General features: G+C 46.2%; 2 long non-coding RNA genes across 2 annotated transcripts; one reads left to right on the forward strand and one right to left on the reverse strand.

Annotated features, from left to right (window-relative positions):
• Nucleotides 1-21,988: 21,988 nt before the first annotated feature.
• LOC113916157 lies at nucleotides 21,989-23,933 on the forward strand. The gene is made up of 4 exons (XR_003517853.1): nucleotides 21,989-22,096; nucleotides 22,179-22,295; nucleotides 22,496-22,771; nucleotides 23,829-23,933. It is a non-coding gene; the product is annotated as an uncharacterized LOC113916157 (long non-coding RNA).
• A 6,434-nt stretch (nucleotides 23,934-30,367) lies between these two features.
• On the reverse strand, nucleotides 30,368-48,236 carry LOC113915811. The gene is made up of 3 exons (XR_003517817.1): nucleotides 48,172-48,236; nucleotides 37,806-37,862; nucleotides 30,368-30,537 (listed from the first exon to the last, which is right to left on the reverse strand). It is a non-coding gene; the product is annotated as an uncharacterized LOC113915811 (long non-coding RNA).
• Between the last annotated feature and the right edge of the window lie 23,853 nt (nucleotides 48,237-72,089).

The following is a 72,089-nucleotide window of genomic DNA, read 5'->3' on the forward strand; positions in this document are numbered from 1 at the left end:
CCACTTACTCGTATGGGGGAGGACAAGTAAAGAGAATGGCTTTGGGGATCAAGATGTCCGATTAATCGTGTAAGTACTGAGATATTGGTGAGACAGCTAAAGGAGGGTACAATGACTCTGGCAGACTGGACCCAGAAGAGGTCTAATCTGGAGATGGATATGTGGGAGCCAGTGACTTATAAGTAAGGGGGAGCTTACTCTCTGTTTTGGGCTGTTGGGGATGTTGTAATTAAAATACTGTAGACTGGGTGCTTACACAACCCTTATTTCTCACAGTTCTGGAGGCTCAGAGTCCAAGATAAAGGCACTGGTGGATTTGGTGTCTGGTGAGGACCTACTTCCTGGTTCAGAGATGGCCCTCTCTTCACTGTGTCCTCACAAGGAGGAAGGGCCCAGGGAGCTCTCTTGGGTCCCTGTTGTAAGGGCACTAATCTCATTCATGAGGGCTCCACCCTCATGACCTCCTCACCTCCCAAAGGCCCCACCTCCTGATACCACCACATTGGGTGTTAGGATTTCAGCATATGAATGTATGCATATAGGGCTTTAGCAAGGGTGGTGGGTTTGGGAGAGAGTGAGAGGAAGGGGTGAGGAGAGTGCTCAGCAATGGCCAGAGGGTCACCAACACTTAGGCTAAGGAAGACAAAGTGGGCCTGGCAAAGGACCCTACCAAGGATGGCCAATTAGGCCAAACGAAGGTCAGGAGAAGGAGGGGTCCCAGAGAGGGGATGTTTCAGGAAGTTGGGAGGATCGTCTGGATCCGGTGTTGCTGAGACAGGACGGAAGTGCTGTATCGATGTCGGATGCATTGATACGTGACAAGCAAGACATGGAGCCAACTGTATAGTACACCACAATTTGTGTTTTTGAAAGGTGGGTATGTGTGTGTGGTTGCGGGGGGAGAGTATTTTAGCTGATTTGCAGGTTTACCTGTAGAATAGCTCTGGAAGGCTCTGCAGGAACCTGGAAACAGCAGTCACCCCCAGAGTGGAGGCCTGGGTGGGTTGGGAAGGACACTTTCCACAGAGTATCAAACTCCTTAGCAGCTATTTGTGTCATGGGACTACATCACTATTCAAAATCACAGTGGGTGTAATTGAAATGAAATGAATGAAAAGAAATGAAAGAGACATGAAATGAAAAAGAAAGAGAAGCACTCTTACTTTCTAGAGCTGCTATGAGAATCACACACGTTCTTTTTTTAAAATTTAAATTCAATTAATTAACATGTAGTGTATTATCAGTTTCAGAGGTAGAGGTCAGTGATTCATCAGTTGCATATAACACCCAGTACTCATTACATTAAGTGCCCTCCTTAATGTCCATCACCCAGTTAGCCCTTCCCCCATCCCCCTCCCCTCCAGCAACCCTCAGTTTGTTTCCTATGATTAAGGGTCTCTTATGGTTTGTCTCCTTCTCTGACTTCATCTTGTTTTATTTTTCCCGCCCTTCCCTTATGCTCCCCTGTTTTGTTTCTTAAATTCCACACACATTCTTGACGTGCTTGCAGTGAGGGTTACATGCCCAGAGACGGCCTAGCTGGACTCTCAGCCCCAAGCTCAGTGACAGTGGGTTGAGCCCCGCTGCTACTCAGCAGCAAAAGGGTATAAATACCCTTGGCCTGTGTGTTGGGGGTCCCAGCACAGCCCTAACAAAGCATCACAAACTAGGTGACTTAAAGCAACAGAAATGTATTCTCTCCCAGTCATAGAGGCCAGAAGTCCGAGAGCAAGGTGTCAGCAGGGCCACGCTGCCCTGAAGGCTCTGGAAGAGAACCCTTGCCTCCCCCCAGCTTCTGAGGTTGCTGCATCCCTGCTCCCTGGCTCCCAGCTGCACCCTTCACCCCCCCCCCATGTCATGTGTGCCATCTTCTCTCTCTCTGTGTGTCCATGTCTCCACATGGCCTTCTTGTAAGGACAGCAGTCACTGGATTTGGAGCCCACCCACATCCAATGTGACCTCATCTTAACTAACAACATCTGCAGAGACCCTATTTTCAAATAAGGTCACATTCCCAGGTACCGACTGGACATGAATCTGTGGAGACACCATTCCACCCTGTATAGCCTGGCAGGTCAGATGCTCACAACCACACACTTATCTCTGATCCAGATTCAGTTACTTTTCTCGCTGGGCGTCTGATTCCCATCTGAAAGGGGGGCACTGGAGGCCCTCCAAAACCCCTCCAGCCCTGACACACTGGGTTTCCTTAGATGCGCCTGGAACCTTCTCAAGTATGTATGCCGGGCAGCAGGAACCGGACTAAGGAGGCCAAGATCTGCGTGTTCCATGTTGCTTCAAGTAAGAGGGTATCTGTGACTGTCACTGCAGATGCCCCCAGAACACTAAGCCATTGGGGAAGATTTCTGAAGTTAGGAGCCATGATAGGGGTCCAGACTCGGCCCTTAGTGAGGCTTGAACTCTGGGCAAGTCCCAGCTTAGAATTAGAACAAGCAAACCTGGTCCTGCCCAGCCCCCTTTGTCACCTAACTCACAGGACACATGCAAACTCACATTCGTGTCAAAAGAGGAGTCAGAACAAACTGGATTTGGCATGGCAGATTCCAAGGGAATCTGAGTGACATCTGAGGTCAGGAACTAAGCAAAAGCGTGCTGCTGAGTTCACCCACAGGCGCCGCCAGGCAAGCGGGGATGGGAGAGCAGGGGAAGGAGGTTCAGATGGGAATTTGTAGGAAACCTGTTCCACAGCGTGTCGGGGGGCTGAAACAAATTCCCGTCGGTGACCGGTGACCATGTTGCAAATAAAAACAATGAAACTCCCCTCCATTGACACAAATCTCCTTTCCTCACAAAAGGTTTTTACACCTGTGATCTTTTTTGATTTTATTCTCAAGAGTCAAGAGTGGGCGGGAACTTGGATCTCAGCTTCATAGGTGGGAAATTGAAGTTCAGAGTGGTAATGGCCTTAGCCCCAGGTGGCATTAACCCCTGGGGGCCTCGCCACACCCGGGGGGGGGGCCCTCCCAGCACTGCTTCCATAGTGGCTCATCCAGGGCGGTGGTCTTCACAATCACCACCCGAGTCTCCAAGCCCCTGGTCACCCAACAAAACGTCAAGGTAATGATCTTTTCTAAGGACAATTTGTTTCCTCATTCTTGGATGGAGAGTGAGTACATACATCTTTATAGGATTTTTATTTTTTATTGATTTATGACATAAAAATAAACAAAAGCAGAGTGTTTGCCGTGCAAATGTAGGTTCAAGACAAGCCTGGAAGACACCCTTCTTACCCCTAAGCTACTCCAGATACACCTCCCGGAGTGGCCCCCCGGGGCCATCCTGACCCCCAGGAGGCACACGGTGGGAGGCAAGCCCTTATCCTGCTAGAGAACAAGATCTTGGAAAAACAGCCTCACTCTGCCAAGATGAGCTTCAGCCTGGTCCCGCAGAAGACACTGTCCTGGGAGAAACTCTGGGCCATCCCATGTCTCTGTCCCGGACTTGGGTGGGGCAGGGAGTAGGTTAGCCTCCGCGGCAAGGCTGGTTTCCATAGTGCGAGGAGCCGGTTCTATTGTTGGCCGGTGGGTGGTTTGGGGCTTTGGTCAGGGAGCTGCATGGCCCTTAGGCAAGTGTTGGGGGCTTGCTTTTGGTTATGGCTTTAAACAGAGAAAACAGGTAAATGTGTCTTGGGGAAGTGGTATTTTATAGTTCTAGGAGGAACTGGCGTTGAATGATCCCTTTTGGGCCACAGCTAAAATTTCTCATTCTCGCCTCTGTGGCATTCAGCCTCAGCCAACAGCTCAACCACAGGAAACTGTAGGACAGAAAATGCCTGGGTGTCAGAGAAAGGCATGGAGGGAAGGAAACAGAGCCGGGGCCATGGGCTCACCCAAGGTCCCGCGGCTTGAACGGGGTGATTGAACTGTCTGGGAGTAGGACCCATGTCTGTCAGTGACACCATTTGTCCCCAGGACCCATCAGAGTGGGTGTCGGTGGGGTGGGCTGATTGAGTGAGAGAAGGCAGGCAGGGAAGGAGGGGTGGGCATCAGGGCGAGAACACAGGCCTTTTGTCGTCCAGGCCAGCACTCCACGATCTGCGTCCCCACTGTGAGCTTGACAAACAACAAGAAGCAGAGAGAGAGAGAGTGGGAACCGAGAGGGTATATGAGGAGCCAGGAGTCCAAGGGCAAGGTGACAAGGCTTGAGCAGATGTTTTAGGAAAGGGCGGGGCAAGCCTGAGAGGACCAGGACTCCAACGTGGGGGCCCTTTTCATGTCGGGGTACTCTGGCTGGCCCAGGCCTGTTCTCGGGCAGTGGAAGAACAGATAACCAGGAATGTTTTCCCCCAACATCCTGGCCCCACGTGCCCTTGACATGGCTCTGAACTTCAGGCCTCCCGGCTTCTGCTGCTGGAGGCTGTGCAGAGTGAAGGGGAAGCTGGGCAGGAAGGGAGGGGAGGCACACCCCGCCCCCCAAGAAGAAGGGAACCGGCAACAAGCTGCAAATCTGCCCAGCCTGATACCTTGAACATCCACATCTGGTATCTCATCTGACCCCCAGAACAGCCTGTGAGGCCCCATTTTACAGATGGGCAAACGGTCCCTCTGAGCTCTCTTCTCATATGGTTTAGTTTTCTGTTCAACACTGATAGACCAAACAAAGAAGGACTATTAGTGTATTTTAATTTAATAAGGAGTTAATTCCTTAGTAGCCCCATGGATAGAACCTCCAGTGGGTTTTGCTGATGAACTGGTGGGGAAATAACTGGAGTCAGAGATATAAATCTCAGCAGCAGCCCAGTCAATGTTTTATTGAGCAGGTACTACATGCAAGACACTATCTTTTACTCTGATTATCATGTTTACTCTTTACTCCCTAGAAGGCGGGTGCCGTTATGATCTCTGGGTTTACAGATGATGAAACTGAGACTCTGAGACGTGAATTACCTTGTCTGAGGCCACCTGATACTTTTATCTAGGATCAGCCTGTGCCAAAAGTGGATCTCTGGGAAACAGAAGGAGGGGGTCTTGAGGTGGTGTAATCTGCTAGTGGGGAGGAAGTGGGAGCAGGAAGAATAGAGAAGAATCAGGAAGGTTATTTTTTGGACAGTGGGCCTGGTAAATGAAAGTCGCAAGTTTAGAACACAAATTTATTTTTTAATTTTTTTAACGATTTTATTTATTTATTTGACACAGAGAGAGAGCATAAGCAGGGGGAGCGGCAGGAGAGGGAGAAGGGGAAGCCGGCTCCCAGCTGAGCAGAGAGCCCAATGTGGGGCTCGATCCCTGGACCCTGAGCTGATCACATGATCGGCTGATCATGACCTGAGCTGAAGACAGATGCCCAACCGAGTCACCCAGGCTCCCCTAGAAAGCAAATTTAGACTTTAAAAACTCTGTATCTATTTCATTATTTCTTAAGAACCATACCCCATATTGCAGAATGCCTACGGACATTGGGCTTTAAGATGCCTCCTTTGGTTCATCAGGTGTGGATAAAAGCGGTCACGTGGAGGAGACAATTCTGGGGTAATGACTTCTAATGATACGGTCTGTGAGGCCAGGTCTTTACGGAAAACAAGCTCCTCAATTTAACAAGGTCTGGGGACTGGTTTTGCAGGCAGACCTCAGCGATTCTGCAAGTCGGGTTCCAGACCGCTGCAGTAAAGCAAATATGGCAATGAAGCAAGTCAGATGAATGTTTTGGTTTCCCAGTGTGTGTAAAAGCTATGTTTACGTGGTACTCTGGTCTATTAAGTGTGCAATAGCATTAAGGCTGAAAAAACAAAGTAGAGACCTTAGTGTAAAAAATTTTATTGCTAAAAAATCGCTAACCATCATCTGAGCCTTCACCGAGTTGTGATCGCTGGTCACAGATCACCATAACACATAGAATAATGATTTTAAAAAAAGTCTGAAATATTGTGAGAATTACCAAAATGTGACATGAGACACGAAGGGAGCAATGCTGTTGGGAAAATGGCGCCAACAGACTTGCTCCTCGCTGGGCTGCCGCAACCTTCAATCCGTCAAATCCACAATATCCGCGGCGTGCAACAAAGGGAAACACAATAGAATGACGTGTGCCTGCACCATGTTTCGAGAAGAAAACGTTCTCAGGCTCTCACCAGGCGCCTGGCTCTGGGGCAGATCTGCTGTCCTCCTGGTTCTCAGCTGGGCCAGGCTGGGCCGGGCTCTGCTTCGTCTCTCCTTAGCTTGGAAAAGCTCATTTGGTTCTGAAGAACTGGAAAGAACTAGACCCCGCTCCACCACTGAGTTTCGAAAGACCATCTGGATGATCTTCCCTTAAAAGCGGCCAGTGTACATGGAGGCTGAGAGAATGTGTCACTAAGTACAGATTCATCTGGCCTCCAGGCTCCCACTGTCCTTTGCAGAGGAAGGCCCCGGAGTTCTCCTCCCACGGGGAGCTCTGGGCCCTGGATCCACCATGGCTGCTGTGAATTCCCCAGGGCAGGGCCTGTCGTGTCATTACAGACGCAGCAACTTGAGGTGAAGGAACTGAAGCAAATGTGTAGCTTGGGTGAGCATCCACGGTGGTGCCTCTCCCGAGAATCTCGTGTTTCTGGGTGAAGACCAATCGGTAAGATAGGGGGAGAGGTTGAGAAGTGATCCCTACCTGGCTCCATAGTGTGCTCCATAAAGCACTTCTGCCTCCAGGGGCTGACCATCCTTAGGGGGTCACAGGTCACTCTGCAGCAGAGCAGGAATCATTAGATCTGTGTTATAGATGAGGAACATGAGCCCGGTAAATGGGCCCAAGATGAGCCATGGTGGCCTCAGGCTCAGGATCCATAGCTCCTCTTACTTTCTCCTCCAGTATCCTTTCCCCTGTGACTTACATCTTACCTCCAAGGCTGTGACAAGGGACCCCAGGACACTGGCAAAACTATGCTCTTGGACACCCTGAAACTCCTCCATGTGGACTCAGGGCCCCAGGCACTGGTGTCCCCCACGGACACAGTGCGTGGGAGCCCCACACACAGGTGGTGAAGGTGGATGCCCACGGGGAGAAAGTGCCATTGGTCAAGACGGCCTGGCAGCCCCCACTACGGGCCGGAAAATGCCAGAGGATCCTCGATCCGCTGCCCTGAAGCCTGAGAATCACAGGGGTTCGGGGAGAAAGAACACAGGAGTGATCTAATCAAACCCCAGAGGCTAAAATCCATTTCCCTGTCACTCCCTCCTAGGCCCGAGTTTTAATGCCTGGGACCACACAGAACGCATCGACAGTTCTTCCAAGGGATGGCCTCGGAAATGTGGCAATAGACAGGCTCAGCCCAAGGATGTTAAGCTCAGGATTTATTCCCTTCCACCAAGTACACAGGCACCAAGATCCAGAGCTGAACTCCACACAATTCTTGTTCAGAGAAAATGCTTCCGCTAGCATAGAAATGACAAATCTACTCACCATCCAGGTGGCCCCCAGGAAGGCCTACGGAAGGCATGGGAAGGTGATATATGAATACGGTGTTTTGCATCTTACATCTTTCGGTAAAGTTGCTGTATTTTTTGTAGCCAAGTGGGGTGTGAAAATCTGACCATCACCCTGAGCTCCTCATTCAGTCCTATTCCCGGGCTCGAGTGAAATGGGAACTCCTCAGGTTAAGGTTGTCTAGGGAGGCACAGACGGGATGTGCCTGGATGTTGGGGCGCTGAACCGCCTCCCCTCTGCTTCCTGGGGCTGTGTGAAGGGCTAATGAGGTTCACAGAGCAATTACAGAGAGCGGGCTTATCCTTCCTTGAATCCCCAGGGCCTGGGACAGAGGAGGTATGCAGTCACACCATCAGGACCTGTTTTCTTCCCCCAATCTGTATCTCTTTTTAAACATTCTAGAACAAAGTCAATTTTAGAAGTAACCTCAGCAGTAAGCAGAGGCATGTGGACCTGCCCTGGTCCTTGGTCTCTCACCCCACCGGCCGGCCCCCATGAGAAGCGGCATCCCGACACCCTTCCGTTGCCCCCCCATCACCCCTCCCCACACCACGTCCCCAGGGAGGCCAGGCTCAGCTGAGTCACTCTCAGAGCTCTGTGTCCAGCTGTGGATGCTAGGGGCCCAGACAAGAGAACTGGATCAGCTGGTCCGGGCGGGGGTTGGGGGGGGGGGGTGGGCAGCGGGTGGCCGCCAGGACCACCTGTTTCCATGACTTCCTGGTTCCTTCCTGACTGGTGGATTGTGAGAGGTGGAGGGGAGGGGCCCAGGCAGGGAGAGGTGCTGAGTGGAGAGAAGCTAACTCCACAGGCTCCTTGCAGCTCCCCTATTCACCGGGAGTGCAGGGCTTCCATGGCTTCCATGGCTGCTGAAACAATGTCTCACCTTCACAGAACCCAGACGGCCAAAATCCACCCAAGAAAAACCAAGTCACTAGTGACGGGGCCTCTCCGTTTCTGTTGTCCTCAGGTCAGAACGCAACAGAAAATCTTTAAAAAGCCAAACGTTAATACTTGAGGAAATTCAGTTTCACTTCCTTATTTTGCCTGTTTACTACTTGCTCCCCTTCTATTTTTCCTGTCTCCCTAGTAGTATTTTCCTACAGTCCCAAATCCCCAGATTCAAATTCTTGGAAAAAAATGGTAAAGGAATTGCTTCCCTTTGCTGTGTGTGTGTGTGTGTGTGTGTGTGTCTGTGTGTGTGTGTGTGTCTGTGTGTCTGTGTATATGTTTCCGGAGTCTTAAGCAACTTGGCTGAAAACACATACCTGGTAAGAGAAACACAAGAACTTTCCAGAGAAACCCTGAAGGGGATTGGTAAAGGTGCCAGCCAGAGGGGTCCCTTCTCCCTCTCCCCCCAACGCCAACCCTGTTGCATTCTTTCCTCTATAGGCCCAAAACCTTTCCCCTGGGGGTTTCCAAGGCTGTGCCCGTCTACCTCCATCCCACCTGTGAGAGGCATAGGAATTTGCCAACAGAACTAGGGTAGGGCCACAGAGGCCCAGACCCACGCAGACCGAACCCTCCAGCATGTGGCACACAAGGCCTTTCATGACAGTTCCAACCCACTCCTCAGCCTCTTCTCTTGACGGGGTAGACCCCTCCCCACTCTGTCTCACAGCTTCCCCTCCCTTCCTTTCCCGCTCCCCATGTGCCGGCTAGACCTGTCTACTTGCCAACCCTCTTCCCTGTCATCCTTTCTCTGCCTAACCAGCTTGAGATGTTCATTCAAGGTCCAGCTGGATGCCCAGCTCCTCAGGAAAGCTTTACCTGACCTTCTTTCCTCTGCAGGCAAGGTTCTGGGTGTCCCCGCAACCCTGGGTACACACTTTTATCGCAACACTCAATGGCCGCAATTGTAACTGCTTGTTCCGTGCCTCTCTTTCTACTGGTCTTCGGGTTCCGTGATGCACGGTGATAGCTTGTTGAAGCTCTACAAGTTTATTTTGCTGATCAAACAATCCACTGATAGTGCATCAAAGGAGTTAGAATGGAGGCAGTGAGGCATTTTCAAGTCCACAAACCAAATTGATTTTTCTAAGAACTTTATCAAATTTCACATGAACTTAATTGTTAAATTAAGAAGCGGCTTTAAAAACTGCTAAGTCATGCTGTTATCCACTTACATTAGCATGTGCAGCTCAAAGTCATTGTCATCAATAAATCCTGTGAATCTTGGAAAATTTCAGAGGATATCAGCTCATTGGCTGAAGTTGGGAGAGCCGTGGCTAGGATCCCCAGGTAGATTCTGTGCAACTGGTGAGTGCCCCTGGTCAAGTTGCGGGGCCAGAGAAGACATTCCAGGAAGGCAGAGAACACTTCTACACTGATATTTATTTTTACTTTCTGTTTGCTTGTTTATATTTTCTATACTATACAGGTATCACTTTTGTACTAAGAAAAATAAATACATTTTTTTCAAGTACAAAATGACAAGCAATTCGTCTGATTAAAACTATAGAAGCTCGATGAGGAGCAAGGGAGGGAAGAAGGAAAACTTTTTTTTAATTTTTTTTAAAGATTTTATTTATTTATTTGAGAGAGAGAGAATGAGAGACAAAGAGCATGAGAGGGAAGAGGGTCAGAGGGAGAAGCAGACCCCCCCCGCTGAGCAGGGAGCCCGATGTGGGACTCGATCCCGGGACTCCAGGATCATGACCTGAGCCGAAGGCAGTCGCTCAACCAACTGAGCCACCCAGGCGCCGGAGAAGGAAAACTTTTGATCAAAGACATTTCTGCCCCCCCGCCCCCCCCCCCCACCGGAGACCTGCGGCTTGAGCCCTTTGCAAGAGGTCTGATTGCTGTCCCAGTGGTCACACCAAAATCAGAAGGCCAGAACTCCTGGGATGGGGTGGGGGGAGGGAGAACACCCTGGAAATTGCAAGAGCCCTTTCTCTGCCCAGCTGTCTTATGCTCCTGTGCCCATTGTTCAGACAGGCTGCAGGTGGCCCCGGGAGGGCACTGGAAAAGCATGCCATTTGGGTTTTAGAGCAGCTCTGGACCTTAGACAGGGACTACTCCTTGGTTTCTTCATGTCTTAAGGGACTCACATGTCTGCCTCCCAGGGATGTCCATGAGGTGGATTATAAACCAGACAGTGGTACATACACAGGAGAGCTTTTGTAAGTAGTGTTGGTTCTGGAAGAAAGCGGGACTGAGAGGTATGTATGAGTAGAATGCACACCACCTTTTGCAGGTTCACAGTTGTTTCATGAGCTGAAAAACAGGCAGATGTCCACAACTGTACAGGTAGATACTATGATTATTCTCAATTTACAAATGATCAGACTGACTCACCAAAAAGTTAGGCAAATTGCCCAGCCTGCCTCAGCTACGAGCTGGACTCTGAGCCCAGACGCTTAGAGCGTGGCTCAGGCTTATGCACACGTGCACGCCCACGCACGCACACACACGCCCCCTCCGTAACCCAAATGCCTCCGGGGGGTCTAGTCGCATCCTGCAGTTTCGATCCTGAATTTTGTTTCTTTAAAACTGAATTTCCCCAATAAACTGCTAGAAGTTTGCCTCTGGGGAGTGGGAATATGGGATCAGGGTACAGGAGGGGGACTTTACTTTTCATTTTACATTGTTTCTTTTTTTAAGATTTTATTTATTTATTTGACAGAGAGACACAGCGAGAGAGGGAACACAAGCAGGCGGAGTGGGAGAGGGAGAAGCAGGCTTCCCGCGGAGCAGGGAGCCCGATGTGGGACTCGATCCCAGGACCCTGGGATCATGACCTGAGCCGAAGGCAGACGCTTCACGACTGAGCCACCCAGGCGCGCATTGTTTTCGTCTTACTTCAATTCCTCTCCGTGAGCATGTATTATATTTATAGAATTAATAAAAGGACACATTGCTTTTCATTGGTAGGACTGTGCTTCAAAACATTTTCTTTTACGTTTAATGGAATTTTAAAATCCTTTGCCATTCACAGGTTTTGGTGCCTTATTTACTTAATGCCCTGGCTGATGAAGATCTTTCCAATTCATGTTGGAATCCAGCCTGGGTTTCCTGATTTCCCTACCTCCAGCTCTTAGCCTCAGCAGCCAAGCCAACCCAACCCCTTCCTGTGGTTTCCAGCTCAGGCTGCCCAGTGGGAGGAGGAGGGAGGGGAGAAGAGGAGGGGAGGGAGTGGGAGGGAAGCAGGGGGAGATGGGAGAGGGGAGGATGCCTGTGCTGCGCCCCATCCAGGGGAAGCCGGACCTGGGCCCCTCTAGCAGGGACCTCATGCTTGATGGAGACAGGGTCAGGTCACAGTCTAAGCCTCCAAAACCTAATGATGGAGGCCCAGGGAAGGTGAATACGCACAGAGAGATCAGGATCTGAGGGCAGGCTGAAACAAGGGAAGTGAGGTCTGGATTACCCTGTGGGAAGAAGAGGAGGCACCAGGATAGAGTCCTGTATCTCTGGCCTCAGCAGCCCCAGTGGTGTCTCTACCGCTTCCCTTCCAGGTCCAGAGGAGTGTGAGGGCAAGAGTCCACCAGGCGGGTAGATCCAGGAGGGGCCCAGGACCCTGTCCCTGCCAGGCCTGAACCTGCCTCCAGCTTGCAGCCTGCTTTAAATAAGTTCCTGGAGGAACACAAACATGCTCTCATGCATTATTCCCTCAGAGTGGGGGCTGTCTGGCAGAAGGAGGAGAGAGAAGGAGGCTGGCTCCCTCCTGTTATGCGCACCCTCTTAGCATTGTCACTTTAATTTCTCAAAAACATTCCCAGCAGACCCCCTCTGCACCCTGCTCAGGGAGCCCGGCCCTGCTAACAGCCCGCTGGGAGGCAGCTGGAGCCTGTCTGTCCGCCTTGCACGGCGAGAACTCATTAACCGGCCATCAGCTCTTCTGGCACCAGAGACCTCAGTGCTGGGCTATCTGGGTACAATGGGTTGAGTGTGCAGAATATTCCCTGTGGTAGGTCACGGACCGAGTCCCTCCAATGCTGAGGGCCCACAGCCCCTGTGGAATGCTGTCTTTGCTACTTCCTCTGCAAACAGGACGTTCTGAGTGTATGGCTTTCTTCTCTGGCCACCTTCAGGCCGGTATCAGGGCTGGGCTCAGCCCCTGCTGCTGTAAATGTTTGCCTGTCTGGACAATGCTCAGTCATATTAACCGGGAAGCAATGCATCAGAAGCCTTTCTGCCCCCTTACTAGATGCTGTCCAAGCAGGCTCTGAAATGTTCTCTGTTCAAAAACCTCAGATGTCCAAATATTTACCAAGAATGTGATCAACATTCCCTCGTTCAGCACAGCCAGTGTCTAGTGGGTGTTGGGACTAGGAATGGTGCTGATGCGGGCCCTTGGGCGTGGAGGCCCACCTCCAGAGAGAGCAAGTGTCCCCCCTCGCACCCCAGCTTTCCAACAGAAGTGCCAGCTCCCCGCGACCCTAGACCTTCCATCATGCTGTCTTTGATGTACCTTTGGGAATGACCTCTCCAGCCACACATCACGCATGTGATGTGAGACTCTGGCTACAGGCCCTTTCTCGTGACTTGGGTCTATGTGGATCTCTCCACCTGGCATGTCATTTCCAGAAGGCTCCTCTTGGCAGCATCAGGCATATTTCTAAGTCAGGGATGGCAAGTGATTTGACTTGTGGACACAGAGGGAAGTTTTGTAATGACCACATCCATGCTGTGATATGATTTCATGGATTTGTCATTGGTCTATTCAGTCATAAATCATGAATGTCACCTCCTCCGTACACCTTCAAGACTCCCACCCTCCAAAGTAAATGTGATCTCTTCCTACCTGCATTCCTTTGGCACCCAAATCACTTTTCATTTTCCAACTTGTATAACAATTATTTGAATAGCTTACTGCACTTCCCTGCTAGTCTCTACGTTCCTTAGGATAGTGACAGTGTCTTACTCACCTCTGCCATCACCTTAGAATGGATCATTCCTTGCTTGGAGTCAGTGCTGTCAAGGTGGCTGGATTGCAGTTCTTTGCTGGGGACAGCCAGCTAAGAGAACAGACTCGTCTTGAATACTCTTCATGACAAGGATATTTTGAAAGGGGGCTGGTTGATTCTGTGTTCCTGCCCTGGGAGAGGCACTGTTCCAAAACCGGTATCGGGGCTATTGGAGGTACAGGGCAACTTGCTGGGGTGGGAGTGGGGGTGGTAGGGCTGCCAGATAAAATAAAGGCACCCAATTAGGTGGTGTATAGGTACAAATGCATCCTAAATATTGCATGGGATGTACTTATGCTAAAAACCCATTCATTGTTTATCTGAGGTTCAAATTTAACTGAGTGTCCTGTATTTTTAATTCCTAAGTTTAACCCTAGGTGGTGGTGCCGGGGAGAAGGTACTAGAGAGTGTCTCCGCAGACTTTCTAAGACCAATTCTGTCCACAAAACTGTGTCTTCCTGGAGGAACAGCCTGGGAGACAGAAGGCATGAGTCCAGCCAAGCTGACTCCTTTCTAGGGTGGTCCACACTCTCAAGTCTCATGGTGCTTCCAGATGAGGCTCTCTGATGTTCCACCACCAGGTCCCTCATGGACCTGGCTTCCTCTGAAGGCCAGCTTTAGGGAGACCCAGGTAGGGGGAATTTGGGCATAGAAATGGTAGGAAGCCCTTGAAAGGCATTTTAATGCCTTCCATTGTAAGCTTCATTAGGTCTGGACCAAGCCTGTCTCATTCATCATTGGGTCCCCAGTGCCTTGCATAGGCCCTGGCATAAAGCAGGTACTCAATAAATATTTACTAAATAAATAAGGAGCTTGGAGCTACTGGGCCTTCTCCACCCATGATTGGGCTTACTTCATCCACAGTGATAAAAATGTGCAAGAACAGAAGTTGGCAGTAAGCCTTCCTTTTATAGGGTCATCACTAATTTCCATTACCCAGCAAAGTGTCCAAGTGCATTAGGCTGATTTGGATTTAAAATCAATTAATGCTTCCTCAGGGAATGTGGCTACTAGAAAAGCAAGATAAAACTACATCTTCTTAAGTTAATTTATTTCCATTTAAGGGTAATTAATACTTTTCATTGATGTGAATTTAGAAAACAAGGAAAAGTGCCATGAAGGGGAGAAGCTCCTGCTGCCTCAGGACTGCAGGCAGTCTGAGTTATCACAGTGACCCTGGGGGACACCTGTGCTTTGTGGGGCTAGCTCCTCACTTCCCTCTGCACTCAGGAAGGCTGGAAACCTTCCTTTTCTCCTGTTTTCTTCTCTTCCACCTCTGCCAAAAGCCCTGATGGAGGATGCAGCCGGATCCTGGATTCTGATCAAAAGTAGGTGTTCATGGTTAAGAAGATCTTGGAAGCCAGAGGGGCCATCAAGCAGAGGACAGCAGAAATAGGCAAATGTAACGAGGGCCTGGCTTTGGGTGGCAGTGGGGCCATAGAGGTGACATCATGGGATGGGATCAGTAGACCTCAGTGGACCAGGGACAATTAGAAAGGATTTCCAGCTTTCCGGATTGGTGGCTGAGGGAATGGTGAAGTTAGTTGCAAGCAACAGAAACTACTTCTGGATCTCTAAGAAGAAATGGAATATATTGGATATACATTTATTAGAGCTACTGAATCAGTGTAAAGGTTGGAGAACCAAATCCAGAAAACAGGCAGGAACCAAGAAAAGCTGGGACCCAGGTCGTACCACAAGAGCAGCCTGGTCAGGTCACGGCCAAAGCATCCCTGTCTGTGGACACTTGCTGCACCGCTCCTTCTACCGCTGCTTTGAATCTCTAGCCTTGTGTCACTCTCTGGAAGCAAAATCCTTTTTGGCATGGTCTGAAGGGCCATGCTTAAGTCGTGTGCCCGTGCCCCAGTCACTAGGGAACAAGTGTGGGAATGTCCAGCTCCCTTTGAACTCACATTTATTGGAATTTCCTCCAAATAGGATAAAGGATCAGATGATAGGAAACTCCCCACCCCCAAAAAAAGAGAGACAGTAATGCTTGCATTAAAGTAGGGCGCTACAGGAGGAAGCGCAGGTTTGTACGTTCAGTTTTGAGCATCCTGAGTATTAGACGCCCATCAGTATCCAGGTGGAGCTGTGGAGAGAGGTTGACATCAGAGATGCTGCTCCAGGAGCTGTCTTCGAAGAGGTGACAAGTCATTGGTATAGCATCTTGCCTGGGTCCCTGTGGCTTCTCCAGCCATCCTTGCATTCCACATCTTCAATAACGGACTTCTTCTGAGAAGCTCAAGACTGAAGGCAAGGGCCCTGCTGGAGATGAAGGTTTGGCTGTGTCTTCTTTTTCCAGAAGTCCCAATTCCTGGTTTGGGTTTCCAGTCATGAAAAAATGACTAGCAGATAAAGGAAGTTAGGCCAGTTGGGGCCAGGGCAGAAAGTCAGCTTTCCCTACAGCTGATGGGAAACAAGCTAGAAGAATCACCCCTCCGTAAGGCTCTGTTGCCTTCATTTCCAGGTTCAACTCATGCTTCAGAAGCAAAAAACCTCAAGTTTAGCACAGGGACTCTGGAATGTTCAGAGCTGCGGAGCCTGTGAACTGCAAGGACATTGAGGGATCATTTCGTCCAAGCTTTTATTTTATACACCAAGGGCCCAAGGCTCAGAGGATCCCACAAACTGCAACATCCTTTCGAGCTCTCTGATTGTGAAAACGTGACACGACCTTTCACCCACACCTCTGCCCCCTCCTGCCAACCCTGCCACCCACCTGAGAGGAAGGGGGAGGCCTTGTGGAGGATGCAGCTGGGTGGAACACCTCCTCTTCCCTTGGAGGCAGTGACGTCTGTCACTCCTAGGAGATTATTAACATGCTGCTATTGTTACATTTTGGCGAGTGGATTCTGGAGGTTATTCTCCTGTGAGCGCTGGTCATGAGTCACTATAGCACATCCTCAGGAAGAGGCTGGCTGGACTCCCAACATGGGAGTGAACTTGGGACCCAGTGAACTTGGGCTGTGAACTGGAGGCTCTTGTGGCCCCTCCCATCATGGGTGAGGTTTGATGTAGATGTTATATGCATGGGGCAGATCATTAATGTAGGATTATACATGGCATATAGTATGCATGAGTATACACACATGTATTTGTAATGTGGTAGGGCACTAATGCATGAATTGCCTAAGTGTGGTCTTTTATTATTGGCTTTAATACTGGCATGGCACAGGAGAGTCATGCTTATCTATTTAAGGGCAGGTACCTGGCAAGGGTTTATTTTATTTAAAAAAAATTTTTTTTAAATAAATATTTTACTTATTTATCTATCAGAGAGAAAGAGAGAGCACAAGTAGGGGCGCAGCAGAGGGAGAGGGAGAAGCAGGCTTCCCGCCAAGCAGGGAGCCCGATGTGGGGCTCGATCCCAGGACCCTGGGATCATGATCTGAGCTGAAAGCAGACGCTTAACTGATTGAGCCACCCAGGCGTTCCCCAGGCAAGAGTTTAAACAGAATTTCAGCTTTGAGTGATGGTGGAGCTGTTGCTTCTTCCTCGAATCTCAGGGAGGATTATTTTTTTTACTTTTATTTTTTAAAGATTTTATTTATTTATTTGACAGAGAGAGACACAGCGAGAGAGGGAACACAAGCAGGGAGAGTGGGAGAGGGAGAAGCAGGCTTCCCGCGGAGCAGGGAGCCCGATGCGGGGCTCGATCCCAGGACCCTGGGATCGTGACCTGAGCCGAAGGCAGACGCTTAACGACTGAGCCACCCAGGCGCCCCTCAGGGGGGTTTATTGTCCTCCCTTCCTGGTTTACAGGTCCCTTGTTTCCTGAGGTTGTTTTCAATGATACTTGTTAGGGGCATGAGAATTTGGATAATGAAAAAATATCGGATCGATGCTAGTTGACCGATAATGATAAATGGGTATTCAACTAGTTGTCCTCTGATTCATGTTAGTGTTACTGGGTCTGTTACTGATCATCAATAAGCATTGACGGATAATCAGAATAAGCATTGACATACTTTGCTGTTTTGATATATGAAGTATAGGAATAATTGCTAGAATTAAGATAGAGAAGATTGGGGCTAATATTCTAGTTTATTAGGGATTGAGTGAAGGATTGCATAGGGAAATAAGAAGTATCATTCAAGTTTAATATGTGGTGTGGTATTTTGGGGGTTGGCTGGGGTGTTACTGTCTGGGTCTCCTACGCATTCAGGTGGGACTCGTGCTAGAGCAGATGGTATTAGAATAAGGAATAAGAGTCCTAGAAGATCTTTACTTATATTGTATGGGTGGAATGGGATTTTGTCTGACTCAGGTGATATTCCTGATAAGCTGTTAGATCCTATTTCATGGAGAAATTGTACATGGAATACAACTGCTGAAATAATGAATGGGAAGATGAAGTGGAAGGCAAAGAATTGGGCTAGATCACTTTCTCTGCTGAGAATCTTGTTCCTGTCCATCCTACTAGGCTAGTGCCCAAGTAGGGAATAGCTGATAAAAGGTTTGTAATGATAGTTGCTCCTCAGAAAGATATTTGTGCCCGTGGTAGGTTGTAGCCTATAACTGCTGGGGCTTTTACTGTGAATAATAAGGATAACTCCAAAGTCTCATGTTTCTGAGAATGTATTTGACCAGAGCACATGCCTCACCTTACGTATAAATAAGCAGATAAGGGGCCCCTGGGTGGCTCAGTCGGTTAAGCATCAGCCTTTGGCTCAGGTCATGATCCCAGGCTCCTGGGATCTAGCCCCGTGTCGGGCTCCCTGTTCAGTGGGGAGCCTGTTTCTCTCTCTCCCCCTCCCTGCCGCTCCCCCTGCTTGTGCTCTCTCTCTCTGTCAAATAAGTAAACAAGATCTTTAAAAAAAAGCAGATAAATATGGAGGCTCCATTAGCATGTATGTCGAATGATTCATCCATAGTTTACATCTTGGCAGATAGGAGTTACTGATGAAAAGGCAGTTATTTTATCTGATATATGATGTGTGGCTAGGAAGAGGCTGTTAAAATTTGTAGAACTGAACAAACTGCTAAAAGAGAACCCAAAGGTTCATCACGCTAAGATGCCTGATGGGGCTAGAAGGTCAATGAATGAGTTGATGATTTTGATCAATGGGTGGGATTTTCTGATGTTGGTTGTTAATATTCTTACAGTTGAAATTTTTAAAAAATATTTTTATTTATTTATTTGACAGAGAGAGAGCACAGCAGGGGGAGTGGCAGGCAGAGGGAGAGGGAGAAGCAGCTCCTCACCAAGTGGGGGCCAAATGTGGGGCTCAAACCCAGGACCCTGGGATCATGACCTCAGCTGAAAGCAGACGCTTAACCAACTGAGCCACCCAGGCGCCCCGTATTCTTGTAGTTGAAATACAATGATGATTTTTCATGTCGTCAGTGATGGTTAAATTCCATGTGGGAACAATATATATTGTACTTATTTTAAGTACTATTTTTATATTCAGTTTTGTAGGTTTCTCTCCAAATCTTGCTCCGATGTATGGTGGGTTAGAATTGAATGGTGGTATTGGTTACGATACTGAGTGTGGGAGGTTCTTTTTTTGACCTAACAGTTTTTAAAATTCATTTAGGGGGAATGGTTGTGGTTTTCAGTTATACAATGGCCATGGCTACTGAACAGTACCCTGAGATTTGCATATCTAACAAGATCATTTTAGGAATATTTCTTTCAGGGTTGGTAACAGACGTAATGGTAGCTTTTTATGTTCTAAAGGAAGATGACGTAGAGATTGTATTTAAATTCAATGGTACAGGGGATTGAGTGATTTAAGAGGGGGGGTTAGGATTTTTTAGTGAAGAAGCTGTGGGGATTGCTGCATTATATAGTTATTGGACCTGGTTGGTGATTGCCACTGTTTGATCGTTATTTACTGGTGTCTTGGTTATTATGGAGATTACTCACAGAAATTAAATAGTAGTAAGCTTAGGGTTAGTATAATCAGAAAGGAGCAGAAGTAGTTTAATTAGGGCTTTTTGTTTAGAAATTAGGGTGGAGGCCTTTATTTGAAAATAAGAGATGGATTTTGGTACCACATTTTCTAGTGACATTAGGTCTAGTAGTAGTGATGCTGATTTTTGGCTTGCTGACAGGTTCAGAAATGGTGGTAGGTGGTATATAAGACTGAGAAAATATCCTAAGAGATTTGAGAATTTAAATAGGCTTGAAGGATAAATTTAAGTTTTGTGTTGTGAGGTTGAGTTCTAATGCCAGGATGAAACCTGTAATCGTCACAGTAAGGGCTGTTAATTTCAGATAATAAGACAGTTATCTGTTGAATGGTCGTTGGAGTAATATTGCAGAAGATTAAAAATCCTTCGAAGATGCGTCCACCTAGAAGGCATTTAATAGAGTTAATCAGGAAAGGGTTATTTTCACTGATTAAAACCTTTCTCCCCCCTCCCATCCCCCTCTTCCCAACTTTTACATCAGCAAACTGAATGTTTACCTCTCTAGTAAACTGCCAAAGTTGATGAAATTGAAACGCTCCACATCTTCTTTGGTTGCTTTTTCTCTCCATTCCAACCTTGTGTGTGCCTCTGTTAGACAAACCAGAGATTCCAGGTGTGTAGTAGTGATTGTTGAGCTGTTTAACCATTGGCTCTGTTTCTGGAGCTCAGGTAAAAATTGTGAAGAATTTGAGCAGTTTCTGTGGATAGCCTTGGAGAGACAAACTGTCGAGAATAACCAACGTACTTTCTCTATAGCTGGTGGGGAATTGGATCTATTATTTCTCCAGGAACCACCTTTAATCTTTCTGATGATGGTTTCAGAAACCACTTTTATATTCAGATTTTGTCCTAGGTTTTCCTTCTTTAAATAACCAGTCTCGCTTTCTTTGCACAGAGTTCTTTCCCTTATTGTTTCCAGTTGTCTTAATTACATTTATTAAAATTATTCACATTTTTTTGTCTTAGATTACCCATAAAACTTCATTAGACATTAGACAAAGTTCTTTTTGTCTTTTCCAAAAAGTTTGCAATGGAGATAACATGAACTTACTTGACTTCCAGTAAACACAGGCAGAGTAAGTTTTACATTTAATGCTGATAATTCTAAGGAGATGAAAAACAACCTTAAGTTACCTTAATACTGAATATTTTTCAAAATCCTGTGAGTTGAAAAACATTTGGGTTAGTTTGTACTTTTGAGTTCTAGAACGCCCCATTCTTACAAGCACTTGCCTTTAAACCAACTGAATAGAGCTCTTTTACAAATCAATTTTAGCAATGCCATCCATAGGTAGAGAAAATATTTCACATTTATAACATAATGGACACACATACAAATACACAAACAAGATACAAAAACATTTAAAGGCTCAATTTCCAAATATCTCCCATTTACAGAACAAATCTAAGTGCAAGATGATATTACAATCTATGGATCTGTTAAATGGTCATTTTTCTGTGAAGTCTAATGAATATTGTGGCCAAGGAGTGTTGCAAAAAAAAAAAAAAAAAAAAAAGCCGAATTTTGGTGAAGACAGCCCAGAGAGCCACGTGCAGGGACCCAGTGGTCATTTCCTACTTTCCAATTCGAACACGGCTGGTTTTATTCAAAGACACCAAAAGCTGCCACAACAAACAACCCAGACGAAGCCCAGAGGACCTCCGCGAGCACCAAAGGTTGGGGCTTCACAAAGAGCTTCCCAGTTTCTAGTTCCTCCCTAAAAGTTGGAGCTTCAATGACTGAACTAAATGGCTTCGTGGTCAGACTTTTTTAGTCTGGTCAGAAAAGAAGGCTAGGAGAACCAAACCCCCCTATTCGGAGGCTACCACATGGAAGAAATGTAAGAGAGCCAAACCGAGTGGGAGGAAGAAATCAGCTCACGTGCCTTGGCACACGAAGTGCTCCCCAAGAGACGTCTGCCCAAACTGAAACCAAAACCGGTTTCCTTGTACAGAAGCTAAATTCAGCCCGAAATTTGGTGGCGCCCAGTCAGCACGGGGCCCCGGGGACTGTCCCTAGGACAAAGAGCCTAGGCAGCTGCTTGGCCTCGTCACTGGACTCCTCTTACGATCTGGGGGCTGACGAACCACAGGCAGCTCCTGGCGGGCTCACCAAATTTGTCACGGAACCTAAGTTTGCCTGCAGCAAAGACCACGCTGAGACATGCAGTGTGCAGCAAGGAAAGGGTTTATTTAAGAGGCAGACAAACAAGAGGACAGGAGGGCAAGCCTCACATTGCCTCTCCAAAGAGGGAGAGTTGGGGAAATTTAAAGGCAAACAAAAATGGGTCCAGATAAAAAGTTGCAGCTGTGCTTATTAGTGTGCAGCTGGGATGAGTCCCATTCATCCTGTGGTTGCTGGTTTCCTATGCACTGAGTTCCGTGCCTTCTCCAAAGACCTTGACCTGTCCAGGGTTCATGCAGCCCACGGACAAACACCTAGGCCTCACAGACAACCAGAGTGGGGCCTGGGGTTGGTGGCATGGGATAGTGACAGCTTTTCAACACTTCTGATGTTTGCTAAGAAACTGGTAGTGTCAGGGAGGACACCCTCATGAAGTGGCAGCAGAGTACAAAGGAGACCGATGGGGGAGGTGGACCCCCCCCCCCCCCCCCCCCCCCCCCCACCCCCCCCCCCCCCCCCCCCCCCCCCCCCCCCCCCCCCCCCCCCCCCCCCGCCAAACTTCCTGGCAATCAAACAGCATCCTCTCACTTGCCCTGGCCCTGCAGGCCAGGTTTTCCCACTCAGGGACTGCAGAAGCCACACAGAAGAAGTTCCCTCTTCCAGGAGAGCATTGGGCTGGAGGCAGGACGCTATGATGTCCCCGTCCGGCTCATCAGCATGCAGGGTGGTCTTGGTAAGCCTTGTCTCTTTGGACATCTGGTTCCTGGTCTGTAAAGATAAGGATTTGGCTTTTGCATTCATCAACTCTTCCTCAGGTGCCTCTTCTGTGCCAGGCTTGTGTTCAGTGAAAGGGACATAGCGATGCTCAAGATGGTCCTTGCCTTTCTGATGCTTAAGGTCCAGTGAATAATACACTGAACAAGGAATAACAGGTATGCTAATATGGACGACAGAGGACTAGAGGAGGGCGACAGGAATATTTAACAGGAGATCTAATCCAGCTTGCTGGGGAGGGGGGGTTAGGGAAGGCTTCCTGGAGGTAGTGACACTTAAGCCAAAGAAGGAACCTAAAGGAGAAGGTGGAGAGAGGAAAGGTGCTAATGGCTAAGAATGGGAAGTTGTTTTCCCCCAGAACCTCCGTTTCTTGAGGGCAAGAATTCTGTCTTGATCTTCTTCACATGCCCTGGTTGGAACCTGGTGGGCCTTGGATACGTATTTGCTGGCTGGATGGCCATCCGTCATTGCATAACCCTTGTGAAGCAGTTCTCGTGACCCAGACCTTACAGGCTGCTCTTGGTGGAGCCTCATCTGCTGGCCTCCAGATCAGTGCGATGTCCAGATGTCAGGGTCGGATGAGGTTCCAGAGGCCACAGGAGACTGAGAAGAGCTGCTGACCACATGAAAAAGGGTAATAATTTCTGTAGCTTTCCTCTCCCCGCCCCCCACCCCGCCCCCAAGTGGCAACTACTGGGTTTTTGGCTCTTAGAATAGCTGTCTGGCTGCCTCATTTTCTGCTCAGATATAATTTCAGAGCATGGACTTTACACTTTTGTGCTTGCCCTTTCCATCTGTGCCTGAATTGCCAATTCAAAGGAGCCATCCTCCCTCCTGTCTGGAAGCCAGAGAGGGGCCTTCCCCATGGGCCCTGGGGAGCCCAGCGGCTCTGCTGGGGTCAGACAGGGCTGGAGGGCTCTCCACAGCCCCCCATCAGACCCTCCCAGAGCCACCAGGGGATCACACAGATGGCTTGCCTGGGAGGGCAGGTACATTTCCATATTAACTGATTATTTAGCAGCAATTAAAAAGGTTGATGAGTCCCAAACCCAGCACATTATACTGATCCCTAAACAAAAATAAGTGCTGCCATCTCTGCCACGGGGTCTTGGGGCCATTTCTACTCGGACCTGAATGCTCATTATTTTGGAGGAAGTGCCCTTGATCTTTTGATCTTATTCTGAATCAGTCCCTTATCCCTAAGGACCCTCACTACCACCATCCCCCATCTCCTGGGTCACGTGAACAGAGCATTCACTATTGAGACAGGATCCAGGGAGAGTCTGTCGTGACACCCAGATTTGAGACAGGCTACGATCACCCTCCTGCCATCCTGTTTCCGGTTCTGTGCCCCACTTGGTCAGTGACAGTCACCCGACCTCCTCCTCACATAGCTACATCCGCGAAGAGCCCTCTGCTTCATTGTCTCAATTAAAGCATGGTTACAGGCTCGGGCATGATGATCAAAGGGAAAATGCTGAAATAAGGGCACAACAGTTGCAGGTGGTAGGGGGTTAGAGAATCCTGACTGAAAACCTAGGTTAGTAGAACCTACCTCGAGAGTGTGTGGAACAAGACAGTAATGGAGTTGAGCTTATTTAATAAAAGGCATGCAAGTTGATCAGGGGAGATAAATGTCCCTTGACACAGGATTCACTGAAGTGTTCAGAGTTTGATTTGTTGTCTTTCAGTGTGTTCAGAAGACAGAGCACACAGTCTGGGCTAGCCCATCAAAACTATGGAAACCACCCTGCTTCTTCTCCTACCTGATGTCAGCAGCTTGAGGACGGAGCATGGCTCTTAGCTGGACTTTTTCAAGCCAACTAAGAATTAGCGTTACAGCTGACCCTTGAACGACACAGGTTTGAACTGTGTCCACTTATATGTGGATATTTTTTGATAAATTACAGTATGGTCCTCTAAATGTATTTCCTCCTATGATTTTCTTAATAACACTTTTTTTTCTCTAGCTTACTTTATTGTAAGAATGCAGTATATAATCCATATAACATACAAAAAATATATATTAACCAATTGTTTATGTTATTGGTGAGGCTTCCGACCAATACTAGACTATGGGTAGTTAAGCATTTTGGGGAGTCAAAGTTACACACAGATTTTCCATTGTGGGGGGGGTTCATGTCCCTAACCCCCACGTTGTTCAAGAGTCAACTATAGTTTGAAGTCTTAACTGTAATGAAGTGATAGCAAAGCTATTCTGCATAGGAAGAGGTGTGAGATGATCTTCAGGCACTTTCCCCCAGAACTGGTCAGGAAAGGGCCCTGTGACCACTGGCTAGTCACTGGCAAAGAGAATGTGGTCTGGAGCTAGTCACATGGGAAAAGGATGGACACATAGATCAAACTCAGACCCTGCTAGCAACATTCCATCTCCAACCTCCCCACTACCTCTCCTTAGACCACAGGTCAGGAATATGGGAAGGGGAGGGGAGGGTAAAAGCCTGAGGGGGGAGGAAGGGGCCAGCACAAAGCTGACCAGGCATGATTGCCATCAACCTTAGAATGGCAAGGGTTCACTCAAGCATTCACAGATTTCCTTAACATGTTGTAGATATAACTCCTTCTTGACCTAAAGTGCCACTGCTCAGAGTAACAAACAAAACATTTCCTCCTCTCTAGGGGAAGTGGCAGCTCTTATGATTTGCCCTAGGTGTCCGCTTTAACAGCCTTTCCTCATTGCCTATTCTGGGATTTGGCCAACACATCTGCGTTTGTGCCTTTCATATTTGGTCTCTCTATACTTTGGAGAGTTCTTTTCGTAGGTTTGTAGTCTACCCTGCCTTCTTAGATCTTCTCCAGCCCACCACAACTTTCTGTGGACATAGGGAATAATCTTGCACAAAGGAAGTTCTCCCAGTCTGTGGCATACCTTATTATTTTCTTAATGTGTCCTTCAAAGAGCAAAAGTTTATAATTTTGAGAAAATCCAATTCTTCAAATTCATTTTTTTTTTTTTTACTTTTATGAAATGTGCTTTCTTGGTTCTGAGAAATCTTTGCCTACTCCCAAGGTTGCAAATATTTTCTCCTCTATATTCTTCTAGAACTCTCGTATTGTTAAGTGATATAGTTAGGTCTATGATCCCTGTCTTGTTAGTTATTCTGTATGGTGTGACACAAGGGTGAATGCCACTTTTTCCCATAGAGGTAGCCATTTGACTGAACACTTGCTGAAAGGACTTTTCTTTCCTCTGAGAAACTGCCTTGGCTCCTTTGCAGAATATCCAGCGACCAAATATGTGTGGTGCTATTTCTGAATTCTGTACTTTCCATTGATTTCCATGTCTATCTTTTCATTGAAATGGTACCATCTTTATCATTATGATTTTATAGTTAGTTTTAAAATTGGAGAGTATAGGGGCACCTGGGTGACGCAGTTGGTTAACCGTCTGAATCTTGGTTTCGGCTCAGGGCCTGATCTCACGGTCATGAGATCCAGCCCGGCATCATGCTGCTCATAGAGCCCTCGATCTGGCTGCGCATGTCTGCTTGACTCCCTCTCCCTCTGCCCCTCCCCCACACACATGCGCGCGGACACGCGCTCTCTCTCTCTCTCAAATAAATAATCTTTAAAAAAAACAAAATAAATTCGGAGAGTGTAGAAAGTCCTCCAATTTTATTCTTTTTTAATTTTTTAATTTTTAATTTTTTTAAATTTTATTTATTTATTAGAGAGCGAGCGAGAGAGAAACAGCATGAGAGGGGAGAGAGTCAGAGGGAGAAACAGGCTCCCCACTGAGCTGGGAGCCCGATGCAGGCCTCGATCCCGGGACTCCGGGATCATGACCTGAGCCGAAGGCAGTCGCTCAACCAACTGAGCCACCCAGGCGCCCCCCCTCCAATTTTATTCTTTAAAAAAATTGGATTTTCATGGGTATTAAGGAGGGCACCTGTGGTGATGAGCACTGGGTGTTATACGCAACTAATGAATCATTGAACACTGTATCAGAAACTAATGATGTACTATATGTTGGCTAACTGAACATAACAAAAAAATTTGGATTTTCCAAGCCTTTGTATTTTCAAATAAATTCTACAATCAGCTTGCCAATTTGTGTTTTTTATTTATTTATTTTTTAAAGATTTATTTATTTATTTATTTGAGGGAAAGAATGAGATAGAGAGAGAGAACATGAGAGAGGGGAGGGTCAGAGGGAGAAGCAGACTCCCCGCCGAGCAGGGAGCCCGATGCGGGACTCGATCCCGGGGGCTCCAGGATCATGACCCGACCTGAAGGCAGTGGCTTAACCGACTGAGCCACCCAGGCGCCCAATTTGTGTTTTTTAAAAGTCCACTTGAATTTTGTTTGAGACTGTGAGAAATCTAGAGGTCATTTTGGAGAAAATGGCCATCTTAACGATATCAAGTCTTCCAACTCTTAGCTGTGGTACATCTTTCCATTTATTTACGTCTTTAATTTCCCTCATCAATTTTTAATTTTCAGCATAGAAGTTCTTGGACATATTTTGTTAGATAAATATCTAAGTGATTTATGTTTGGGGGGCACTATCAAAATCTCCCACACACAATTTGCCTTATTATTAACATCTTTCACTGGTAGTGGATGTTTGTTTAAATTAATGAATCAGTATTTTCTGTAAGAGATAGTGGAAAAATTGGTATAATTTCATCCTTAAATATTTGGTAGAATTCATGAGTAAAATTATATGGCCCTGGTGCCTTTTCTTTTTGAAGGTTATTCGTTTTTTATTGATAGTAGACCTATTCAGATTATCTATTTCTCCTGTGTGAGTTTTGGTGTTGGTGACTTTCAAGGAATTATTTCATTTATTCTAAGTTATTAAATCTGTGAACATAGAGCTACTCACAGTAACTCATCAGTAGATGAGCCTTCATTTATTTCTAATATTGGTTTTTTTTTTCTGGTTAGTCTGCCTAGAGATTTATCAAGTTCATTGATTTTTTTCAAAACACCAGCTTTTGATTTCGTTGATTTTCTATATTGATTTCCTGTTTTCAACTTTGTTTATTATATGCTTTAATTTTTATTTCTTTTCTTCTGCTTGATTTAGGATTAAATTGCTCTTCTTTCTCTAGTGTCCTACTGTAGAAGCTTCGATTATTAATTTTAAATCTTTCTTTCTAACATATACGTTCAATGCTATAAACGTCTCTATAAGCACTGCTTCCTCTGCATCCCACACATTTTGTTAAGTTGTATTCTTATTTTCATTTGGTTAAAAATATTCTCTTGAGACTTCTTCTTTGACTCATGTGTTATTCAGAAGTGTATTGCTTAAACTCCAGATATTTGGAGATTTTTCCAACTATCTCTCTGTTATTGATTTTTAATTTAATTCCATTGTGATTTGAGAATACACTGTATGATTTCTGTTCCCTTACATTTGTCTTATACGGTGTGTTTCATGGCCCAGGATGTGCTCTATCTTCACAAACGGTCCATGTAAGAAGAATGTAAATTCTGCTGTTTTTGGATGGAGTATTTTAGAAATATTTAGAAATGTCAATAAGATCAAGCTGATTGATAATGCCATTCAGGTCAACTACATCCTTACTGATTTTCTGTCTGCTTGATTTATCAATTCCTGAAAAAGGTGTGTTGAAGGCTCCAACTGTAATAGTGGATTTTGTCTATTTCTCCTTGAATTATAGCAGCTTTTGACTCACATATTTTGATGTTCTGTTGTCAAATGCCTACACGTTTCGGATTGTTATATCTTGGAGAATTGATCCCTTTATCGTTATGTAATGACCCTTTTTATCCTTGATAGTTTTCTATATTCTGAAGTGTGCTTTGTCTGAAATTAATATAGTCATTCCAGCTTGCTTTCATTTAGCATTAGCATGGTATAGTTTTTTTCATCTGTTTGTGCTTAATATATCTGAGTCTTTATATCTAAAGTGGGTTTCTTGTAGGTAACATAGTTCAGTCTTTTTTTTTTTTATTCAGTCAAAAAACCTTTTAATTGATATATTTAGACCATTCACATTTAAAGCAATTATTGATACAGTTGGATGAATATATCTACCATATTTGTAACTCTTTTCTATTATTACATTTGTTCTTTGTTTCATTTTTTCCCTCCCTCTTTCTGGCTTTTCTGGTTGTAAATAAATATTTCATATGATTTCATTTTATCTCTCCTCTTAACATATCAAATATACTTCTTTATTACATTTTTTAAATGATTGCCCTAGAGTTTGCAACATACGTTTTTAAATTAATCTGAGTATATCTTTAAATAACATTATACCACTTTTCATGTATGTGTGTGGGTCTCTTACAACAGAGGATTCCTCTCCCTTATGATAGTGCTGTCATTTGTTTCACTTCTCCAGAGCTATGTCCACCCAATACATCACTATTATTACTGCTTACACAAATGGGTACATTTTATATCATTTAAGAACAAGAAAAATTAAAAAATTCCTTCTACCTTCATTTGTTTTATTCTCTAATACTCTTCCTTTCTTTACCAAATAAAAAACTTTTTTAAAAAACGATGGCTCACCTTGTGCCACCCCTTTCTTCTAAATGTGAATGCCCCTCCAATTTCTGTCTGCTCTTAGGTGACTTCAACTGTTGCTTTTTTAAAAACATCTTCTTCAAAGTGTATAATTTTTACCGCAGGAGGGTTGGTCCAATACAATCTACTCCATTACCATAAGTAAAGCTCCTTGTTTAAGGCTAATAGATTCATTTTCATAAGAAGTGTTGGTTTGTATTGTGTCTGCCTTCATCATTTTTGTCAGTTCAGGTTATGCTGGCTTCATAGAAAGAGTTTAACCATCATTTTCAAGTATGGATTTGGACATTTTTTTTTTCCTTACCTGAACCAAATTTCCTTACATGTGTCCTCATTTAATCATTCATTCCATCAGTATTTATTTAGATTCTACTATATGCTAGCTGGGCTAGGTGCTGGGGATTCAAAGGTGAGTGAACTCTGCTCCCTGCTCCTCAGGAGTTCCTTCCTGCTCACAGTGACACCATCATCTCCTACAGTCTTATCACACATGATGTCATGTCCGAGCCCCACAGAAAACCTGTGAAATCCACAGAACCAGTATTTCACTCCCCACATACCAGACTTGCCGGCCTCCCCAGTGTTGTTTGGAGAACCTTTAATTATCATGAAATCAGTGTTTACCTCCTGTTGCTGGTCTGTAGCACACTACATAAATTTAGCCATGTGAGAAATAGCTGAACTACAGATTAATAGTCAGAGCTCATATTTGGTTGATTAATCTGTTTATGGTTTTATGGTGACCTAACATATTGAGAAAATATTTCTACATAGATGGTCCCAAAGGCCTATCACTGAACTTTTTTTTTCAGCTGCTTTCAAGGATGAGTTCTGCAGTAGCTTGTGCTGGGGGTAACCAACATTTCACTGTCCCTCCCTATAATGCTCCTCCTGCAGGAGGATGGTACTTCCTTTCCCTGGTAATGTCAGGCATGATCACATGATTTATTTTGGCCAGTGAAAAGCTCTAACATCCAAGATATGGTTTGCCATGTCTCTGTTCCTTCTATAAGACCAGCAATGTCCCACACAGGGGCTTTATTATCAGCCTAGGTCATGGAGTAAAGACAAGGTGAAGCAGGGCCATATCAATCCTTCTATGAACATACAACATAAGTAAGGAGTTTTGGTTGTATTAAGTCTCTGAGGTTTGGGAATAACTTGTTACTAAAGCATCACCAGGACTACCCGGACAGATACAATTATTTATCTCTTTGAGGTACTCCTCAGGGCCCCCCAAAGCAAATGTTCTGACATACACTGAAGTGATCCTCCAATTTCAGTGGAACTTCATCTGGTTTCTTTTGTTTGATGCACTAGCAGACATAAATAGGATTTTATTTCTGGGGATAATAATTCTGAAATTCAGAGAGGTAATTGGAGTTGCCTAAAATCATATAGTTTATGAATCCAAGAGTTGAATCTTGAACCTGGGTCTCCTGACTCCCAGTCCAATCATCTATATCGTAAGTTCCCTCATGGTAAACTCCTTTGTCTTTTTTGTGTGTTTTTAATGTTGTGTCATGTTTATGAGATTGGTTTGGAAGATGAGTTATACTTTTCATCTACTCGTCTGTAGTCCCAAAGAGAGGGGAAAGCAAATATGTGCAGAACTCTTTCAAAAGAGGCTGGAGCAGCAGGTCAGTTCCCACCCAGAGAGAGACAGGAAAAGTCCACAGAGGCTCCCTCTAGGCTGGCAGACTGGCCAAGTTTAATCAGAGAATATCATTAAACCAGTGAGGGTAATGAGGGCCTTTCGATCCAATGTGAGTCAATGTGGACAAGCAACCAGCCAGTTATCAATGCTGGGCAGCTGTATAAAAGGCCTCATGCATTCCTGCCAAAGCAGTGCTTTGGATGGCTGTGGAATCCTGTCAGGAAACAAAAGGGAACAGAAGAGATAAAGGGGACCATTATGCGAGCCAGTTATTAACAGTATTTTTTTTAAATTATTAGTACGTAGAATGTTCTCTCAATATACTCTTTCCAATTGAGATATATAGTAGTCACAGAGGAGAAATCTGGCTGACCACACCACAACTGAACGGTCACATGTCACTGTCCCCTATAATGGGACAGACAGACATCTCATGCTGCTCCTCTCATGAGATGCCAGTGAAGCAAACAATATCAACCATGCACTGTTCCTGTTGAAAATGTCCAACATAAAACAGATCATGTGGAAATAATCAGACACATTCAAATTCTGCAAAACAACTTGCCTAGACACCTCAAAAATGTCAGTGTCATGAAAGATGGAAAACCATGTCAAGGGGACTATTCCAAATAAAAAGAGACTGAAGAGCATGGCAACTAAATATAGTGTATGATCCTTGGTTGGATCCTAGATATTTTAAAAATCCAGCTATCATGGCCACTGGGAAAGCCTGATTATGGATTATACATCTGACAAGTTTGGGATCAATGTTAAATTTCCTCAAAGGGATCATGGCCATGTAGGAGCATGTCCTCTTTGTAGACACATAGTATAAAGGGGGAAGAATCATGATGTCTGCAACATACTCTCAAATGGTTAAACAAAATTGTGTGTGTGTGTGTGTATACGTATATATATGTATATATATATATATACACGCATTTTAATATATGTAATGGGTACGTGTGTGTGCAGAGAGAGAGACAAACCAAATATGACAAAACATTAAAATTGGTGACTCTAGTTGAAGGATATATAGGTGTTCATTGTACTAGTCTTAATTTTTGGAGTATTACAGAAAAGTATCATAAGTGTACAGCATTGTACTGTTCTTGAAACTTCTCTATAGGATTGAAAATTTTAAAATAAAATGTTTTGGGGGAAAAGTAGCAATCAGAGTAGGTTACATACACTAAAAACAAAAGTAGTTATATATACTGTGAAAAAGTAGGTTATATACACTTATATACGCTCTGAGTTAGTAGCACACACCTGGGTGAGCAGACCTAAAACTAATATTACCACTACCGGGTGTCTCCTCCCGTTGGGGCAGATATCAGAGGTGGAGGTAAATTTCTTAGGAATACATTTTGAGCATTGTAGCACTTGCCACAAGCCTCGAATTCTCTAGTAAGTGACACAAGGAAACATTGCATCTCTGCTTGTGTCATGTGAGAGCTTCCTACCACGGACATGGAATTCTACTTGGGAGTGGGGAAGGATTAAGCCTTTTGGAATTAGTCACAGACTTGGAGATTTTCCAAACCAAGCATGAGCATGTCCCTCTTCCATCCCACTGCCTTCCTCTGGGAAGGGGTTTGTAGAGGTCAAGGAGCCTCTGGGGGGTGGGGGGAAGAGTCCCAAAGCAACCCTTGACCCTTTCTTTTGAAGATCCCCAAGAGTAGAAGGTCAGTCTGAGATCAGAAAAGGACTCCAAGTAGATCTACCCCCTCACTGGGCCGTTGGCTCGTAAGACTGAGGAGGAGCGGAACCCTGCTCCTCAGGCAGAACCCTGTAGGGTGGTTCTTCCCTCCTGTCTTCAGGCCATACCAGGGCCCTCAGGCTGAGTGCCTGAGAATTCCTAGACCATACCAGAAGGGAGGTCCGGGGTGGAATGGGACTTCCTGTAAATTTGCCTGGGGCGGGAGCGGGGTGGCGGGAGGGTGCCCAAGTGATTAGTTTGAACATTGCTAACAGATATAGTCACATTCATCTTCCAAGCTGGTAAAGCCAGTTTCTTATGCAGTGGGGGTCAAAGACATTTTTAAAGTCAAAAAAATGTTATCAACCTATTCCACATCTGCAAAACATGCACCCAAACACACCCGACTCCAGGATATGTGTTCACATTCTCCCTTTCCCTTGTCCCCAGTCTACGCGGTCCTCCACACTCTCCTCCCCGCAGGTGGACAGGCAGACAAAAGTGCTGGTGTTGAGCCAGTGCAAGAGACAGGAAGGTGAGTCTCAAAGAACCTTAAACTTCAGTCCCGTCGCTTGGCTTTTCCCTACCGCATTCCCTTCCCCTGCCTTTACTTCCGGGGGAAGTAATACCAAGGTTCACTGCACAGGAAACTGTGATTCTTAAAAAGCATTTCTTTTCTGGCTTCAAATAAGACCGAACTCTTTCACAAAGTGATCAAAGAGTAAGGATTATTCATTTCACTGAATTGATTGGGTTTTGCCCTAGGTCTCTGAGCCAGGAGACCTGCTTTAAGTGAAATCGCACATACTCAAAGTATGTTTGTATAGTCCAGTTTCATCTGGAAAAGTCAATGACTGCTACATGAGGTGTTTGTTCCTTTTTTTTTTTTTTTAATTCCAAAGTAGTGAAGTATTTGGAGCTCAGTAGCTTGGAGATGCGAATTATACCGTCTACTTTGTCTTTTTAATTGTTTACTTTATTTATCATTATTGTGATAAATATAAGCCCATTTCAACAAAGAATTGGACCCAGTGGTCCATCCTACACAGAGAAAATCACTGAATATAACTCCTGGCAACAGTCTCTATTGCCGGGAACTCTCTGTTACTACTGAGTGGAGAGAGTTTGGTGTTTATCATGGGAAGAATATCAACCAAAAGTAAAATGTTATCAAATACTTTATCCATTTGTGTGGAAGCCAAACAGCACAAGAGGCACGAGTTTCTCCTGCCCTGCTGCTAACATCATGGTTTCATTTTAAGACCAGGCACAGGATCTAGAAAGAAATTTCAACACCCTGCCTGATGTTTTGCTGTAGCTTGGCTTGGCACTGTAACTGGGGGATGAAGTCCAAAGGCGGGGCCCTTTGCTAACAACCCTGCCTCCATTTCAATAGCCTGTCTCACTGGACTGCACCTGTGGAGATGAACACCATAGCCAAAATCGCTTTGTGGCAGAGAAAAGCACCAAGAGGTTGTTGTGTCGAGATCAGGAAGGTGCTCTGGTGTGAACAAGACTCATTTGCAGATAGACCAACAACAAACTCTACATCCTTTTTCTAGAGCGATGTGAAAAATGGCTCCATTAAAATACTGTATTTCACATTCTCGAAATAATTGAGCTTCCTGACAGGCATTCTTCTCGGAGCTGGACAGGAAGCTTGGCTCAACTCAGCTTTGTGGACACATGAAGTCCTGAGGCACATGCCAAAGGCAGGATGGACTTGAGCAGGACAGCGGGGGGCAGTCCCAGCCCCTCCATAGCCTGGGGCACGTGGAGGTGGGGGGCATAGAGGTAACGAGTGGGAAAAGTTGGACGAGAACTAATTGAAAGCCAAGGTCATTGCTCTGATTCAGTCATTCCTTCCTGGAAAGAGAGAATTTTTTTGTGCTTAACCTCATGGCCTCAGATTTCCAGGATGTTGCTGGCTCTCTAGATCTCTCTGAGGCTTGCTTATTTACCAGGCTTCTAGGCCAGGGACAGAAAGATGTGAGAGGAAATTACTCAAGTGGGACACAAAGAGAAACCAAAGGCAAAGCAAGAACTTTAAAATGCTGCTCACACACACACACACACACACACACACACACACACACACACATTTCCCATGGGAATTATAATCAATTAAACAGATGCCATATTTTTACTGCCCACTACAGCATAAAAGTATATTTTATGAAGTTTCCAACTTTTTTTTCCTAAAAGAATGTTATTTGGATAATGCTCAAAATGACAAAGCAGAGGGAGAAAAACAAATTTAAAACTTCTAGAAAACTCAGTTTAACGTTTTGCAAGCCCATTTCTGAATATGCTCAAATGTAGGCACCATCTTTCTTAAAGTTATCAAGAGCAAGAGGGCAAAGTATCTACAGGGAGTCTTTCACAGTCCCCTCCTACTCAATTTTGGCTTTACCAGATCAAGTCAGGCTGTATTTTAACACAGTGCTTTGTTATCAACCAGCACGGGGACAGGGGTCTATGAACAGATGCATCTGAGGATAGCAACAGGCATGTTATCTTGGGGCAGGGAAGCTGGAGAACCCCCACAGTGTACTTAATAGAACTGGAGATGAGCGGGGTCTCAGATCAAGGGGTTGTCTGGTGAGAGGCCTTTCTGAAGAGAAAACCCCATCAATCTCTGAAGATCTCCCCTGTGGGTCAAGGGATAGATTTGTACTGTGTAGCCCCAGAGGACCAAGGTAGGACCAAAAGGGAAACAAGATTTAGTTCTCGCTACCAGATGCCTCAGGAAGCAGTGAAACCCCTGACCTTGGTGTATCACTAACAGACACTAGATGGCTACTGCTGGAAAACCATAGAAGGAGCTTTTATGTTGTGTTGATGCCAGAACCAGATCAGAGAATCTACAGTAAGGATTGACTCAGGGAAAAGCAGGGTAGTGAAAAGATATTTCCCCATGGAAGGAAGTTTTCTGGTATCAGCATTTTGAGTTCCCAGCAAGGGCTCATTCTGAAAAGGTCAGAGCACATAAGCAAGGTAACTTCCAGAGGATAGGGACTCCACTTATTTGTTCTTACGCTTTCAGAGTCACCATGTTTAATCAATGAATGGATGGAATGAATGAATATTGATCTGCTCTGTAAGGAAGAGGATGAGGTATGTAACGCAAGCAGAGGGAACAAGCAGGGTAGTGGGGAAAGCCTAGGTGAATATGTTGGGGCAAGATTAAGAAGGATCTTAAGTGGCAGGCAGAAGAATTTGCACTTGGTATGACAAACGAGCACACGGCCTAGCCAAAGCATGGGAACTGGTTAGCTCATACTCCCAAATCTCCCCAATGTACACTTTACCTGTCTTCCTGCTCACACCCCAAGTCTCCCCCATCTCACACTCTAACCTTCCCAAGGTCACACTCCAAATACCTCCTAGCTCTGGATCCTTGTGAAGCATTTCTATGGAGTGTTTTCAAGACCTAATCCTTGGTAGAACCAACCAATCAACAGCACTGATCAGCCCATACAATCTCTTCAAGACTATGGCAGAGAGAGCAAACATCTGCAAAGTTTGATGTTCCCCTTCTAGAGCATAAAGCTGCTGCCAAAAACAGTATCTCTGTGAGGGACTGTGTTTCCCAGTTTCTCTTTCATCTAGGAGGGGATGAGGTGATTAATTTTCACCAATAAGATAATAAAACCAATATGTTTCATTTCTGTGTTGTTATGGTTAAGAAGTAGGTGTTTCTTCTCCACGTTCTCTTTAATCATCAACCAGCTGCATGGAGAGGCCCTATTAGAGGGAAGAGCTCAACATTGAAAGAGCCTGGGAGGCTGTCACAGATGCCTGCATTGGACTCTGCCATGAATGGGAAATAAATGTTGATTGGGTTAAGCCACTGAAAATTTGAGGTTGTTTATTGAGTTAGATTATTCCAACTCATAGAGACCCAGTTGGACTAATTTACAGCCCCCAAAATGGACTTAGGATCAAAGAGCACCTAGAAGTGCCTGGCACAAAGATGGAGCTTAATAAAAACTTGGTGGATATATAAATAAAAATTCTCTGGGTCCTCAAACTTTGATAGAGTCTCTAAGTGAGAGGCATCCATTCCCCTCTGACAGATACGGCCTCAAATTAGATCCTAACTTTAGAGAAGGGCCTGTGAGGGAGGGCAAGTGTAAATGGGCACAGATACAAGAATCTGAGGCACAGAAGTTTCCAACAACAATTTTGCAATGGTTTTTGGTCCTTCCTGGAACACCCTGCCTTTGCCAACAGTTCTAGTTGCCTCACTGACCTCATGGCTGTCAGCTGCAAAGCCCATTTCATTCCACATTTAGTGATACCCTCTTTATGCCAAGTACTGAGGGTACATCAATAACTGAGACATGGCTCCCCAAGGAACATGCAGATGAGAGGGGTGCATAAGCATAAAGCTCTAGAGAGGCTGAGTACTGCTGAGTCATGCTGAGGACCTGGAAATAGTATTTCTCCTACCCTAAGAACAACAAGAAGCCAGCCGAACTCCAAAATTATAACGTTCCTTAAACCCATCAAAGAGCTGAGGTTTCAAGGCAACAAAGTGGCCTGAAATCTAAGAAAAGCAGGATCTTCAGAGAAGAGACAATATGGGCACTGGTTCTTCTGTGACAGAGTGTGGGAGGAAGACATACCTGGTGTAAGAAGAACTAAGCTACAGTTTTAAATAAATCACTGGAACTTGAGTGTGGGCTAGCATGGGAATTGCAGACACAACTGAAACCACAGGCACACGAGGAGTTCACACATATTCATAGACCTCTTCTCCAAGAACTTCCACCAGGTGCTCTCAGAAGATGTGGGGGGTGAGCAGGTGGGACAACAGGAGAAAGTTCCCTCCCTGGTGCCGTCATGAAGGTAGGAGCAGCTGATGCTACAGGAAAAAACATAAAGCCCTGTCCAGAACCCTTTTCCCTGTAGCCTTAAGCCACTAGGGGAAAGGCAAATCCTGTCACCCCAGGGAACCCATTGTAACTGGGGAAAGAGTACAAGATGAAGACTTATACTTCTGAGGAGGGGCAGGAAACCATCTAGGGTCCAGATGATTAGAGGTCTTCTGCCCCATGGGAGGAGAACAGGAAACTCTCTTTAGCACAGGAACAGCCTGAAGTACATGGCAGAGTTTCGCCACACAGGGAGGAGGGGCAAAGTTACCGAGAAAGCTCAAATGCCAAAAGGAAGGGACACATAGAACCTGCCTAAGATTGAGGCTGGATCAGGACAACAAAAAACACCCTGCCCCTCCCACTAGCAGGCTATTCAGGCTGAGAGGCACTGGATCACCACTAATAGCAGTCTACTGCTGAGGGGGAGCAAGAACATGAAGACACCCTGGGTCCCTGGGTGGCTCAGTTGGTTAAGCAACTGCATTTGGCTCAGGTCATGATCCCGGAGTCCTGGGAATGAGTCCCACATCAGGCTCCCAGCTCAGCAGGGAGCCTGCTTCTCCCTCTGACCTTCCCCCCTCTCATGTACTCTCTCTGTCTCATTCTCTCTCTCAAATAAATAAATAAAATATTAAAAAAAAAAAAAGAACATGAAGACAGACACTCTCTGAGCTGCACAGGGAAGGCCCAAGCTGAGGATGGAGCAGGAACATGAGAAAAACCTTTACCCTAAGCACAAGTAAAGCTAGAGGACATTGAAGCCACTAGAGCACTAAAGGTCGCCATGGCAACAATAAGACCCAAAACCAGTTTGGCTAACTAGATTAACTCTAAACCCTACACATAAAGCCTAACAGAAAAAAGGTGTGCCCATTTCCAGGAATAAATATTACCTACCTTCATATTATTGTCCTGCACAGGATGTCCTGCATTTAATCAAAGATTATGAAACCCCTGAAAAAAAACCAACAAAAAACAACTGTCAAGAAACAAAGCAATCAACAGAACCAGATTCCAAGATGACTCAGATGTCTAAGAGAAGGGATTTAGGATAGCTACGATGGATAAGTTAGAGAGTCTAATAGAAAAAGCGTATGATATGCAGGAAAAAAATGGGGAATTTCAGCAGAGAGATGGAAACCTAAGGAAGAATCAATTGGAAATGCTATAAATAAAAAACATTGTAATGGAGATGAAGAATGGCTTTGACAGCTCATCGATAGACTAGACAAAGCCAAGGAAAGAATCAGTGAACTTGAACATAGGTCAATAGAAATTACCCAGACTGAAACAGAAACAAGAAAAGAAAAGAAAAAGACAAAACGGGAAGAATGCATCTCAGAGCTGTGTGCCAATATCAAATGAGCTCTTACATGAATAATTAGAATCTCAGGAGGAGAAGGGAAAAATAATAGGGCAGGAGAAATATTTGAGAAGATAGCCAAAAAAAATTCCACAAATAATGAAATACATCAAACCACACATCCAAAAATCTTCAAGAACCGCAAGCTGAACAAATATGAGCCTTCCAACACCAAACTTGATCCGGTCTTACAGTGCAGGTCAGCCGGTAATGAATTCTCCCAGCTTTTGTTTGTCTTAAAAAGTCTTTTTTTTCGCCTTCGTTTTTTGAAAGACTTTTTCCCCACTAGGTATAGAATTCTGAATGTGCCATTTTGTTTCAGCACTTTAAAAATGCCCCCCCTCCCCGCCAACCCGTTGTCTCCTGGCTTTACACAGTTTCTTATGAGTGACCAGCTGTAATTCTTATTTTGTTCCTCTGTATTTAATATCTCTTTTTTTCTCGCTCCATTCAATACTTCCTCTTCATCTTTAGTTTTCAGTAGCAGGGAGTGGGAGGGATGAAGAATATAGTGAATTTTTTCCCATCAGTGCCTTACGTCACAAATGCCATAAATTCATTTAATATTCTCTTCCAAACAACAGAGAAGTTGACAGACAAGACAAGGATAGAGTCAGTAATGCATTCACAGGCACAGCCCACAGCAAGAATCCGGTGCGTGCGTGTGCGTGCATGTGCATGTGTGCATGTGTGTGTGTGTGCATCTCAGTTCTCAATTAGGTACTCATATCTCCTGTTCTGAACACATAGATGATCAAATTAAAGGATATATGTGTCTCCATCAGGCAAATAGGGTGAGGCAGGTGATAAGATGATCACAATACATTGAGAAACATACTCAATTGAGAAATCAATAAAGGATTCTCCTGCTGGTACCATTGGGCACATGGGGTGGCTCTCCAAATTCAAGTAAGCAGCACAAAGATCTTCAGCTAGCTGCAGGTCACATATCTTATTTATGTCTGATTTGCTCAGAACACAGGAGAATATGCAACACGGAATATTAAACACCAGGAATGATTAAGGTGGTATAAAGCAAGGTTGCTTCTAAGGCTACACTTTTTAGCTATCCCAAGCAGCTAAGACCAGGAATGATTTCTTCCAGCTGGACTAGAATGATAAAAGGAAGGGGTTTTTGATATGGATTGCATTCTTGTCATAACAGATTGGATCCAGGATGGCTTGGTTTCAGAGCACCTCAGATTCTTGTTTTAAGTCTTTCCATCTCTTGATAGTCTGTTTCCTTTGGAACCAGAGATTATTAAGAACACTGAATTCTCATCGTTATAGACAATCAAGTCTCAAAGGCAGTGTGCAGGTAAGGGACACCAAAGACTTCTCCTCTGCCTGTTTTAATTTCAGGTCAGTGGACATCACATGTGTCATGGAGAGAGGAGCCAGGAGGAGAGGATTAATATTAACACATGAAATTTTAACACATCAACTTCATAGGTCAGTGATTCCTACAGTTCAATAAAAACAGACCAAAAAATGGGCAAAGAACATGCACAGAAGTCCACAGAAAAATAAAAACAAATGACCAATAAATACATGAAAAGATTTTCAACCTCACTCCTAAATAAGGGAGTACAAGTTTAAACAACTCAACACCACTTTTCACTTTTCTGACTGACAAAAATGAGAAAGTCTGATATTACCTAGTGTTGACAAAGGTACGGGGGAAACAGACCATAGAGTAAGAAACACTTAGTGGGAGTTTGAACAGATGCAGTCTTTTGAGACAGCAATTTGATGCATATCACAATTATTAAACCAAATTGCCATTTGACTTATCAATTTCACTCTTACATAGTTATCCAATGAATATACATCTGTAGAGTCCAAAGATTCATGGAAATAGCTATAAATATCCATGAATGTACATACTGTGGGTATTCATTGCACATACAAATCTGTTGAATCTGTTCCAGGTCACCAGAATGGCAATAAAAGGAGGCCTCAGACCTTGGTCAGAACCACTGTGCCCCCAGCCAGCAACACCAGCCCTGTGTGAAAAGGGACACGGAGCTTTGGTGAAAAGCTCTCTCCAAGATGGCGGGAGGAGGCAAAGGGAGATTCTGCCTCCTGCATGCAGGAGATTCTCTTTTCTGAAAGGCGGCTCCATCAGGTGCAACAGCAAAGGGTGATATGACTTCAGGACAAGGCAAAAAATTATTTAGCCAAACGGCCTCAAGCTAATAAGAAATCCCACCTTCCAACCCAGCAGATTTTGTTGAGAAACTAAATGGAAATGCAGAAGCTTTGCCAACTTCCTCCTCCTGCCTTTTTTGGGAAGGGACGGGAGAGGACATGAGAGATTTGACAAGTGCCTTGGGATGCTCTAAAACTTAATTAAGTCAGCACTGAAAAACTCAAGTACCCAAAGGCGGTGTCTCCGTAATAGATCAACTCCCACAGCTAAATTCTCAAGTTGTAGCTTTGATTTAACAGGAGTTTTAGCCTTAGAGAAAAATAATTGTAAACAATTGCTAAAAAGTTCTTTCCATTGTTTTAAATAAGATCATGTTAACTTCTTCTCCAGTTAAACAGTCATTTCTCACTCCAAATTAAAAAAACAAAAAACCTTTTGGGAACTCTGTGCTTGTAAACTAAATATTAAGCATCTCCTACATCTCATGATCTCACCTGGAGATCAAATGAGTCAGGAAATGAAACAAATTAGTCTCCTGACGAGAATAACAGTTACCTTTCTGGCCTTTAGACTGTAACTACACATACAAACCAGCTAGGGAGAAACTGGCTAGATGTGTAGACAAGCAGCAAATTATCAACTGAACAAGATTTCTATCATTCAGTGATATATTTTCCCTCATTTTCTGACTTGCACAGACCCAAGCTCAACATTGTACATGAACTCAGAGCCTGACATGAATCTTTACATCCCGATAATAAGTCCCAATCTATTTCTAACACAGAAGAAAATCCAACACTCTTTAACTTCCATGAAGCTGGATGTAGCACCAAGAGTCTAACAGAATAGCTGAGACGGGCCTGGGTTCAAGTCCCACCCCTGCCGTGAATTAGGTTCTGCGGCTTTGGACAAATTATTGCACCTCCTTGAATCTTAGTCACTTCATTTGTTAAAATGAGTAATACCCACCTGGCAAGTGTCTAATAATAATGGCTTGAATTAAATGAAATCATGCAGCTTCAAGCAATCATCAAAGCTCCTGGAACATAATACGGGATCAGCCAGTGTTAGCTGTTAGTATAATCAGAGGAAGACACTGTCACTGGTGATCACTTCTAGGGGAGTTGCTTCTGCCTCTACAAAGTAAAGCGGCCATAGCGGATGAACTGCAAGAGCCCTCAGACCTGACATCTGAGGGGTCACTGCTGAGCCCCTCGCGGGATTAGTTAAGTGGATCTTCAGAGTTCCCTGGTCCTGATTTTCACTGTAGTGAGTTTCTGCTTGAGCAGATAGAGTCTGGCTGTGAGAACACTGAAGACTTACCCTTGCCATCTGAGCTGACCTGGGGATATAGTGAGTTCCCTATCAGGGATGGCATCCAAAGAGAAGCCGGACAGCCAATTGCTGGGAATGGGATAGAAAAGACTCATGTCAACAGGGGCCCAACTACATGAAGTCTGGGGTCACTTCCAACTCAAAGCTCCCGTCACTCCAAAACATAGGAAGTCACATCCTCTAAACTCTTCTGGGATCAGGCTTTGCTGTTAGAAACGTGGTCACCTAGAGAAGCTGTGAGTCAGTATGTATCTATTTGTCCACCCAGGCTAAGGAAACGTTTCTACCAACCAAAACCAAATCTGCGTCTTAGAGGCAGGAAGATGGTGACCAGGTCAGACGCTTTCCCGAAGGAACGGCTGCCTGTTGCTGGTGCAGCCAACTGCCTCACTCAGGAATTCAGAATGGAATTCGGGGCCAGGACTGGACACTGGGAAAGAGCCAGCAGCCGAGTTTGGTAGTGAGAAGCCGAATGAGGCAGTTAGATGCTGGGAAAAAGCTACAGGGGGCCTCTAGGGATTTCATCTACCAGAGTGGTTCCTTCTCCCCGGAAATGCTAATGAAATTTGGACTTCCTTATTTTCTTGCTTACTTTAGTTTATCTTAGAAAATTGGGCACTGAGTCCTGGGAGACAAGGAGGAAGACCCATTGCCATCATCCGTGGGAACAAGCCAAGGCCTCATTCGTCTGCGTGCCCAGCTCTGGGAACTGCTCTGCCATCCTATTTGTCTTTAACCACGGTGCCCTCGGGGAACATCTCAGCACCCAGCCCCCGCCCAGGCCGCCTCTACGCAGATGTCTCCTGGCTCTCACTCCTCATCCGAGCACTTTGCAAAGTGCCCTTGATGAATTCTCAGGGCAATTGCTTGCCAATATCACCGTCTCCCTACCACTGAGGAAAGAGGGCCGGGAGGGTGAGGTGACTTATTCAGGCAGCGCAAGCGTTTTCTCAGTGGCGTTTTGAGTACTGCGCAGAAACAGCCGAATCAATACTGCCTTTGGAATTGACAATCCTGGGTTAAAATCCCACTTATTAACTGTATGATCTTAGACAAATTAATCTTCTCTGTGCCTCAGCTTCCCTAGCTATTAAGTGGGGATGGAAATAGAGACCAATTCACAATACTGCTGGGAGGATTGAAATGAGTTGATGATGTGCAACTCTTAGAACAGTGCCTGGGCATGGTAGGAGTTGGGAATAGTAGCTCTTACTATCACAGGTGCCCATGTCACTCAGATGCCCTGGGTATCGGCAGGGAAAAGAGCAACCTCATAAGGGGGAAAGGACAAAGAGCTCTGCCCCCAAAGAGGTGTGGCTCAAGAGACCAGCCTTCTGCTTCACCATCCCGTGGGCTGCCCATCATCCAGGCTGGCTGCTCCCCGATCCTCAGTGTGGTTCCCTGCTCCCCAACAGACTTCAGTAGGGGGCTTGAGGTCCAAGACTGGCCCAGACTGGGGATGTTTCAAGGCAAACAGGAAAGGAAGAGACGCTGAAGGTGGGAGCATAGAGCTGCGCATCCCCTGGGAGAAGCAGCAGTGAACAGACTTCCTGGGCCGCTTCCCCTCCCAACAAATGTCCTTGGCCTCTCCTGCCGCTGCTTCTGCCAAGAGCCTGCCTTGGTCTGGGTTACACATTTTCCTCTGAAACATGACTTAAGCACAGCCTTTCCAGGGGTTAAGAATGACCACTGGGGACAGCCGACAGCCCAGAAAACATGGTGCATCATCTCAGCTCCGTTCTCCTGAAGATAGGCTCTCTGTCTTCTCTGGGAGGTGACAAGGACTTCAAGACCACAGGACACCACTTCTGTCATCGTCTTCTTCAGCCTTCTTTAATGTTGATGGGCTGGCTCCCTGGGTGGTCTGGGCTCCCAGTGCTAAGCCCCAGTACTCACCCCACGTTAACTGGTGTTCAGCATGGCGTAGACGCTGCGCCCAAAAGGGGTGGAAAAGTGGAAGGGAAAGGGGAGATGGGTATGAGACAGGCTTCCTGTTTTCAGAGGTCAGCCCCTCTGGGTTGATCAGACCAGCCAGGCCCTGAGCGGAGGTACACATCACTTCTAAGGGTCCTGCAGAGAAAGTGGAATTTGGGCTGGGCAGAGTTGGGATGTGCTGGGAGAGTGGAAAGGCCCTCCAGGTTGCATGAGCAAAGGGGCAGGAATGTGTGAAGAAGAGGGACATGGTCCAGCTTGGCTGGGACGTAGGGAGCTGAAGGGAGTTTGTGAGAGATGTTGCTCAGTCTGTGGCCGAGCCCAGATGCCAGTCTAAACCACGGGCTCCCCAGGAGGTAATAGCGGGAGGCTGGAATGGTGGGCTGCCCTGGACTGGAAGAGCGCAGGCCATCTGCTGGATCTCAGTAAATTCAAGTCCTATCCCCTTGTCTCGATAACTGGGTTGCTGGATCCTGGTCAGGTGGCCCTGTCAGGTGGGAGACAATAGACCTGCAGGACCCTGACATTCTTGCCTGAGCCCCAGGGAATGTACTCCTTCCCCCAGTCCCATCACAACACCTTTCCTCACCCGTCCAGCATGAAGAGGGCCCTGCCGACCCCAGATCTGGCCCAAGCTCCACATGCATTAGGGACAGCTGTGCCTGGTGCTGTCCCCAGAGGGTCTAGAATAGGAAGACCCGCTCCATCCTGCAGCTTCCCTCCACAGTCAAGGGAAGCGTGAGTAGGGAGGCTTTGTGTCCCCAGCTGCCAGATCCAAATGCCTAGTAGTGGGAGGGCTCTCGTCTGAAGCAGGACTGGACGGACCCGGGCGCTTCTCCAATGTCTCTGGGGCTCCGGTGCTCTGTCTCTGACCCATGTGGGGTCACGTGCCTGTCAGAAGTCATAGGATCTGCTCACAGCAGAAGCTGCTCTGCACTTGGTAGGTCTAGGGTGGGGTCCAAGAATGTGCATTTCTAACACGTTGCTGGCCCAGGGTCCAACTTTGAGAACTACCGCCCTAGCCCTTTGGTCGCCCGCCCGCAGCCAATAAACCCTGGAGGACCAGGGAAATTACGGGAACGCAGGATTCCTGAATCCAGGTACCTAATTTGAAGCCTGAATAAATATTTCTTAGATATAAATACACTAGTATTTTTTTCAAATTAATGTAAATGCTACTGTAATGCAAATGCATTTAAAACCGGTAGAGCTCCATGTAGCTTTTCATAAGTATGTATAGTCTCAATAAATTAATATAAGAAAGACCTACAATCACAAGGGGGAGGTCCTCAAACTGGAGATTATGGGGAAACCTAGCACTGGGGCATGCTGCCTCGTGTGCCTAACCGTGTTCCTGTCCAGGGAAAAGAGTTTGGTGGAAAACTGCACCTTTCTCTGCCTCACTGCGCTTTTCCTCCAGTCCGTCTGCATTTCCATCTCTACCTCACTTCTGCTCACCAGCCCAATAGGTCCCCCACTTTCAGCTTGGGGCCAGCCAAACTGCACCTAAGAGATTTGCAACATGGCACTCATGAATTGGCATAAGGTGCCCCTGTTGAGTCCTACCCAAGGGGATCTTCCTTGGACGTTCATCAGATTGGAACCACTTTTTTAGCCCCTTTCTTTGTTGTGGGCCCACACAGTCAACCAGAGAGGACTCTGGACACCGTTGACCAATGTCTTCTTCTGAAAGGCTGCAAAATTGTAACCGGCAGGGACCATGCAGTTCAGGTGACTCCACGTTGGTGGACTGGGGGCTTCCTGACTCTGCTCCAGTCGTCTTTCCATCCCACCGGAAAAGGCACTTAACCAAACCTCATTAAATTAAATTTTCACATTACCCGGCCTCTGGTTAGCTTATAGTAGGCCTCTGTGCTGGATTCTATCTGAAAAAGTAAATATATACATTCTCATTTGAGTATGTTACTATTTTGAGAGCAAATGGGGAACAAAATCCCAACTCCATTAATTAGTATTATATTTTCTTTATAGAGCCTTTTTTAACTCTCCTATTCACTTTTCCCTGTCATCACACCATGAAATTTTCACCCAAGAGGACTTGGGCCTGTCAGATCCTGTTTTCAATCTTGGACATGACGTTGCTCGCCATTTGCAGAAGAGGCAGAGACGACCGGGCTCCTCGCTTCCCCCGTGAGCGTTTCAGGATGGCAGGGTTGCGTGGGGCAGGAGGGCACACAGGAAGGCAGACCTGAAGACTCAAGTGGGACAGAGAAGGGGAGGCGTCTGCCGGCACCCCCACAGCCGCTGCCTCTCAGACCAGTGAGCAGGAGGCCCCGGGCTCTCAGGAGGCTGAGCCCTGAGGGGGGGCCTGTTTGCTGTGAGAGCTGGCGGGGAGCTCTTGGGGCCAGGGGGACTGGTGCAGGAACCATGCGTTCCCCTTGGGAACCCCAAACAAGGCTGGCGAGTCCGTGTGAGGAATAGTGCTGCCTGAAAGGTTGGAGAGGACCCAACCCGCGGTCCAGCCGGAACGCCTCTCTCTCCCTCCCTCCTACCCCACCCCCTTTCCACCAATCCTCGCTCATCTATTTTCTCATATACCTTCTGGTTTCCTAGTCTTTCTCTCATCAATCACCTCTTCTGTTTATTTCAACTGCAGCTAAAACCTTTTTTTTTTATCCCCTTTTCTCTCTGGACTTCCATCTCTATTTGCGCGTCTGTGCCGAAAACCGAACAGGTAACAGATGGCCTCGATTCAAAGCAGAGGCCTTCTGTTGTTTCTTCTTGGCCTCCGAGGTGACCTGGGTGGCCTATGTAATTGCATTGTCGGGTTTCACCCACCCAAGGATGTTTAATTTTTCTTGACGTATTTGTCTGGTCGCTTTAGTTTCCCTGTAAGTGTCCTAAGGAGCAGGCCCACAGCCTGTGGGACCCACTCCCCTCACAGGCCCTCCTGCCAGGCCTCAGGTGCAGGTGCTCAGTAAACAGGTGTGGAGAGATCCATGTCCCCCCTCACCTCCATGTAGGCTTCCAGCCTTCGATGCCCAGGAGAATGCCTTCAGCATCAGGGATGGCAGAGCCCAAGGTGGCTTGAGCAGGCTTGACCCTCTAAAAATCTCTACTGTCCACCTTAGATAAAAATACACTAAGTAAAAAAATACACCCATTATCAAGTATGAGCTCCAGACAAATCACTAGACATTCACCCCCCTCGCCAGCAGCTTTCCACAGAGGAATTCCAGACTGGCTCCTGGTCTAGAAAGATCTTTCTCTCCATTCTCCAACTATTCATGATATTTATGTGTTCACCAAAAACAAAACAAAACAAAACAAAACCCCAAACATGTTTTTTGGAGGAATGGTTAAGTGTCGGGCACTTAGCTAGAGGCTAGCGACACAGAGAGGGTGATCACTTAGGCCTTGTCCTCGAAGAGGAACTAGCCTGGCAAAGGAGAACAACAGATAAGCAAACAGGTTTAGATAGACGTTCACGCAAAAATATATTTTAGTGAGCACATACTGGTCAATGACTGTTACAGGAGCTGGGGCCATGGCAGAAAACAACAAAACAGTCCAGTAATAAAAAGGAAGCCTGAGAGCAGTACTGACAATATATACCAATTGTCACAGCTTAGGTCCTCCAAGGAAGCCGACCCTGAAATGGAGTTTAGTACTCTTGGGATGAATACCTGTGGAAAGCGGGGGAAAGCCCAGTTGGAGAGAGGGAGAAGCCCAGCCACAAAACAGACCCACCAACGGCATTTGCCAACCCCAAGGGAACTGGAGCTAATGTCCCCCATGTCAGAGCTGTGCCGTATGGGGTCAAAATTACTGGGCCCTAATACCTCCCGTCTTGATCAGTCACTGAATGCAGTGGGGCCACCTCAGGAAAATCGTGACCTTGGATAAGGTGGCTTTTTGCAGCTGAGGCAATTTGTACAGAGGCTGAGAGTCGAAGACTGTCAGTAGATAGCCCTCCCTGCAGCTGGGGCAACAGGTGCTTCCTTGAAGGGAGAATTGTGTGTGCACCCCTGTGTCCATCACACCCGGGGGCACGGGGGAAGGAGAGAGTGGACAGAGAATGCTCCTGGGCACCAATTTCTGTTTGCATTTCTTCCCGGACTACCAGTAGACTGAACTTCCAAGAGCACTCCCATCTAGTGGGGTCATGTAACTAGTTCTCATCAGTACATAAGTACTTGCGGGCTTGCCTCAAAAACTTCCCACAGGGCATCTGGGTGGCTCAGTTGGTTAAGCGACTGCCTTCGACTCAGGTCATGATCCCGGAGTCCCGGGATCGAGTCCCGCATTGGGCTCCCTGCTCAGCGAGGAGGCTGCTTCTCCCTCTGACCCTCCCCCGTCTCATGTACTCTCTCTCTCTCTCATTCTCGCTCTCTCAAATAAATAAATAAATCTTTCAAAAAAAAAAAAAACTTCCCACAAACTTCTTCATGATCTTTCTTCCCTCGCCTGCCAACCAGATGCCATAATCCAGCAAAGTGGTCTAGTGCCTTAACACTTACCTGAGCCACACAACGAAAGGATCCTGGGTCCCTATGTGCCAGCAAAGAACAAAGCTCTCTCTTCTCCCACCCGAACCCTCTGTCAGTCAACTTTGTGCTGGGACATGAGAAAGAACAAACTTTCATTTTGTAGCAATTGTTGCTGTGTTCACTCAGATCTGGCTGCTGTTTGTTTCAGCAATTAGCTTTCCTTGACTAATAGGAGTTTCTTGAAGTGGGGCACTCCCTTAACAAAAACTAAAATACAAGGCTCTGGCTGAGGGAGAAGGAAAGAGATGTAGCAGGTTAGGTAACTGGAAACCCATGTGATGCTGAGAGAAAACATTGAATGAAAACTGTTGCCTATGATAACTTGGAAGTCAAAAACTCATGCTTTAGGAAAAGAGGATGCATTGTCTTGGTTGTTTTTGGCTGCATTCAACAAGATATCACAAGAAAAGATGAGCTCAGGAAAGAACCGGCCAATTTGCAAGATGAAAAGAAATGAAATAGTCAGAAATTCAGGTCCTTGCAGCAGTGGGAAAAAAGTACCTCTTCACAATGGATGTGTGCATTAACTTGATGGGGAAGTCCTTTCTCAATGTACATGTATATCAAGCCGTCAGGTTGTATATTTAAAATATATTACAGTTTTATTTGTCAATGGTACCTCAGTAAAGCTATAAAAAATGCCTCCTCTAGGAAACCATCTTTCTTTTTGGCATCTGTCCTTCTACCTCCCCACATAAAAGTAATCACTCTATTAGCGGGTGTCTGCTAACTGCTATAACTAACAGTCCCCCAACCTCCAACGTTTAATCCATTGAAGGTTTCATTCTCAGACACTGTCCAATGTCTGAATTTAAAAACAAATGTCAGCCATGTAGACCCAGTGAATCTTCTCAGCTAAACACAGTGAATCAGCAAAAATCAATCCATAGGCTGTACCTTCCTACCAAAGCCTGTCAGCCTCAAGGTAGCCAGCATTAAGTTGAGAAATAATGGCATGAGGAAGCAAATAAAAATAAGGCACCTGAGACTTATGACCTGGAAAAGAAATTGGGGTACAGTTGCTGGAACACAGAATTGACTAGAAGCAGACAGAATAGAAGTCTCCTAAGTTTTTGAGAGAATCATATTGCCAAAGAAGCCAGGAGCCTGGACATAAAAGACCTTTGCCTACTCCAATGCATGTGAAGATCCTAAATCTTGAGCTAGATGCAGGCTGGATGGGACTCTGCTTATGTTCTCTGGGGGAAGGGATGAATGAACGGAGGGGGCAGAGCAAATGGATGTTCCGGGGCAGAAACTACCAGTGTTCTCTTATACTGGTTCACACTGTTGGAAAATTGTATTCATTTGCTCGGGCTGCCATAACAAAATACTATGGACTGGGTGACTTAGCAACAGAAATGTATTTTCTCACAGCTCTGGAGATTCGAAGTCCAAGATCAAGGTGTTAGCAGGGTTCCTGGTTTTGTCCGAGGCCTCTCTCCTTGGCTTGTAGATGGTAGCTTCTGTGAGGTCCTCACTTGGCCTTCCTCTGTGCACGGTGCTTTCCTCGTGTCCCTGTGTCCGGCTGTCCTTTTCCTGTAAGGACTCCAGTCCGACTGCATTAGGATCCATCCTAATGGTTTTATTTGAACTCTTTTCTTTCTTTCTTTCTTTCTTTTTCTTTCTTTCTTCTTTCTTTTTCTTTTTCTTTCTTTCTTTCTCTTTTACTTTTTTTCTTTTTCTTTCTTTCTTCTTTCTTTCTTTCTTTCTATTTTTTTGGTGGTATAATTGACACACAGCATTATATTAGTTTCAGGTGTACAGAATGATTCAATATTTGTATATATTGCAAAACGGTCACCATAGCAAGTCTAGCTAACATCTGTTGCCATATACAATTACAGAGTTCTTTTCTTGTGATGAGAACTTTTGAGATTTACTCTTTTAAATATGCAATACAGTATTATTAACTGTAGTCACCATGCTGTACATTACAGCCCCAGGTCTTATTTACTTTATAACTGGAAGCTTGTACCTTTCGACTCCCTTCACCCACTTTGCCCATCCCCCACTCCCTGACTCAGGCAAACACCAATGTGGTTGGGGTTCTGTTGTTGTTGTTGTTGTTTTTTTTTTCTTGTTTGTTTGTTTGGGTTCCATATATAAGAGATCATATAGTATTTGTCTCTGACTTATTTTGCTTAGCATAATGTCCTCAAGGTTTGTCTCCCTCTCTGATTTCGTCTTGTTTTATTTTTCCTTCCCTACCCCTATACGCATCTGTTTTGTTTCTTAAATTCCACATATGAATCATATAGTATTTGTCTTTCTCTGATTTATTTCGCTTAGCATAATTCCCTCTAGTTCCATCCATGTCATTGCAAATGGCACGATTTCATTCTTTTTATGGCTGAGTGATATTCCAGTGTGTATATATACCACACCTTCTTGATCCGTTCATCTGTCTATGGACATCTGGGCTCTTTCCACAGTTTGGATATTGTAGACATTGTAGACATTGCTACTATAAACACTGGGGTGCATGTGCCCTTTAGGACAGGACTATTTTTGTATCCTTTGGATAAATACCTAGTAGTGCAATTGCTGGGTCATAAGGTAGTTCTATTCTTAATTTTTTGAGGAAACTCCATACTGTTTTCCGGAGTGCCTCCACCCATTTTTAATCAGATTATTTGTGTGTTTTTTTGATGTTGAGAATGGTGCTAGGGAAACTAGACCACTTTCTTACAACATACAGAAAAATAAACTCAAGATGTGTTAAAGACCTAAATGTGAGACGTGAAACCGTAAAACTCCTAGAAGAAAACATAGGCAGTAATTGACATCGGCCGTGGGAACATTTTTCTAGATATATCTCCCCAGGCAAGGGAAACAAAAGCAAAAATAAACTACTGGGACTACACCAAAATAAAAAGTGAAGAAAACCATCAACAAAACAAAAAGGCAACCTAATGAACGGGAGAGGATTTTATAAATGATATATCCGATAAGGGGTTAATATCCAAAATATAATTTAAAAATTTTAAAATGCCTATGTAATTATAAATTCCTAACATCCAGGGAAGCTTGCTATCACTTTTTGGTTTGGCTTCAAAGGCTGATTCTACGGAGGAGAAGCATCCTTCCTAGGTCCTCAGCCTGGAATTGAGACACGCCCCCAGGGCTCTAGCTGCAGGGGTCAAGGGCAACTTTCTCAAGCAATGGAGGTCAAGTATGCTTTCTATAAATGGAAATCTTTATTATTTTAGCACAAATATATAAGTAAGCACACATTACAAATGTTCGCCTTCTTCTCAAAAAAACCGCTTAATGGAGGACGTGCTATGGAGAGGGAAAGTTAAGTGCTCGGACGCTTCATACCTGGGAGAGGCGGTCAGTCACGGCGGCTTTGGGGTCAGACTAGCTTCCTGTGACCTGTGGGAGTTACTTCAATTTCTTCATTGATACACAGAAGTGCTGGGTGACAGCGACATCACCCCCCTCAGAGGTGGATGAGCATGAAAGTAGAAAACTCCTGGAAATGCTTAGCAGAGGGCCTAGTGCATAGCAAACACTCAGATATTAACCAGTCTCACCTTCTGCTAAATTCGGCGTTCCTTCCTCCACTTCTTCTAACTTGGCGGGCTTGTTGGCCCTGCTGTCCCCTGGCTGAGTCCTGCCGTCCCCTGACTGAGTCCTGCCTACGTCCCTCTCCCTTTGCTCAGGACTGTCCTGTTGACCCAGAGCCTAATGTCACCATGTGGCATCTACCTGGATGCTATGCGGCCTCCCTTCTGGAAGTGTCTTCTTTCTGTTTTCCTTTCAGCCCATTGAAAACATTTGTGAGTTATCATATTTATCTAATAATTTTGTATTTCTAGCCTAAATATTATTCCAAACACACCACTTTAACTTCAATATGTAATGTGGGCTGATTTTATAGCAACTATATATGTAATTAATCAACGAGCTGTGAAGGACTATTTTTGATATGCTCTGTGTCAGTCTTTAGAAATCTTGAAGAACAAACCAGCATGCTTACATAATATAATGATGGAAATAGGTCCCTGGCAACTGAAAGTAGAGGTCTGTCTGGGTCAGGGGGCTCTCAGTCGAGGTCCGACACGTCCTTTGTAGGCACTTGAGTAAGCCCATTACCCCAGCGGGCCTCAACACAGGGAGATTTGGGGGACACTAGAGAGGCCCCGGATGGACGAGACGCCCAGTCCTTCCCCACCTCCTGCTCTTGTTCATCCTCTCCTAACAAAATGGTCTGCCCTGGGCTTGGGCAACAGTCTCAATGCCAAGCTCCAGCCCGGCCCTGGGAAAGAGGAGGACTCTAAGCAAGTTTTCCTGTAGTATTTGCTGGAAAGGCAGAAGCAGCTTCTTCCTCTTTTAACCTTGTTATTCGTGGCCCTGGCGAATCTGAGCTCAGGCGTGTGAGAAAGGCCTTCCTGAGCTGTGCCAGAAAAGGGGCCACACTGGGGCGCGTGGGCTTGCCGCACCTCTACGGGAATGTGTGTATGTGGGCAAGGTTGGTTGGGGTTCCTTCAGCCTCTCTGTCTCTTAGATCATTTGGCTGGGATTGTCACAGCACTCACAACCAACGTCCCCAGGGAGTCTCAGCACAGACCGGAAAGCTACACAGGGAGGGAGCTCACAAAACAGATCAAGCCAGACAGAGAAGAGGGCAGAGGCCGTCTCTGACTCCCATCACAGGGCAAGGGATCAGAACCCAGATCTCCTGACTCCGGTGCCTCCTCACCTCCCTTCAACCTCTGATTTCAAAGAGGTTTGGCTCTATCCTTCCCTGCCTACAGGCTCGCCTGGCTCCCTGACATCTGAGGTCCAAACCCCCCACCTCTGTGTGCGTCACTGGACTGCTACCCATCCGCCTATTCACTAGCTAATTCACCCATTCACTGAAAAACCATTTTCTGAGCCTCCTTGAAGGAGATGGGGCGTGCTGAGGGTCTGGGAGTGATCAGGTCAGGTCCGCGAGAATACGACTGTGAGCTGGGGGTGCTGCCAAGAGGGCTGTGGGCCCCGTCTGGAGGCAAGGAGACCAGTTAGGAGGGTTGTTGGCAATCCAGGGGGGAGGAGGGGAGGGCCTAAAATCAGGTTGTAGCACAGTGGTCGGTGTGGTCGGGGATGCACCATGGGACAAAATAGCCAAATGCCATGATTTTCAGCCTCAGTGCTAGAATCAGACACTTACTTCTCCCAGTCCTTCTCTCCCTTCACCACACTCCCCGTGCTGATTCCTGGGCTTGGCTAGTGCGCACCCGCTTGTCCGAGGCCCCACCCCTGTAGTTAGCATCTCCTGCTCGGATCAACCACTCCCAGGCCTCTTTCTGAGGGCCCCAAAGATCACGCCAACCCAAGTTCAAGTGGGTCTATGGTGACATGGTTCATTCTGTGGATAGCCCTGTGCAGCATACACTGTGTAGGTGTGGACTCGCCCCTCACTTCTCTTACCGTCAGCCTGACTCCGTTGTAGCTCTGGTGAGGGCAGATAGGTGTGCGTAAGGAGAGGGAGATGGGGTGAAGGGGGGACGCCAGCCCCGATTCAAGCTTCCCCACTTGAAGATTCACAGCTGCTGCAACTCACCCCTCAGCACCTCACCCCCTCTTTGAAGGGGCTTAGTGGCCTCAATGACACTAAGAAGTTAGTTAAATGTCTTTTAGTAATAATTCTTTCTCCTAACTCCTTTACTGAGGCATTTTGAAAACCATGAGTGTGTGTGTGTGTGTGTGTGTGTCTGTCTGTCTGTGTGTGTCTGTCTGCACACGTGCCCAAATCTCACCACACAGCCCAGTGGCACTGGTCATCACTTACTGGGAGCCAGGCCCCATGCTCAGTGTTTCACCTGCACGTCCTGCTTTATCCCTCAGCTCTTACTAGACCCACCTTGCAGATGAGGCAACGGCTCAGGGCCGTTCAGGAGCATGGCCAGGTCACATGACCATTGAGTGTAGACCAGGATTTAAGTCCAGGCTTGCCCAGTCTGGAGCCTGTACTGTTCACCATTCTTATGCTTGGCCTCAGAGCACCAGCCCTTTGCCTGCCCCCCAGCTGCCTCTGGGATTCCTTGTTCCTGTGTTTTGCAAGACCATGAAAAGGGGATATAAGTTCATTTTTTATTTATTAATCCTTATTCAGTAAACTGTATGTCAGCTGCTGGGTTAGTTCTTAGCAGGGGTGGAGGGAGGGCACCCAGTGATAAGATCTCTGCCCTCCAGAACCCCACCCCCACCACCTGGTAGTGGCCACAAGACACACACACACATCACACTACTACTTAAGGGAAGGCCATTGGACATGAACTCCGGGGGACGGGTGCTGGCAAACAGCAGGATGTGGAAAGCAAACTCCCTGTACACACTGCCCTTCATGAGAAGGAGCCACACGGGGGAAATCCCTACAGTGTAAATCCCCCAAGTTCATGTAGGTCAAACATGCACATGAGCACATGAATGGGGGGTGTCTGACCTTCAGTAAATTGACAGCATTTCAGAAAATGACGAAAAGACGACAACCGGAAAGCCTCCCAGCTTCCTTCAATCTTGGCACGCACGTTCTCTGCCTTCTTTCAAGGCAATCAGGGTCACCCAACATCAGCTGAACCACCTCCGTCTCTCAGGGAGTGACAGCAAGTGAGGGGACATTCTCTGTTACCAGGGTTCTGCTGATGTTTTTTTAAAGAAGTTTTGCTTAATGAATTGATTGGGTTAGAGGAGGACACTGATGCTCCTTGGGTCCCCCGAAACCTCTTGTGGTGATGTGCCCAAGGACTGCCCTTGCCAGGTACGGCCAAACCCAAGGCTTCTGAAAATGGGCTGGGCCCTGGCTGAACACCTCGGGTCCTAGCACCAAGGAGCTTGCCTTGACAAGAAGAGCATTGCTTTCCTGTGTGGGGAAAGGGGCTCGGCTGGAACAGGACTACTCACGGTTAAATCCTTTAGAAGGAAAATAAAACATCTCACCATCTCCTCTTCCAGTGTGAGGTTTGCTGTGGGGCAGAGGGTGTGGGGTATAGGTTTCTGGCTGTGTGGCAGGTCGCGTCCCTGCAGGGGTGATGGCATGATTATGTGGAGCTGCCTTTATAAATGGCTCACGGTCATGGCCCTGGGAGAGCAAGGCGTCTGCCCGAATGTCTGGGCTGGAGAATCCATCAGGGCCGTACCATGACGCCTGTGGCTGAGAATGTGCCATCACGGCCCTGAGGACCCTCCACGCTGCCTGCTGGGGTGGATGGCATGAGGCACACAGGCTGGGATGGAAATCTGCCTATCCCAGGGGCGCAGACAAGGGGCCAGTTGCCACACGCTGGCTGGCCACCTGCGGAGGTGCTATTGCCCAAGAATTTCTGAGGTCTTAAGTCAGAGTACTTTTCTGAGCCCCAGAAACCTCTCTGAACGAGTACCCCAGATCATATTGTCACCCGCCTGGCAAAGGAGCCCCTTCTCCTAGATGATCCCTGACTCACAGTAATATCCAGAACTTCCTCAGGCTCCTGTTGGCAAGTGGCAAAGAGGCCCTCTCAGACATGGCCTGGCGGTCCCCCAGTAGAGGAGGAAAGGGCGGTTCAGGGCTCCGAGGGCTCTGGCTTTCAGACTGTGCCTCGGAGCTCAGTGTCCAGGCCGTCTCTGCTTCCAAAGGCTGGGACTCTCCGGCTAGAGGGGCATACAGGTGATCTGGTTCATTCTCTCTCACGTGCCATCCCATACCCTCCGTAATGACATCTGCCATTTAGTCAACACTAAGTGTCAGGCACTATACTGGCTGGTTTTCCCATGTAGTGTTTATTTCACGTAAGCCTTTGTAACAACATGACAAGCTAGCGGTTATTAATCCTGTCTGCAGATGTGGGTAGCTGGGACTCGGAGGTGAAGGCATTTGCCTCGCTTCGTGTTACACCGCCACTGCAGAGCGTTGACAAGCACTAGCCTCCACAGCCTTCTCTTGCCAAATGCATGTTCTTTCTGTCTTTTGTGCTGCCCCTCTAGGCATGCCTTCCAAACACCTCCAGTGATGGGGAACTCACTACCTCATGAGGGCACTCATTTGGTCTCTGTGCTCCTTACAGAGAGCTGAGCTCTTCCTAAAGGTCCCACTGGGTCCTCATTCCAACCTTTGAGGCCTCAGAAAATAAATCTGTGCCCTCTGGCCTACATGGCAGCCTCCAAATATTTGCTGAAGCTCTCAGTCCCCATAGGGCTTCTTTTCTCTAGGCTGACCTGCCTCCCATGCTTCTCCCGTCCCCCAGGGGACATGAATTCACACCTCACTCTGCTCCTTTCTTGCCGCTGGACATCATTGTCCTGTGCCCTTCAGAAGGAGTGGAACACGCCATATGGCCAAAGACTTGGGATCTCTCATTCCACCTGCTTTGTTTTAAAGTGTTATATTTAGTTGTGTTTTAAACTTGTTTTTTTTTTTTTAAAGATTTTATTTATTTATTTGAGAGATAGAAAGCACGAGAGGGAAGAGGGTCAGAGGGAGAAGCAGACTCCCCGCTGAGCAGGGAGCCCAATGTGGGACCCGATCCCGGGACTCCAGGATCATGACCCGAGCCGAAGGCAGTCGCTTAACCAACTGAGCCACCCAGGCGCCCTTAAACTTGTTTTTAAACCTAGTTTAAAATGTTCAAAACAGCAAAAGAGAATCTAAAGCAAATCGTAAAATCTCTCCCCACCCATCTTCCTCTAAACCCAGTGTCACTCCCCAGAGGACATTTCTGTTGGAAGTTTCTATTTTATTTCTTGTTGCACTTTCTATTGTAAAATTTGAAAACACAACTAGACCTTGATGTGTTGGTGGCCCCGCGTGGAGGGTTAGGAATGCAGCACCCTGCCACTGCCCCTCGCCTCTCCCCACACATTGATTTCCCGCTCTGGTTAGTTATATTACTTTTTGAAGTTCTTTTAGGTGTTCCTGTTATATTACTTTATTATATATATAAACATTGTTTATATTATTGTTTAGGTACATTGTTTATAATATAAACTGAATGAGACAGCTTTTTTAGGTACATTGTTTATAATATAAAGCTGTAAAGGTACATTGTTTATAATATAAATATAATATATTATATAAAGCTGTCTCATTCATGAACTCCCCACCATGAACCTTTGAAGAAAGCAGTGAATCTCTTCTTTCTACCTCTCTCTCATGAACTCTCAATTTTATTATATATATATTTACAATTTCAAGGTTTATAACACTTGCACTCTGTCACTGTTCCACATTTTGTCCATAATGTAATCCTAAAGACTCAAAATCACACTTGAGGTACCACCTTATACCAATTAGAATGGCGAAAATTGACAACGCAAGAAACAACAAATGTTGGAGAGGTTGTGGAGAAAGGGGAACCCTCTTACACCGTTGGTAGGAATGCAAGTTGGTACAGCCACTTTGGAAAACAGTGTGGAGGTTCCTCAAAAATTTAAAAATAGAGCTACCCTATGACCCAGCAATCACACTACTGGGTATTTACCTCAAAGACACCACAGATGTAGTGAAAAGAAGGGCCATATGCACCCCAATGTTCATAGCAGCAACATCCACAATAGCCAAGTTGTGGAAGGAGCCAAGATGCCCTTCAACAGATGAATGGAAAAAGATGTGGTCCATAGATACAGTGGACTATTACTCAGCCATCAGAAAGGATGAATACCCACCATTTGCGTCAACATGGATGGAACCGGAGGAGATTATGCTAAGTGAAATAAGTCAAATCATCATATGGTTTCACTTATTTGTGGAACATAAGGAACAGCATGGAGGACATTAGGAGAAGGAAGGGGAAAATGAAGGGGGGGGAATTGGAAGGGGAGACAAACCATAAGAGACTATGGACTCTGAGAAACAAACTGAGGATTATAGAGGGGAGGGGGGAGGGGGAGGGGTGAGCCCGGTGGTAGGTATTAAAGAGGGCATATATTGCATGGAGCACTGGGTGTTAAACACAAATAATGAATCGTGGAACACTACATCAAAAACTAATGATGTACTGTATGGTGACTAAAAACATAATAATAAAAAAAAAAGAAAACCAATAAACAGCAGTGTGATTATATGAACACTATTCCCTGCAGATCCAAATAATATGACTGGATCCACAGGAAAGAGGAAATGTAATTCACTGCTGTGATACTTCTGACATTCAAAGGAGCCTTTTCTATGGAGCAGAGTCCCGGGGAGACTCAGTCCCTGTCAGCTCTCCTCACTTCTTCTGGGTCAATTCCAACTGCACTTTATTTCCCCTCCCCCCGCCCCGTTTTTTTGTTTTTGTTTTTGTTTTGTCTCTCATGTCATCCTCTTCTTAAATTCTTTTTTAGTCTTGCTAGAGTCATTTTCATTTCCTGGGTATGATTGGTAACTGGTAAAGATATCCACATCTTAATCCCTGGAACCTGTGAATGTTACCTTATATGGCGAAACATGGGTCTTTGCAGATGTAATTAAGTTAAGGATTTTGAGATGGGGCAATTATCCTGGATTATCCAAATGGGCCCTAAATGCAATCATAGGTGTCCTTATGAGAGAGGAGCAGATGGAGATTTCTCACACAGACATGCAGCAGGAGATATGAAGATGGAGCAGAGAGAGATTTGCAGCCACACACCAAGAGATGCCAGTTACCACCAAAGGCTTGAAGAGGCAAGAACGGCTTCTCCCCTAGAGCTTCCAGAGGGGGGGCAGCCCTGCCAACATCTTGTTTTCAGCCCAATGATACTGATCTCAAAATTCTGTCCTCCAGAACAGTGAGAGAATAAATTTCTCTGGTTTTAAGCCACCAAGTTTGTGGTAATTTGCTGTGGCAGCCACAAGAAGCAAATAGAGTAACCTTATAATTGCTTCTGTTTCTGAAAATGACTAATTTGGGTACCCCCTCTTGTTGACAGTTTGGCAAGGTATAAAAGTCTATATTCTATACTAAAAACAATTTTCCCTCAGAACTTTGAGGACACTACACTATGGGCTTCGAGCATCCGATATAGCTGATGAGAAGAAATCTCATGTCACTCTGAATCTTGTTATTTTTCAAGGTACCAATTTTTCCTTGCTCCATAAGCTTTTGTGCATTTTTTTCTATATCCTTAGAGTTCTGTCATTCCATAAGAATGTGTCTGAATGTTGGTCTTTAGTTTATAAATCCTCCTTGACATTCTGTGGACTGTTTCAATCTGAAGACTCCTGCTTTCTTCAGCTGAGGAAATGCTTCCTTAATTTTTTTTAAATGTCCATTTTATGTTAAAACACCTATTGGACAGATTCTGATCTGTCTTCCCTGTCTCTTGACTTTTCTCTGATATTTTATCTCTTTGTACTTCTGCTCTATATTCTGGAGACTTCCTTTCCAAATCACCAATTTGGTCCATTACATTATTCAGCTATCCCACTAGATTTTTGTTATTTCATCAGTCATACTTTGAATTTCTAAAATATCTTTGTTCTTATTTTCAGATAACTTTTCACATCTGGGAAACAAGTCTACTCTTGCTATCCTCTTGATCTCTCCGAAGACACTAATTATAATTTTTTAAAAATATTCTTACTGATCTCTTGAATTATGTCTGATTCTTCCAAGGCTACCTGGCCCTTATTAATGACTTTAGTGTCCCTCTGTGTCAAGAGGAAGAAGGCAAAAGGGTGTGTGTTTAGAAAACACACTGAATCTCAAAACAGAGGGGCATGTATAGTTTGGAAAAAGTACATATCCACAGATACACATACCCCACAGTTTGAAACAACTCCAAACATCTTGAAACAACTCCAAACAGAACCATCTTCTGTTATGAATCATATCCTATCCCCCACCTACACACCATCTTCACGCCCACACTCTAAATGAGAACCAGGGGGCCAGGTTAGCAATTCTCAATCCTGATGGAATATCAGAATGAACTAGAGAGCTTCTAAAAATCACCCAGGCCTGGGAACCCCAGATAAAGCTTGTGTGCCTTTGAGGTTGTGAATCACTAGAACAGACGATGTCTAAGGTCTTGCTTTTGCAACTGGGGCCCATGGACCAGCAGTATCAGCACCACCTAGGAACTTGTTAGACATGCAGATTCTTGGGACTCACCCCAGATGTTCTGAATCAGAATCTTCATTTAAACAAGATCTTCAGTGATTGGTAAGCACATTAAAGTTTGAGGAGCACTGTTTTACTTTATAGGGGATCATAAGACAGTGTGGTATATTTGGGTGTGACCTCCAAGTCCAACAGATCTGCACTTGAAGCCCAACTCTGTCTCTTAACTAATTCATGAACACAATAAAGTTGGGGAAATGTGGCTATAGAGCACTTGTCACAGTGTCTGGCCAGTGGCAGAGTTTCAATAAATGTTATTCTCTTTCTCATTTACTTCTTCAAAGATTCTTTCCCAGGTCTGTGACTCTTCAGCAGGCATGCTTCTCCTGTGCCTCCATTCTTCTCCTGTCTATAAAGCATCCGATTAATCATACTCTTTGGTCTTTTCCCCTCTGGTCCTGTTAGAGCTGTACCATCAAGTCACTCTCTCTCGCATTGTCTTAAGTGATGGCTTCTGGTCTCACTTGTAAAACTTAATAGCAAAATGCTTTTGATATGCAAGCTTCTTTGAAGCTGACCCAATCTATATTCCAGAGATAAAAAGATGTTCTGCATCATAGTTCTTGCTCATATGAAACTTAAGTGTCAGTAGAAAAGACAGCTATGCACTCTGCTCTGCTGGTTTCATTTTCCCTGGTTCCATTTGGAGTTCCCTGGAGAAGCATGGGAAATCGATTCTGTGGCAGGAGATGATGACACCATCCTGCAGCTGTGATTCATGTTGAGGGCACCTTTGATTCATCACTAACTCCTCTTATGGAGCTCACAGTGAACTTCCTCCAGGGCTTCCTAATTTGTCCTTGCTACCCCTTACCCCCCAAAGCTGGGACACTTTCCACAGAAGACAAACACACGCACACACGGTCATGATACCTAAGTCTTCTTAACCAGATTCAGCATCCCAAGAAAACGAGAGGGAATCCTGCCTCCAGCAGCCACTAACCATCAAGTCTGGAGATAATTAACCAGCCAGCGTCCCCTCCCCCACAATTCAGGCCCTTTAGGAGCCACCATCTGCAGTTAGTTGAAGCAAACCACCAGGTGCCTTTCCTAGGAAACTCTCTCTTCTACTCTGTGCTCTGCCCTCCTCCCCATACTACCCTGGGACACCGCCTTTCCCAGCCCATGGACACTGACAGCTTGACTTACACGCAGGGGCCAGATCGCTTATGATAACTGCCCAGGGATGCTGTAAAGGATTATGCCCATGGGTGCAATTCCCAGGCCCGCTCTATGTCTCTGCCTCTCTTTCTGTCTGTCTCCCTCTCTTACACGCACACAGACAAACACCCTAGACCTTCTTTCAACAGCTCTTGGATGGAACTAGAACACTGCTCTGTCAATAAGAGAAACTAGGAGAAGCCATTGTACCACTATGTCAGAGCCATGTTTCTAAGACTTTCACAGTAACACGAATCTCCTGGGGGGGGTCTTGTTAAATGTCAGATTCTGGTTCAGGAGGTCTGGGGTGGGCTCTGAGATTCTGCATTTTGAATAAACTCCGATCATTCAGCAAGGCTGAAGCTTCTGGTCCTTGGGCCACATTTTGAATAGAAGAGATTAGAATGAGCTTTCCATCCTGTAGGGGTCTTCTGGGACCACTGGAGGAGGCACAATTAGTCAGGGACAGAGAGCCTGGAGGGGCGTGCCTGATGAGGATGGACATCCAGAAGACCTGTGTCCTCTCATGATTCTGCCACTATGTCTAACTGATCCATTCAGAAGACGGTTACTGAAGGAATGTTATTAATTTAATTTATTCAGCACAGTAGAGTAAGTATGCAGCATTGATAGTAAGTCAAAAGAAAAACTATATGCACATATCAATAAGTAAGACATTTGATAAAATTGGGCGCCTGGGTGGCTCAGTCATTAAGCGGCTGCCTTCGGCTCAGGTCATGATCCCGGGGTCCTGGGATCGAGTCCCTCATCAGGCTCCCTGCTCGGCAGGAAGCCTGCTTCTCCCTCTCCCACTCCCCCTGCTTGTGTTCCCGCTCTCGCTGTCTCTCTCTCTGTCAAATGAATAAATAAAATCTTTAAAAAAAAAGACATTTGATTAAATTCACATCAATTTCTGAAAAAAAATATTTCCTTTATATGATAAAGGATATCTTTCTTAAACCAACTTCAAGCATAATCCCTAATGGCAAGACACTTAGAAGCAATCTTTCTGCCCAAAGTCAAGGGCAGACAGGAATGTTGGCTATCACTGCTATTAGCTAAGAATCTTTTAAAATTGGGGGCCAGTGCGTATGACTCAGAAATAAGAAGTATAGCAATGGAAAAGGAAGGGGAGACACAGTCACCAGAACGTGCAGATGGTGTAATTGTCAACCCACAAAATCCAAGATTCCTCTGAAAATTTTTAGCATACTTAAGAAAGCTCCATAAGTAGTGGAATATGAAACACACACACACACACACACACACACAAGCCATACCTTTCATACATACATACTCAATAACCAGTTAGGGAAATATGTGAAGGAATGTTTCCTTTCACATATGACAATATAAGTAAGACCAAAAGGTAGGAACTAACTTAATAATTAATGTGTAAGATATCAATAAAGTATAAATAATTAAGCCTTACCAAGAGCCCTGAATGACTTGGAGACCTAGTAAGATAGACCATGTCTCTTAATGGAAGATTAAGTAGTCCTTGACTTTTGATCATAGATAGCTAAGGGTGCAGCAAGCAAATGCTGACCAAAAGCACTGAGTGTGTGTGTGTGGCTTGTTGGTGGCAGGCTTCACTGTAAGATGATCTGGCTGGGCCATTTCATGGAAAATTCCTGATATCATTATATTGAGGGATTTTTCTCTTGGTCAGGTCCTGGAGAAGGTTCATTGGCCTCTGCCTGGAGTGTATACAATTGGCTGTCATTTTCTGCAAGCTAAGTAGGGGAAGGAGGCCGGAGTGATTCACATTCTCCACCTAAACTGTCACATACTCCTGTTGTTTTCAGTACAGAACCCTTGCCTGCAGCTGGGCCTGGGTCCCCCAGCCCAGACCTACTGTATTACCCTTTTCAGGAGGGATGCGGAACAGACAGGCATCAGGCTGCTTAGAATGAGGCGGGGATCTTGGGATCTATTTGCTTTTTAAGTCAATTTGCAACCAGTCTTCCTCTCTTCAGTGCTACTTTGCTCTCATTTTCAGAAGAATTAGGGGCCCCTCCTCCTAAATACCACACAGAATCCCCAGATTGGGTTGTTTCTTAACTTCCCCCGACTACTGACTTAGCATTCAGCTTTGATGTATCTGCTAAGTTACCACTCGTTTAGCTGCTTCTCAGCTTCCAAATTTTGTTGCTGCAACCTCCTCTCCCGTGCTGTTTCATGCATTTATGCCTTTAAATAATGTCCTCCTGAATGTTTCCCACACAGCAATCAACTCAGGGGCCAAGACGGGGAAAAAGCTAGTATTGACTACATCTATTACAGTGAAAATCCATTTCCAAGAATAAAACAGGGGATCAGAGGAACGGAGTGCCCAGTTTAAGACATAAGGGAATGGGGTATGAGATTTTTTTTTTCTCTTAAAACAACATCTTTTGAGAGGCAAACTGGTATATTTCTTCTGCATAGCAAGTTGGTGCTAAGCATCAAATGTCTTAAAAGTATTCAAACGCTTTAACCCAATAATCTCACCATTTGAACCTATCCTAAGGAACAGTCTTAAAGCCTCGAATCAACTTCAAGAACAAAGATGTTCGTCAAAGCATATTTATGATCATGAGAAAACGGAATATCCACCAGTAGGGGATGTTTAAGAAGCATACAAAACATCCGTTCGGTGAAATACATGGTGTGATCATTAAAAAGATGTTTATCAAGAATGAAAAAAATACAGAAAATACTCACATCAAACAAAAAAATCAGGATAAAATTAAATATGTATTATCCTCAAAAATACATAATTTTTAAGGAAAAAATTCTTGCCTAGAAAAGGTGAAAGGAAGTACCCCAAAATGATAACATTGAGTAGAGTTTCACTTTCCCTCCCTTTCGACTTTTCTATAATGAGCCAGTCTTTCTCCTTAATAACAGCTCTATTGAGATATAATTCATACATCATGCAACCTATTCATTTAAAATGTACAACTCGACAATATTTAGTATATTCACAGATATATGCAACCATTGCCACAAGTTAGAACATTTTCATCATATCAAGAAGGAACTCTATACACTTAAGCTGTTACCTCCACCCCCCAAAACCCAAACTCCTTCCCAGCCCTAAGCAACCACAAATCTCTTACCTCTCTAAGATTTGCCTACTCTGGACTGGAATCGTACAAGGCACGGTCTTTTGTGACCAGTTTCTTTCAGCTTAGCCTAATGATTTGAAAGTACATCCGTGTTGTAGTATATAGTAGTACTTGATTTCTTTTTATGACTGAGTACTATTCCAGTGTACGTGCATGTCACATTTTGTTTATCCATTCATCAGCTGATGGCCATTTGGATTGTTTCTAGCTTTGGGCTATTATGAATAATGCTGTTACAAACGTTCATGTAAAGCTTTCGTGTGGACATATATTTTCATGTCTCTTGAGTATCACCCAAGATAAGAATTGCTGGCTCTTATGATAACTCTGTGTTTAACCATTTGAAGAACAGTCAGACTGTTTCCCAAAATGGCTGCATAATTTTACATTCTCACCAGCAAAGTATGAGGGTTTCCATTTCTCCACATCCCTACCAACTCTTGTCATTATCTTTTTGATTATAACCATCCTAGTGGATGTAAAGTGGTATTTCATGTGGTTTTGATTTTCATTTCTCTCATGGCTAATGACACTGCCCACCTTGTATGTGCTTATTGGCCATGTGTATATCTTCTCTGGAGGAATGTCTATTCAAGTCCTTTTCCCACTTTTGAATTGATTATTTGTCTTTTTATTATTGAGTTGTAAATAGTTCTTCTTGCTTTGATGTCACTTTTCATTGGATTTTTTTCGTAGGCATTCCTTTGATCTTTTGACAAGGCAGCGCAGGTCAATTTTTCACATGCTTTGCAGGTTTTTGGTTTTTTTTTTTAAATGTCTTCAGGCAGGAAATGTAGAAAACATTTGTCTGTTTGTTGTTGTTGTTGTTATTGTATTAAGGGCCCAGCATCTGGAACCCTTTCCATGCTTGTGAATTTACCACCTTAAGAGTCTTGATAGGAAGCAGAGCCTTCCTCCTACTGTGGAGCCAAAAAGTCCAGATTTGTGTTTTTCCGGCCTCCCTTCCAGCTAGGACAGGGGCACATGGTTTGGACTTAGCCAATGAGGTTCGCCTGCCCCAGACACGAGCCAGGGTCTTGTGATGAAAAACAGGTGGGTCAACAGAAAAAGCATCCCGGCAAAGGCAGACTCTGTGGCCATGACATCCAGTGCCCGGGAAGGGGGCGGGGGCAGCAGGGACAACAGCAATGAGTGCTTGGTGTCCTGGGATGGCAATGGCCGTGGGGCGACAGGGACACCAGCGTGGTTTTGTGCTTCCTGTCAGATGTGACGACAACCTCCTCCCCTGGTTCTGGGCTGCAGTTTGGCTGTGAAACTGACCACTCCTTGTCTTCTCTGTTCCAGACTGTTTCCTAAGCTCCTGAGTTTCTTTGGGGCTTAAATGAGCAGAATGGCTTTCCACTGTTGCAGTTAAGAAGTTTGACAAGTCAAAGATGATGTTTCTTTTCCTGAGAATGTCTCCTTTATCATTAACTCCCGTGCAAGAGAACACTTACACTATAGTAGATGACAACCACCTGGGATGGGCTGACGTGTGAGAAGCTGAAGCAGATGCTGGGCCCTGACTGACCCCAGCAAAATATGCTAGTTGTCCGAGAAACCCCCGCAGGCGCCAAAGCAGGAAGCAGAGCCCCTGGCCTCAGACAAGCCTTCCGATGACTGCGGCCCTGCCTGACATCTGACTGCAACCTCAGGAGAGTCCCTGAGCCCCAACTGCCCAGCCAACCTGCTCTTGGTTTCCTGACCCAGAGAAAACCCGAGAGACATTAAGTGATTACTGATGTCTTAAGCCCCTAAAGTTTAGGTGATTTGTTAAGCAGCAACAAATAGATAATATGCCCACTGACAGTCAACACGTTTCCTCTCTATTTTGAGAACCCAATAAATCCCACTGTGCTCCAAAACTGGCCAACAACCACCCTCTGAGCCAATCTGTATATTTAAGAACACCGTTTTTTCCAGTGTGGTGTGTTTCTCCACAAAACTAGCATTTCCTGCTCGATATGAAATTGTTAAATAAGATCAGACCTACTTATTGTCCATATATGTTGCTGGAGATGTTCCGGAGGTTTCCCTTTTTGGGGAGGGGCTAGGGGACGTGGGTGGTTCCTGGTTAGTGCCGGGGCTGAGGGAAGTCATGAAAAGACACCACAAGGAGCCAGGGCAAGAGCCAAGGGTGAGAGACACCTGAACCAGTCAGGGTCTCAGGCTTGGCCGAGACACGGTGGCCACGGACACCCACACACCACCGCGAGTCCCTCTCAACGGCCCCCCCATCTGCTCCAACTACTGAGACATAGCCATTTAATAAAATCCTTCCTAGCCCATGAGAGCGCACCTTAACCCTGCTCGTCGATTCTTAACACTGTAAACCACTCCCCATCCCCCACCTGAAGAATCCTCTTACCCACAAAAAAATATTTATAAAACTTCTAACCTCTGCCAACACTACACTTAGAAAAATGCCAACAATGATTAAGTACGTCTTATGTTGTACTCAAGCAGTTGTGCAGATGGGCAGGCAACACTGTAATCAACGATCAAGTCAATCAACAAATATGGATCTTGTTTTTAGAAATGGGTCCGTTTAGCAATGCTCTAAAACTGGCCGAATATCCTCTTTGACTCACAACTGCACCCCAGCTGGTCCACTCCCGTGCACACCTAACACTTTGCGATCCTTTGCAAACTAAACAGGCGTGACAGTGTCTTTGTATTGAGATTCTACAAGGACCGGATGTAATCGCGTCCTTTGGATATGCTGTATAAAGTCGGGGTTTGCCTGCTCCATGACCCCCTTTCCTCCACCCATCCATGGCTGCTCCCAGGGTCCTCTTTAGCAGCAGGTTCCACAGCCTCACACCTTCCCGTCCCCCTGACCAGCCACAGCAAATGGGCGTGGCTGCCTCCCCTCCTGCTCTGGCCTTTTGCTAGTACCTAGGTGTCTCGTGCACACTCACGTCCTCCACACCTTTACAAATAGTCTTCACTGAGGTTCTTAAGCGTCAGTCCTTTTCTTCCCGGAGAAGGAAGAGACCCTCAGGGTTCTGAACGCTTCCCAGCTGCTGGTGCTTCAAGGACAAGCATCACCAAAATGTTTCCTATTGTTTCTCCAATGAGAGCCTCGGGAAGGTAAATGGCAAGTTCCCCTCGGCCTGGCAGCTGCAACAGCACGAGACCCATCTCGGCCCTCGGTCACCCCTCCACTCCCTAGACACAGTGTCTGCCCTCACCCCTGGGGACCCTGACTCAGTAACTCCAGTCCCCACCCCCCATCCAGAAAGTGAGTCTAGGTGAACGGAGAAGATGCCAGTTCACAGAGAGCCAATTTGCAGAACTCAACTTGCCGAGCAAATCCTTCACCAAATGTATTCAATTTACTTACTGGAATGTTCAACAGGCATATTTAGCATTGCGAATGGGAAAGTGAGGTTTTAGTAACTGGTGATAAGATACATAGATAAGTACACTTCAACAGCAGCAACGAAATACCAACTTTTTCATTGGAACTTTTTAGTTGTTACTGATATTTTGGATGAGATTTTTAGGCTCATCTTGACCTCTTTCAAACATTTTTGAATTTAAGTTTGGATTACCACCCATTAGACGGATCCATCTCCAGAATCATTCAGAGCCTCCATTCAGAGCCCATCCAGAAAACATGACTTCACGCCTCACCTCTGTGGGGCCCGCCTCCCCAGCACCTGCACCCCTTGACTCTGTTGAGGGGGGGGTCTTGGCAACAGCTGTCCAGTGCACCTGGCTCTGGTAGGGGCCAAGGGTCTCCACTGATCGTGAAAACTCTCAAGAGGCTGGCCACAGCTGGGCCCGGACTGCCAGCTGCTAGGGCTGATGCTCCACCTGTGGGGGGACAAGGCTGAAGGACACGGCAACCTGGCAGTCCTCTCCCCTGCCACTGTGCACCGAAGACGCTAGGAATGAGAACTACCTGCTCTCCCAGCTACCCCTTTGTCCAGGGGTGGCCATGGGACCCAGCCCTACAGTCAGCAGACAACCACACGGAGCTCTGTCCAGGGGGTTCTGGGGCAGTGAGAGCAGTCCCCCATGGGTACAAAAGGAAGGAGGTGCACTGTCTGCAGAGAACTTAAAACAGTGGCAGAACTGACCAAAAGTCAATTGGCTTCTTCCTGTCGCCACGCACAGCAAGTCTGCACAGGGCCAGTGACACGATGCCCTCCCAGCCGGGGTCGACCTCTCCCCTTGCGACACGCACACCCCCTCCAACCTGAAAGAGCTCCTGATCTAGTGCAGGAGATGAATCCAGAAACATACAAAGGGCTGCAGCCTGTTCTAGACGCTAAGATGGAAGTAGGTAACAGGCTGCACAAGAGTGATAATTTCCCCTTCAGCCCCACGTTCTTTATTAAAGCACATTCTTCATTAACGAGTGCAGGCACCTGGGTCCCCCCGTCACTTTCTGTCATCAGACATTCAAGGCCCAGGGGAACTCATGTCCCCCTTTCCTGGTTATGCTAAAGGGGTAGCTGAGAGCAGGAACCTCTGCTTCTACCAGTCAGACGTTCCCTGGTTCCTGCTGTGCCTTCACCCTTCTGTACCTCTTATCTAGTTGCTCCCCCTTCCCTCAGGTTCAGGCCCAGGGAATCTTCCAGGATCACTATTCCCCAGACCCCCTCAACAATCCCACATCCACAGCTGGTCGGATACCTCCAGGCTAAGTAGGACAAGTCTTAACCTAAGATTTGGGAGACCTGGTCTCCGCGGACCTACTGGACTGACCTACTAATCAGCTGTGTGACTTTAGATAAGCCTCTCTCCCTTTCTGAGCCTCACTTTCTTGGGCCATAAAACCAGAGGTGCTGAATGATCTCTAGGGGGTTCCTTCTGCTCTGAAAATTGCCCCCCATCTTCCCCTCTCTCTCATATGTCTGTGCATGTTTTATAAAACCCTTGATACTGTATTACTCTAAACGTGTAAACACGCTTTTAAAATCTCTGAGAAAATAATATGTTAGTTATATATTTTCTCATGATTTTTGTAATGATTCCATTTCTCTTTGCACGAGGCTTGAGAAAGCTCATCTTCAGTGGGATGTAGAAGGATTTGTAACTTCCTAACCACTGCATACTTGAATCCGGTTTGGATTTTAGTAGCTTTAGCTCACTTCTCCGCCAGTACTGAGTGGGGTGGATGGACGGACAGGCGAGCAGTTGGAGGGAGTCAGGTGCTAACTGGGCTGACTGTCATTTCCCACCCCAGCCCTAGTTTCTAAAAGTTGCCAGGCCCTGGAGTGTCCCTTCAAGATTGACTCACTGCAAATCAGAATAGAAAAAGAAGGAAAAAAGAAAGAAGGGAAGGAAGGAAGGAAGGAAGGAAGGAAGAAGAGAAGAAGAGAAGAAAGAAAGAAGAAAGAGAAAGAAAGAGAGAGAGAGAGAAAGAAAAAGAAAGAAAGAAAGAAAAAGAAAGAAAGAAAAAGAAAGAAAGAAAAGAAAGAAAGAAGAAAGAAAGAAAGAAAGAAAGAAAGAAAGAAAGAAAGAAAGAAAGAAAGAAAGAAAGAAAGAAAGAAAGAAAGAAAGAAAGAAAGAAAGAAAGAAAGAAAGGAAAGAAAGAAAGAAAAGAAAGAAAGAAACCATTCCTCACCTAAGGGCTGCATTCAACAAGGGAAAATTCAATTCTTGAGGAAGCAGGTGCTCCTTGGCTGGGAGGATGCCAAGTGGGTCCAGGAACCCCATCAATCCACAGGACCCAATTAGCCCCCCTTGGGGGGCACTGGGCTCTTTTTTGATCTTCCCTGGCTGGGAAAGAGGGCGGGCGCAGTGCTTTGATCTCCCGCCTGTCTACCAGGACCTCTCACTGGGAAACGTCACGTCTGCCATCACTCACGCTGCTGCCTCGCTCTGCTCACAGACCAGCGGCTCCCACACGACCTAGGCCACGCTGCCACCGCGGACTCCCCTAACACTCACCCTGCCTTGACCGTGGCTTCCAGACACAGCCCACAAATTCCCTGGGCACAGCCCCACCAGAGAAAAACGAGACATGGCCCCTACCTTGAAAGAACTCAAGGTTAATGAGGGAGATAAACTTGCACAATAAAAACCTTTAATCCAGGCCAAAACATGGTAAGCAACAGAATGGGGCTCAAAGGTACCATTTGGTGTTGGAGTGCTCTCTCTGTATTGAACACAGGGCTGCATTAAGTCTCTGCGGGTCCCTTGCCGGCCTGGGGACGGTCCCCCTGCTCTTCTGCCCTGAAGCAGCTGGAGGCTGGGAGGCTCAAGCCTTCCCCTGCAGAGTCCTGCTCACACACTCAGCTGATCTGGAGTTCACTGAGAGCCGAAGGATGGCGCTCGTCTGTTCGGCTTTCTTCAGGCTGGGGCAGAGCCCCTTCTCCCTGCTCGCAGCCCCCCCACTCCCACTCCCCCTCTTCATACCGGGAGATCCTGCATCATCCTGCCACGGTCCCACCACTCCATCCAGCAAGTCCCAGTTGTCCTGGGTCTTCCTTTTTTCCGAGCCAGACAGCTTTTCAAAGTATAATTATGATGAACTATTATGCTAGATTATCAGTCCTGTAAGGAGCAGCTGGAGGGGAAGGACATGGCATGGGGGAGACTGAGGGTCTCTTCCTGTCTCCTGGTACCGGGACTAAGGGACTGAGGGGGGATATTCTGGGGAAACTGAGGCTCAGAATGGTCCAATAATGTGCCTAAAGCGGTGGGTCTGGGACCTACCTGACTGTTGACCTTATCAGAAAGTGGGTGACGATGAGGAGAGGGGTGTGGGCACATCAGCCCGGCCCAGGCCGACCCTGCCTCGGGCTGCTCACAGTCCAATGTCCCACACTCCCATGCTGCTGGCCCCACTCAGCGCTCCAGGAAGAGCCGAGAATCAACCCTTCCCTCCCCCAAGCCGGGCGCCCCAGGGAAGACCGACAGGAGCTCCGAGGGCTGGGCAGGGAGGGCTGTGGATTTGCCCAGGACACCCTTGCCCTAGGCAGCCTCCTGCCATACGGCTCATTTCGGCATAATACCCACTTGCTAGAGCCGCTCTGCCCGGGAAGGCACGGCGCCAGGCCCTGTGAGGAAGCCAGCCGCGGGTCAGGTGTGGCCCTGTGCACCCGCAGGGCCCGTTGGCCGCTGGCTCTGCCAGGCTCCGCCGACAGGGGGCACTAGAGGGCGACGCCCGCCTGGAGCTGGGGAGACCCTTCACTCTTTCCTGTTTGTTCCCCCTCTGCTTCCTGTGGGCTTCCTGTTTCTGCGTGTGCTTTCCCAGCAACTGTTCTTCTCCCGGGCCCCGGGCAGTCCCAAGCGGCGGCTGAATCCTGTTTGCAGCTTTTCCAACCCTGGCGGAACCAGTTTCACCCTGCCCTGGCCCCCTCCCCTCCAAGAGACACTGTCAACAGCTGGCTTTCTTTCTTGCTCGGAGGGCTGGGTCCCTGGCACCTGCGTCCGCCCTCCCCCAAGCGGAGTTTCAGCTCGGCAGGCCGCCTCCTCCGGGTTTCTCCGTTTCCCCTTTGCTCCCACAGCCACAGGAATGGCAGCCGCTTTCTGCAGTTGCTACCTCGTTCCACTGTGGGGGTGCCCCGTCACCTGGTGAACAGCTTTATACCTAACAGGCCTC

The sequence above is a fragment of the Zalophus californianus genome, chromosome 1, assembly GCF_009762305.2.
Source record: "Zalophus californianus isolate mZalCal1 chromosome 1, mZalCal1.pri.v2, whole genome shotgun sequence".
In the NCBI taxonomy this organism is placed as follows: Eukaryota; Metazoa; Chordata; class Mammalia; order Carnivora; family Otariidae; genus Zalophus; species Zalophus californianus.